The 70,777-nt window shown below is 48.8% G+C and overlaps 2 protein-coding genes and 1 long non-coding RNA gene across 4 annotated transcripts in view; all 3 read left to right on the top strand.

Moving 5' to 3' along the window:
* Positions 1-23,568: 23,568 nt before the first annotated feature.
* Positions 23,569-52,767, top strand: PXDC1 (PX domain containing 1). Of its 2 annotated transcripts, none has more exons than XM_001162147.7 (5): positions 23,569-24,076; positions 37,182-37,273; positions 38,135-38,252; positions 47,640-47,751; positions 51,650-52,767. In XM_001162147.7, exons 1-5 carry the CDS (start codon positions 23,821-23,823, stop codon positions 51,765-51,767), a joined length of 696 nt encoding a protein of 231 aa, XP_001162147.1. In that variant the 5' UTR covers positions 23,569-23,820; the 3' UTR covers positions 51,768-52,767. The 2 variants fall into 2 exon arrangements, with proteins under 2 accessions (XP_001162147.1, XP_016810328.1); XM_016954839.4 differs by lacking the exon at positions 51,650-52,767 and adding an exon at positions 51,041-51,193 and having other exon boundaries at positions 23,690-24,076.
* A 2,544-nt stretch (positions 52,768-55,311) lies between these two features.
* Positions 55,312-64,494, top strand: LOC134810258 (uncharacterized). Its single transcript, XR_010157885.1, has 4 exons — positions 55,312-56,041; positions 58,763-58,860; positions 61,409-61,686; positions 61,782-64,494. It is a non-coding gene; the product is annotated as an uncharacterized LOC134810258 (long non-coding RNA).
* Positions 64,495-67,807: 3,313 nt separating this feature from the next.
* LOC129144209 (mitochondrial import receptor subunit TOM5 homolog) overlaps positions 67,808-70,777 on the top strand; it is a 15,503-nt gene continuing 12,533 nt past the window's right edge. The window contains exon 1 of the mRNA XM_063812763.1: positions 67,808-70,777. This exon is cut by the window's right edge and continues 12,533 nt beyond it. The gene's annotated coding sequence lies outside the window, so the exon portion shown is untranslated.

Raw genomic sequence — 70,777 nt, 5'->3', positions numbered from 1 at the left:
TTTTTGCCATTCAGTTTGCTGAGTACAGCCAGGGGAAAGTACTTCTGACAGCCACAGAATTTTATTTTATTTTTTATTTTTTATATATTTTTAAGACACAGGGTCTCGTCTGGTCTTGAACTCCTGGCCTCAAATGATCATCCTGGCTCAGCCTCCAGACATTCTTCTTAGTCTTAGTTTTATATGGATTAATTTATACCCAAAATGGATATTGGCTAAATAAATAACGCACTTGAAATACTGACATTTATGAAGAAAATGATTATGTTATTTTCTGATTATATTAAGTATTCCTCAAATATTTTACCAATTACATTCATTGAATTGAAACTCTTAAAGGACATCAGTCTCTGGTATCTCAAAATCTTGTCTAAAAGAGAAAATATAGTGATTCTTCTATCCAATTGCTTTTTCTGTTATTAATAAAACTCAACAAAAGAGACATCTCTCTTACCATTTTCAGACAAAATACAAAAATTTTAGAGAACTGAGTTCATGATCCATTCTTGATACCCTAAGGATGATTCACTTCAAGCTGCATTTTACCATTTGTTGTTTGCTCAAATCAAACACAATATAATAGGTCATTTTAAGAATGGTTTGTCGATGAATTGTGCTTTCTCATGTGAAAGTGGGGCGTGGTGGCTCAGGCCAGCACTTTGGGAGGCCAAGGTGGAAGCATCACTTGACCCTAGGAGTTGCAGGCCAGTCTGGGCAACATAGCGAGACAACAAAAAATTAAAAACAAAAATTAGCCATATGGGGTTGTAGCTACTCAAAAGGCTGAGGCAGGAGGATACCTTGAGCCCAGGAGTTTGAGGCTGCAGTGAGCTATGCTCGCACCACTACACTCCAGCCTGGGTGACAGAGCCACACCCTGTCTCTAAAAAAAAAAAAAAAAGGCCAGCCACGGTGGCTCACACCTGTAATCCCAGCACTTTGGGAGGCTGAGGCGGGCAGATCACTTGAGGTCAGGAGTTCAAGACCAGCCTGGCCAACATGGTGAAACCCTGTCTCTACTAAAAATACAAAATTAGCCGGGCATGGTGGCTCATGCCTGTAATCCCTGCTACTCGGTAGGCTGAGGCAGGAGAATTTCTTGAAACCAGGCGGCAGAGGTTGCAGTGAGCTGTGATCACACCACTGCACCCCAGCCTGGTAGAGAAAGCAAAACTCTGTCTCAAAAAAAAAAAAAAAAAAAAAAAAAAAAAGAAAAAAAGAAAAAAAAATGTCAAATTTGTCAGAATCAAAATGGAGTCACTTGTGTCAAACCCTGACAACGGCGGTGGGAAAAACCATGAAGGAAGGGTTTTCATGCACAATTTGATAACAAAAAGTATCACACACACACACAAAAACTGCTCAAATCAGGCCACTGCAACCTTACACAAAAAATAACTTCTGTGAGGAAATCTGCCCAGCAACTGCCTTGGACTGATGCCACCCTTGTTACTGAACCATGTAGCCAAGGATAATTGTTTCAATACAACTTATGTAACCCTCATTTTGCTTTTAAAAGCACTTGTTTTCCCGCGCCTCTCTGAATATGCCCATAGTTTATCACGGCACACATATTCAGCACTGTAATGCCCATTCCTAAATAAACTCATTGTCTTTGGAGAAACTTCGTTATTCAGATTCACACTCATGTAAAAATTAAACTATGTTAAATAGCACAAGCCACTCATTAAGTGAGAATGCATCAAATTATGATCATTAATATGACATTCAAAACACTTTGGAAGACATCCTTTAATACACTGATCTAAAGATACTAACATTAAGATAAGGTGTGCTCAATGGCACGTAAAAATACTTTATCTTAAAGGAGAGTTTTCGTATCATACTTTGCGTGAAAGAGGTTCACAGGCCACTTTCGAGAAACAGCATCTTTTCTTTAACTTGATCATCAGAAACACACAGTGTCTTGTTGAACAGAGACTTCAGGTTCCCACCCAAACCCACAAAACAGTATGCAAGAGAAATGCCAGGCTCCTTTCGTTTTTGAGACAGTCTCGCTTCTTCACCAAGGCTGGAGTGTAATGCCATCTCGGCTCACCGCAACCTCCGCCTCTCCGGTTCAAGCAATATCTCCTGCCTCCGCCTCCCCAATAGCTGGGACTACAGGAAAGTACCACTGCATCCAACTAATTTTTGTATTTTTAGCAGAAAGCAGGTTTAACCCTATTAGCTAGACTGGTTTTGAAGTTCCTGACCTCCAGTGACCCACCCACCTTGGCCTCCCACCATGCTGGGATTACAGGAATGAGCCACAGCGCCCGGCCAGACCCCCACATTTTTAATAAGCACACAAAATTATGCTGATGAACCTGGTATAGCAAACACCTATCTTGTTACAAGGCAGATCTAGTGTGTACGTAATTTGTGGGTTCTTGGTCTCACTAACTTCAGGAATGAAGCCACAGACCCTAACGGTGATAGTTCTTAAAATGCAGTGTATCTGGAGTTTGTTCCTTCTAACATTCGGATGTGTTGGACAGTTTTTTCCTTCTGGTGGGTTCGTGGTCTCGCTGGCTCAGGAGCAAAGCTGCACACATTTACGCATGAATACCACAGCTCTTAAAGGCAGCACATCTGGAGTTGTTCTTCCTGGTGGGTTTCTAAGCTCCCTGGCTTCAAACATAAAGCTACAGATCTTCACGGTGGGTATATCTATACCTCATAAAAGCAGCAAGACTTACTACAAACAGCAAAACAACAAATCTCCCACACTTCGTATATAACACCGAGGAGACTTACAACCAGCAGCTCCGGCAGCCCGCTTTTATTCTCTTATCTGGCCCCCACCCACATCCTGCTGATTGGCCCATTTTACTGAGAGCCGATTGGTCTGTTTTACAGAGAGCTTATTGGTCCGTCTTGACAGGGTGCTGATTGGTGCCTTTACAATCCCTGAGCTAGACACAAAAGTTCTCCACCTCCCCACTAGATTAGCTAGATACAGAGTGTCAATTGGTGCATTCACAAACCCTGAGCTAGACACAGAGTGCTGATTGGTGCATTCACAAACCTTGAGCTAGACACAGAGTGCTGATTGGTGTATTCACAATCCCTAGCTAGACATAAAGATTCTCCAAGTCCCCACCAGATTAGCTAGATACAGAGTGCCGACTCGTGCATCCACAAACCCTGAGCTAGACACAGGGTGCTGATTGGTGTGTTCACAAACCTTGAGCTAGACACAGAGTGCTGATTGGTGCACTCACAATCCCTTGGCTAGACACAAAGGTTCTCCAAGTTCCTACTAGACTCAGGAGCCCAGCTGGCCTCACCCAGTGGATCTCGCACCGGGGCGCAGGTGGAGCTGCCCTCCAGTCCCGCGCCGTGCGCCCGCACTCCCTCAGCCCTTGGGCGGTCGGTGGGATCGGGCACCGTGGAGCAGGGTGCGGTGCTCGTCGGGGAGGCTCAGGCCACGCGGGAACCCGCGGCGGGGCGGGGCGGGGCGGGGACTCAGGCATGGCGGGCTGCAGGTCCTGAGCCCTGCCCCGCGGGGAGGCCGCTAAGGCCCGGCGAGTAGTCGAGCACAGCAGCTGCTGGCCCAGGTGCTAAGCCCCTCACTGCCCGGGGCTTGCGGGCCGGCCGGCCGCTCCGAGCGTGGGCCCGCAAAGCCCACGCCCACCCGGAACTCTAGCTGGCCCGCAAGCGCCGCGCGCAGTCCCAGTTCCCGCCCGTGCCTCTCCCTCCACACCTCCCCGCAAGCCGAGGGAGCCGGCTCCGGCCTCGGCCAGCCTAGAGAAGGGCTCCCACGGTGCAGCGGCGGGCTGGACTTCTCAAGCGCGGCCAGAATGGGCGCCGAGGCCGAGGAGGCACCGAGAGTGAGAGAAGGCTGCGGGGGCTGCCAACACGCCGTCACCTCTCACTAGGGGCAGAAAGAAGCCGGAATAGCATGTTTGCTGGCAGGGGAAGGAACTGGCTAGGTAGAAGGAGGCCAGATCTGAACGTAGTCCTGCCCTGGAAGATCCTAGAAAGCTGGGGTAAAGACAGGAAAGCCAAAAGGGATGAATGAAGGTTTAGGCGAGGCTTAAAGATGCAATGCAGTAGACCCAATTACTTATCTCAGATGTGTCTCTTATTATGTGACCTTGGAAAGCTACTGACCTCAGGTTCCTTGTCTGTATAATGGGGATTTAAAAAAATCAATGTCCTCAGATTGCCATAAGGATTAAGTAAAATCATCTAGGCAAGGTATTTAAACCCAAAGCAGGTAAACATAAACTGGGAACCCAAAGAGAGGCTGAGAATGGTTCTGAAGAGTGATTTTGGCTGTCTTTGACCTGTCTTACTGACATTATATTTTGTGAAACTACCTACCTGTATGTTTTCCTGTTCTTTTAGGGATGGACAATTTCTTCATAAATCCCACCAGTCTGGGATCCCATGTCATTTCACTAGGCTGGTCCTTCAATAATTAAACAGTCTCTCCAAGCCTGGAAATTATTATTTTTTTTGAGGTGGTCAAGTTGGAGCATTTAGTGAATAAGGCTAGACAATGCTGTGTTTTTAACATAGTTTCTGCAGGATTTTCTGTGTGAAGATGATGTTCTAGAGAAAGGGAGTTTTATGTTGCCAACCTCTATTAAGTGCGCAAAGAAGTGAGGTTGGGGGTTGGGAGCTGCACATGCTGAGATCTTTAATTCTCACTGAAAGCAATCTTTAACATCTTTCCACGATGAAAATGTAATTGTTAGCTAGGCTTACAAATTGGAGGTACAATTCTAAAGACCATAGAATAACTCACTGGAAGCATGCAAGCTGATAATGAGATTAGAGGCTCAACTCTCAGACATCACAGGGAATAAAATATATATTCAAATGCCCTCCTGTATCTTTCAGGAAGCCAGGGATGGGCTCCCAGTGCAAATAGATGTTATGCAAGTAACAGTGTGCATATATTAGAGAAGTGATGAAAAATAGAAAGTAATCTTGAGACCTCCCTTTTCCTTAAAGAAAAGATGTGGCTGTTTCTGAATTGCTCCCCTCCAAGGACGCCTCTGCCCCCTCTCCACCTGGCTGGCTTTGCAGAGGTTGAAGGGAAGACCTGGGAAGACACATGCAAATGAACCCCGCCGGGCTGCTGGGCAACCAGGGTGCTCAAGATGCAAACTGAGCTGCAGCAGTAAAGTCAAAAGGAGGAGAAAGAATGAAACGGTGGTTTTCATCTTTATCCCTTGTGGTTAGGCATGGTTCCTCTCAGGCTATTGTTAGACTTGATTGTGTTTCCGTATCTCTACTTGCCTTTCAGACACAATGCTCTTCACTGCTTAAAATGATTAGTATATTCCAGCAGCAATTCCTACAGCAGAAGTATGCCGCATGGTGGTAATTCTTTGTGTCAGAAGAATGAAATCGGGAGTTTGGGACATTCCTGTTCATAAAGTTACATATCCGTGGGTTCTGTCCTTGATGATTTTTTCTCTCTAGTCTATATTCTGACTAAAATCCAGCATGAGAAATATGTAAGCGAATTTCATAAGAAGAACATGAGTCATCTGCTATGAGAAATCCAATGTGCCATTTAAAATTTACTAGAAAGGTCTAAAACCAGTGCCTTTCAAATCGTGAACTCACCTGGGCTTGGTGGTGCGAGTCTGTCGTCCCAGTTACTCAGGAGGCTGAGGAGGGAGGATTGTTTGAGGCCACAGTGCACCATCAACATGTCTGGAAATAGCCATTGCACTCCAGTCTGGGCAACACAGGGAGATGTCATCTCTAAAAAAATGTTTTTTAATATTATGAACTCAATCTGTAAGTGAGCTCGTTACCATGAAGAAAGTTTCCCTTTAAATGGGTGAGGCTGGGCGCGGTAGCTCACGGTTGTAATCCCAGCAATTTCCGAGGCTGAGGCGGACGGATCACCAGAGGTTGGGAGTTTGAGACCAGCCTGGCCAACATGGTGAAACGCTGTCTCTGTTAAAAATACAAAAATTAGCCAGGCGTGGTGGTGCATGCCTGTGATCCCAGCTACTTTGGAGGCTGAGGCATGAGAATCACTTGAACCTGGAAGGTGGAGGTTGCAGTGAGCTGAGATGGCGCCACTGCACACCAGCCTGGGCGACAGAGCAAGACTGTCTCAAAAAAAAAAAACAAAAACAAAAACAAGGGGGTGAGATTCTCAGCAAACTATCCAAGGGCAAAAATCCAAACACCGCATGTTCTCACTCATAGGTGGGAATTGAACAATGAGAACACATGGATGCAGGAAGGGGAACATCACACACCGGGGCCTGTTGTGGGGTGGGGGAATGGGGGAGGGATAGCATTTGGAGATATACCTAATGTTAAATGACGAGTTAGTGGGTGCAGCACACCAACATGGCACATGTATACATATGTAACTAACCTGCACGTTGTGCACATGTACCCTAAAACTTAAAGTATAATTTTAAAAAATTAAAAAAAAAAGGGTGAGAAAATGGGGAAAGTAACAAATGGTCTGATGTCTGGGTGTGACCCCAAACCTTATTTTCCAGGTAGCATTCTCTAGAAGGGATAGAAACCATGGCCACCTAGTGAGTGTTAGGAGACACTGTGCAGAGCTCACATTGATCTCAGTCAGGGATGCAGTGGTGATTGCTGACAATATGCTATTAGGTTGGTGCAAAAGTAATTGCGGTTTTTGCCATTATTTTAGTGGCAAAAATCGCAATTACTTTTGCACCAACCTATACAAACTTCTTCTACTTTGAAAACAAAACTGTGGTGGAATTAAATATTGATGTGTGAACTTATCAGCGATTACCAGATGATCAGTTTCTAGAATATCATCTTTCCTTTCCCACAGTTGCCAAGAGCCTGATGATTCATGATCTCTTAGGCTAACAAATCTAAATTTCAAAAAGATAATAGAAACCCTGACCACTTAGTTACTTCCCAATGCACAGAGTACTTGCTTATCTTTTTTTTTTTTTTTGAGATGGAGTCTTGCTCTGTTGCCCATGCTGGAGTGCAGTGGCATGATCTTGGCTCACTGCAACCTCCGCCTCCCAGGTTCAAGCAATTCTCCGGCCTCAGCCTTCCGAGTAGCTGGGATTATAGGCATCTGTCACCACATTTGGCTAATTTTTGTATTTTTAGTAGAGACAGGGTTTTACCATGTTGGCCAGGCTGGTCTTGAGCTCCTGACCTCAGGCGATTCGCCCGCCTCAGCTTCCCAAAGTGCTGGGATTATAGGTGTGAGCCACAGCGCCTGGCCTTTGTTTATCTTTAGTTAAGAAACAGAGTATAGAAGAATACTCTGCTCATATTGATGCTCTTCTTACTCTATTTGCTAGCTGGTAATAAAAATATGTTGAAGGAATGAGTGGTGAAAGGATGGAAAAATGTGGATAAAGAGGAACATTTGCAGGGAAATAACATATTACAGTTACAGAATATATTTTTATTACAGTTGGATCAATATATTTTTAAAAAATGAAAAAAAATGTGAAAAAACTGCTAAATTGGGTAAACAGTCATAGGTTTTGCATCTGGATTTATAATTAGCAAACTTAAAAAAAAAGACAACTTCCAGATCCCCAATAAAGTTACTGATGCATTTAGGAGTTTCATTTCCTTAGGAAGTGTGCTCATTCATAACATGTTGTCATAGAAACTTTTTTTTTTTTCCTGAGGCAGACTCTTGCTCTGTCTCCCAGGCTGGAATGCAGTGGCGCAATCTCAGCTCACTGCAACCTCCGCCTCCCTGGTTCAAGCAATTGTCCTGCTTCAGCCTCCTGAGTAGCTAGGATTACAGGTGTGCACCACCACGTCTGGCTAATTTTTGTATTTTTAGTAGAGAGGGGGTTTCACCACGTTAGCCAGGCTGGTCTCGAACTCCTGACCTCGTGATCCACCCGCCTCATCCTCCCAAAGTGCTGGGATTACAGGCATGAGCCACCGCGCCCAGGAAGAAACTTTTTAAAAGTGTTGTTTTCCAGCCATTTTGTTGTTCCACTGAACGGCCTGGGAGAACACCCTCCAAGTACTGGGTTAAGTCCCCCACACCTTTGCTTCCCTCCTTCCCACGCTCCCCAACTAAGAGAACTGTGTGTTCGTCCTTCCTCAGACAGAAGATTTCCTGGAAATACCTTTTGTTTGAAAACACTGACTGTGCCTCACAGCTCAGAGCTAAGAAAAGAGGCCAAGTCTGGCTATTAAGGAATAAACCTTGTGAAGCAGGCGTTGGTGGAAGACACTGTCCGCTTCCTGTACAGTGGCGAGTCTGGGATAATTTGGGATATGGGCAAACATGGTCACCCACCTTACTAAAATGTGCTTGATATTGATATGAAACAGTTATTAAACATTTGAGAATGGCCTGAATAATGTGCGCCGGCCTGTCCGTTTTCCTGTAAGTCTCTGATTTGAAGGAGGGTATTCCCAGATGCGGTGTCGTTTTCCCCTGGTCAGTCACCCTTCCTCATTTCTTACACCTCATGAGCGAAAATGAACAGCCACGGCCACAGGCAAGTGAAATCCATCGGCTATGCCCAGTTTCTCCCCAATATCCTTAGCTATTAACGTCACTCATTTTTTGGAAGCCACTTCAAATCCTTTTTGGAATAAAATAGTTATTATACATCATTGAGCAGTAGGTGTGCAGTTGCATTCCAGGAGGAATTACATTTCTTCTCATGTTGGACTCAACATCACTGGAATTAATTCATTAGAAAACACTCTTTTCAATTCCATTTTCTCTCGCTTTGAAAAGTACAGACTAAGTGTCAAACTTGTTTCCCTGAAAGGGGCCAAAAGCAGCAAAATTAATCACCAAGAGCTATTTTCATTGAATATAAAGTTACATAAAGGCCTCTGAAGACCAGACAGTGTTTAAACTATATGCGGGTGTGGTTATGGATGTGAAATACGTGGATAGCATGTGAGCGCTGGCTACATGCCCGAAGCATGCCCACACAGCCGCCTGGGCAGACAAGCTATCTCAGAGGGATTGTCTTTAAGCAAAACCATCTGTCACTGTGGTCCAAAAGGCGCGGCATGAGCTCTGCCACAGCAGCGACTTTGGGGTTGAGCCTGTCTCTGAAATGCAGTGTACTGGCAAACTGAGAAAACAATCTTACTTTCTGTCAGACTGGGATTTGCTGACGCTGAACTTGGAGTGGAGTTTTAGAAGGAGTATAATCAGCATCAAAAGAGATGCCAGTCTGCTGAACTTTAAAATAGGTTATTAACAAAAAGCAAAATCTGCAGAGTAGTCTGCGATTGCATAGCTTCCAAAGTATAGCTGTGGTTTAGCCCAAAGTTGGTCATCAGAACTAGCACTGGTTTCTAGAATATATACAGGGGGATGGGGGTAGGAGTAGCAACAAAGATCTTCAAGCATAAACTTACACATACACATACACACACACACACACTCCTTGCTCAGAGGTCTATATAAGCATTATAAGTAACTTTAGTTATTTTAAAAATAAGGAAAAGCAAATGTTCCAGTTATTCTTAGTTCTTCATCAATCATTGACCCAAATTGGATGTTTTCGGAAAGCAGTTTATATCTCCTTATAAATGTATTTACTTATATTTTGAATCTTGGCCTTGTGACTTCTGCTCTGGGCTGAGGTCAGGTCGTTTTGAGTGTTTGAGTTAGAGAACCCCTGGGAAAAGAACTTCAATTATTTTTCTGTCTGGATGAGAGTCAGAACAATTCATCATAACAACTGGTACGAATGCACGTAATTCTGTAAAAGTCGCTCCTTGAACCAAGACATTGGCATTTGTTCCATTGCCTTGAGCTTTTTTCTGGTTTCAGTTCACCAAGCCCTTTTTGCTTGGGCAGAATTTAAGCCCCGTGGGTGAGGTATACACAGTCACAAGACAATGAGTAGCAACAATTCGACAATTAGCTGAAATACTTGGGAAGTGCAGACAATTAAGGTAAGTAATTTGGGCTGCACTTGGAAGCAAATATTCTGGCCAACTAGAGAGAAGGAGAGAAGGGTAAAATAGAGGCTTTCACTGAAATGCCCATACCTGCATTGAGCAAACCTGGGTGAACATATAAATACACACAAAAGCCAAAAGGGAATCAGGACGTGATTATTTGTTTCAGAAAGAAGGGTGACCTGGGACTCTAATGTTCTCTTGGCTTGTAGTATCTTCAAACATCATCTCGATGTAAATTTTCCTCCACTTCCTTAGACTATCCTTCAAGAAGAATTAAAATTGTGTCAGTGATAAAAGGAGAAGTAAGCCAGGGTTTCCCATCCCCCAATAATGCTCTTGAGATTCTAATAGAAAGGCCACAGGAGGGAGGAAACAAGAAGTTTACCCTGGAAAGAGAGGAAAGGAAGAGCCTAAAGTCACTGGGAGGGTGTGGAAGGGAACATGGTGGCAGGGGTGGTTTTGGAGGTGGGTGGGGAGGGACTTGGGAATGGAGAGGGCCGACTGGCAGCCAGCATACACCAACCACCACCTCATGGAAGCCAAACCATGTCTGTGGATCGTGCATTGCAGGCAGTGAGAAGCTGCTTGTCCTGTCCTCATTGGGCCAGGACCTCCAAGGGCACCCACCTGCCCACTGCCTATGGATGGTGTGCCCATCTCTGCCCAAACACCTCGATGAGCCCCCTCACAATGGCCTCATGTTACTTGCCTTGAATGGCTCAAACCATACAATTCCCTCCAAAACAGCATACAATTCCCTCCAAAACAGCATGGGTCCTTGCTATTCAGAAATGCTGTTGGGGACAAATCCAAGCCCCCTTATGTGGGTAAGGCTAAGTGGTGAAATATACCACCTGCTACAAATTCATGTCCATTCAAATAAATGTATAGAAATTTAGTCAAACCATATCTTTCCAGGAGCCTCTCTGCTCCATCAGGTAAGGGACAATGGAATTCAGCCTTGGTTTTCTGAACCAACAGCTCTTGCTCACCTAGTCCTAAGTGGCTGAATGTGTGATCAGATTGAGGCTGCAAAAAATGAACAAGATGCTGGACACATAGATATGAGCAGATATCAAATGAGGTAGACATCAACCCAAAACTCCCTCCACAACTCCTTGAATGAGGCTGAAGGACCTCAATCCCTTTTTCACACACTCACGGAATAAAATCATGACTGGGTACCAGTCTAGAAAGTGTCTATGTTATGTGATACTACTCATGCAAATACAGTCAGGACAACATCTCTGCCCTGCAGGGCATTAATGATTTTACAACCAACATTCACTATAGTTAAATGATCACTAAAGTCCTTTTCAGCTAGAATGTTAAGTGATTCTATTAAGTTTACTTGAATATCTATCTTGGGGCATTTGGGTGTAAAATGCAATATTCTGGACTTAATTTGCTGAGGGGCTGTTGTGTGTTTTGGTGAGGGGCATGCAACAAGCCAGGGCGTCTCAGGAATAAGGAGGCTTTAGAAACAGCTGCTGCCACACTCGTCAACACCCTGTGGATACTTCCATGAAGCTATATTACAAGTTCATGGCTCTATGAACTTGTATTACATACAAGACACAGTGTTGATTAATTTTGGTTCTTTTCCTTGACTTTTGACTCAGTGAATAATAACTAGTTTGGGACTAATTTTAATGTGCTTGATAAAAAAATCATAGCCACAAATGTTTAAATAGTATCTGAGCCTTAATATCACTGTGAGAATGTCAGCAGAAATAAATGGTTTCTCAAGGCAGACAACAGGTTCTTAAAACCATGTTTAGATTATCTTTATTAAAAGGAGTAGAAATATAAATATTATCCCTCTCCAACTTTGACTTGGGAAAATTTTCAAATATTCAGAAAAGTTGACAGAATAGTATAATAAAGGCCTAAATCCTTTTCTCTTAGATACAACAATTATTCACGTTTTGCTATATATGCTTCCTAGATTTACCTACTTATTTATTTATTTATTGTGAAGCCAGTTGAAAGACAGTTTTAACATCACACTTCATTACTGAGAACTTCAGCAAACAAAGCCTAAAAACACGAACATTTCCATTACAAAATACCATTATTGTACTTAAGAAAATAAACACAACTTCTGAAATATCATTTGTATCCTGTTTATATTTAAGTTTTCCCAGTGGTCTAAGACTTATTCTCTATGCTTATTATATAGTTTCATTTTTATGTACTAGGAGTGACTTCACTGACACTTGGCTTCACTCTGTTGTCAGAAAGCAGGACTTGAGAGGCTATTCTAATACTGAAATTACCATGTTGGTAAATGCACTTCTAAAATCAGTTACTTGGAGGCGTTTTATTTGAGAACAAAGTTTACCTGGCAGGATCATTAGAAATCTACGTTGGTGAACTGTCTATATGTATAGGCATATAGCCAACAATTAGCAAATGTTACCTTGAAATTTTCTCAGCCCAGATCACCGTGGAGCAACCTGACGGAAGATGATGTTGGAGTCTTGATGTCCTGCTGTTCATGCATTAGAACAGCTCCCCGTCTACTGGAAATTTCAGTTGCAGATTCTCTTCATCCCATGACCAAACAGACATAAGATGTTCCTCAGATGTTGTTGTGAGGATTATCAGACTCAGACAAGAATTTTTACGTGAAAGGATGTCCATTCTACAATCCGAGTGCTCAGTTGCTACTTTTAAAAGCACGTGGAGGCCGGATGCGGTGGCTCACACCTGTAATCCCAGCACTTTGGCAGGCTGATCACCTGAGGTCAGCAGTTTGAGACCAGCCTGAACAATACAAAAATTAGCTGGGCATGGTGGCCAGCGCCTGTAGTCCCAGCTACTGGCGAGGCTGAGACAGGAGAATTCCTTGAACCCGGGAGGCGGAGGTTGCAGTGAGCCGAGATCGCACCACAGCACTCCAGCCCGGGAGACAGAGCGAGACTCCATCTCAAATACAAACAAAAAAGCACGTGGATACGCCCTCAACCAACAAGACAGGATACCTGCACTGCCCCTAGCCAGAGAACACAAACTTCACCATTTGCTCCTCTCAGGACACAGCAGTCTACAGAACAGAAAAAGGCCCTCCCCACAAGATTTACATGCTAGTGAGGATACAGGTCATGATACACGTTATCACGACGTTCACTCTGAAAAAACACAAAACACGTTGGGAAAGAGAATGACGTGCAGGTGGGCGGGGGGAGTGACCTCTTTCAGGTGGGTGGCCAAGAGCCCCTCTAAGGAGATGGTGAATTCTACATGAGGGAGGAAGCCATTTGGGAGTGTGTCCAGAATTGATAGGTTTTTGGCCTTACTGACGTCAAGAATAAAGTCGCGGACCCTCACAGCAAGTATTACAGTTCTTAAAGGCGGCGTGGCTGGTGCTTGCGGTAAGTGTTACAGGCCCTTAAAGGCGGCATGGCCGGAGTTTGTTCCTTCTGACGTTCTGATGTGTTGGGTGTTTTTTCCCTCTGGGGGGGTTCATGGTCTCACCAGCGAGGAAAGCTGAGGACCTTCGTGGTGAGTGTTACAGCTCGCAAATGCACCGTGAACCCAAAGAACAAACAACAACAAAATTTATTACAAAAAGCAAAAGAACAAAGCTACCACAGTCTGAAAACGGACCGTGGCGGCGTGCCGCGGTTGCCTCAGGCAGCCTGCCTTTATTCTCTTATCTGGCCCCACCCACATCCTGCTGATTGGTCCATTTTACAGAGAGCCGACTGGTCTGTTTTACAGAGAGCTGATTGGTCCATTTTGACCATTTTGAGCCTCGGGGAGGCTCGGGCCGCGCAGGAGCCCACGGCGTGGGGGAGGCTGAGGCATGGCGGGCTGCAGGTCCCGAGCCCTGACCCGCAGGGAGGCAGCTATGGCCCAGCGAGAAGTCGAGCACAGCAGCTGCTGGCCCAGGTGCTAAGCCCTTCACTGTCCGGGCCGGCGGGGCCGGCTGGTCGCTCCGAGTGCGGGGGCCCGCCGAGTCCACGCCCACCCGGAACTCTCGCTGGTCCATAAGCGCCGCGAGCAGCCCCGGTTCCCGCCCGTTCCTCTCCCTCCACACCTCCTCGCAAGCTGAGGGAGCTGGCTCCGGCCTTGGCCAGCCCAGAAGGGGGCTTCCACAGTGCAGCGGCGGGCTGAAGGGCTCCTCAAGCGCGGCCGGAGTGGGCGCCAAGGCCGAGGAGGCGCCAAGAGCGAGCGAGGGCTGTGAGGGCTGCCATGCCGGTACACTGTCACTTCTCAGAAGGACACAGGGCAGAGTTTCAGGCTGGCTCTGTCACCCATGCTGGAGTGCAGTGGCGTGATCTCGGCTCACTGCAACGTCTGACCCCTCTGAGTTCAAGCGATTCTCCTGTCTCAGCCTCCTGAGTAGCTGGGACTATAGGCGCCCGCCACCATGGGCAGCTAATTTTTGTATTTTTAGTAGAGACGGGGTTTCACCATTTTGGTCAGGCTTGTCTCAAACTCCTGACCTTAGGACCCGCCTGGCATATCTAGGAGGAGTGGACTAGAGAATGTAAGAATGTGAGGGATGAGATGGAAGACTGGGGGGACGGCGTCAGGCGCAGGCCATGTAGAGGCCTTGCAGGTCAGGCGAAAGTTTTGGAGTTTAACTCTTGAGTCAGGAAGCGTTGGAGGGAAGCCATTTCCAACCCACATTTAGTAACTGAATGCACTTCGATGGTGTGCTTATCCATGGACCAATTTTCCTCCGCTCCTTTTTCTCTTCTACATTTTCCTAGGATCTAAATTCTAATTTATGCATTTTTTTATTGTATATATTTTGGCAAGTCATCTTAAATCTTTTGTGGAATCAAATAAGACACATCTGTATCTACATATTTATAGCTATGTCCCTATCCATGTGGTAAAAATTTTAAAGTTATATTACTTGTTTGGGGCTTATATTACTGGTGAATATGAAGACTGATGTCTGCTCAACACATGTCAGAACAGAGTTCAGGCAGAGAAATTTTATTTCTATTCAGAATATAAGAAAATGCTGAATCAAAGTGTAACAATGATCTGTTATTGAATCTAACCATACAAAGGGATCCCATGTTTGTCGTAATGTAATAGTTCCAGAATAAATATTATTGGCAAGCATTGTCACTATGTCTCGTCAATGTTGATCTCAAAATATTTCAGATTTGAACTCCAAACTTTCCTTATTTTTCATACATAGTTTCCACAAACAAGCTCACTAACTCTGCTCATGATAGTCTATAGAAACTAGGCTGAGTGAATGTCTCAATGCGCTAATGAATGTAAAAAAAAAAGTTTAGCTTCAACTTCTAAAATAATGTTAAATCACTTCATGTATTAATGCAGTCATACCATTAGGGAAAATACAGTGGGTTGTGGAGCAGGTACAAATGCTGTGACTGTCCACAGGCTGTTTGCTGAATAACCTCACAGCTTACATATTTAAGAATGTTTACTGGAATGCCAGTATGTGAAAAGCATAAAACTCCAGCGACCCACCCTCCATCAGTCCATAGGATTATTTGGTTCTGTGACTAATGTTGATCATCTTGGGTTTTCATTGATTCTTAGGAGTCCGGGTGTTCAAAAACGGCAACTTAAGTCTAGCAAATAGCTCAGTGGCAGCTTAGGCCTTGAGTCACAAATTCCATTCTTAGAAAGCCAGCAGCATGAAACATAATTCATATTGGCAAGAACTTGCAGAAATCAGATAGTCAAGAATGAGGCTGGGAGTGCTTTGGAGTAGCAAGGCTGAGAAGGCATACAGATAAAAACATTCATAGAGAATTCACATTGCTGAGTGTCTCGGTAGTCATCTGCAGTCCCCCCTTCTTTGTAGTTAAGGAAACAGTGAGTACAAGTGATGGGCCATGGCCACACAGTTCATCTGCAGTGACAAGTGACTATGGAGACAATTCAGAGAACTTGCTTAAATTTTCAAATTACTGCACTAGTGCTTGTTCATTGCATTAAATTTGGAAAACACGGAGTACACAGAGTCAGTAATCCCATTCTTGAGAGATGATCACCATGAACATTTTACTGCAACCCATTTTAAGATGGTTTTTTTTTTTTTAAGATGATTTTAGGCCTAGGATATTGTGTCTGGAATTGGTGGGTTCTTGGTCTCACTGACTTAAAGAATGAAGCCACAGACCCTCGTGGTGGCATTCATAGTTCTTAAAGACAGCGTGTCTGGAGTATTCCTTTTGGTGGGTTTGTGGTCTCACTGGCTTCAGAAGTGAAACTACAGACCTTGGCAGTGAGTGTTACAGCTCTAGAAGGCAGCGCATCTGGAGTTGTTCGTTCCTCCCGATGGGTTCGTGGTGTCACCGGCTTCAGGAGTGAAGCTGCAGACCTTCACGGTGAGTGTTACAGCTCATAAAGACAGTGTGGACCCAAAAAGCGTGCAGCAGCAAGATTGATTACAAACACCAAAAGAACAAAGCTTCCACAGAGTGGATAGGAGACCGGAGCAGCCTGCTTTTATTCTCTTATCTGGCCCCACCCACATCCCCGCTGTTTGGTCCATTTTATAGAAAGCCGATTGGTCTGTTTTACAGAGAGCTGAGGTCCTTTTTGACAGGGTGCTGATTGGTGCCTTTTCAACCCCTGAGCTAGACACAAAAGTTCTCCACGTCCCCACTAGATTAGCTAGATACAGAGTGTGGACACAAAAAGTTCTCCATGTCCCCACTAGATTAGCTAGACACAGAGTGTTGATTGGTGCATTCACAAACCCTGAGCTAGACACAGGGTGCTGATTGGTGTGTTTACAAACCTTGAGCTAGATACAGAGTGCCGATTGGTGTATTTACAATCCCTTAGCTAGACATAAAGGTTCTCCAAGTCCCCACCACACTCAGGAGCCCAGCTGGCTTCACCCAGTGGATCCCGCATTGGGGCCACAGGTGGAGGTGCCTGCCAGTCCTGCGCCTGTATGCCCACACTTCTCAGCCCTTGGGTGGTCGATGGGACTGGGCGCCGTGGAGCAGGGCGCGGTGCTCGTGGGGGAGGCTGGGGCCGTGCAGGAGCCCACGGCGTGGGGGAGGCTCAGGCATGGCGGGCTGCAGGTCCTGAGCCCTGCCTCGCGGGGAGGCAGCTAAAGCCTGGCGAGAAGTTGAGCACAGCAGCTGCTGGCCCAGGTGCTAAGCTCCTCACTGCCCGGCCGGCGGGGCCGGCTGGCCGCTCCAAGTGCGGGGTCCGCCGAGCCTACGCCCACCCGGAACTCGCGCTGGCCCGCAAGCGCCGCGCACAGTCCTGGTTCCCGCCCGCGCCTCCCCCTCCACAACCCCCGGCAAGCCGAGGGAGCCGGCTCCGGCCTCGGCTGGCCCAGAGAAGGGGCCCCCACAGTGCAGCGGCGGGCTAAAGGGCCCCCCAAGCGCGGCCAGAATGGGCGCCCAGGCCGAGGAGGCACCGAGAGCGAGCGAGGGCCGCCAGCATGCTGTCATCTCTCAACATGGGCCTCCAGTAAAATCTGGATTTGATGATGGGTTGTGAAATTTTCCCCAATGTTCCATTACTGTCCCTTCACAAGATCAAGGGACAGCATTGTTCCTGTGGGAAGACCAGTGTTGGCTCTCGTCTTTCACTCACTTACCCATTTAATAAATATTTAGTGAGCATTTGCCATGTGTCAGGCACCGTACTAGGCACTGGAAATACGAATAGGAATGAGACAGTTCTCTAGTCCCTGCCCTCGTAGAGATTACACCGCAGCCAGGAAAACATAACAAACTCATTACAATTTTGAACCAATGCAGGGCACCAGGAGACGGTATAATTGTGTCTCCTGACACATCCCAGACCAAGCAAGGCCTACGCTAGCATCTGCCTTGCTGCTCAAGAGTGGCCAGCAGATGGTCATGAGCTCTGGCAGCCCGGCAGAAACGCAGAATCTCAGGCCCCACCCAGGCCTCCTGAATCAGAATTTACTTTGTAACAAGTTCCCAGGAAATTCACAGGCACTGGAGAGTCTGAAAAGCACTGGTCTAAAGGAAGAATGGGAATGAGCAGTCCAGGGCAGGGGTGGCAGGCATTCCACACTGAGGGCCTGTGAGCAGGTCCCTGGGGAAGGCACAGGGCCGTTGGAGACCATGAACACCAATGTGCTGGAACCCGGGCCAGACCATTGAGTGGATTTGCAGGGGCCCGGCCAAGCAGGGCCTTGGTGTGGGACTAGCCCTCCACCCAGGGCCTCTCCAGACCCTCTTGGAGCCTTGTTTCTTGAATCTAAGGAACAAGGATCTCCCTGTCCCCTTGGGCTGTTGTGAGGATCAAATCAGTTACTGTATCTGCAAACATTCACAACTCTGAGGTCCCATCCCTTTTGTTTTGAAGAGAAACAGAGAAGAGCTGTAGTTTTTTTTTTTTTTTTGAGACTGAGTCTTGCTCTGTTGCCAGACTGGAGCGCAGTGGTGCGATCTCGGCTCACTGCAACCTCCGCCTCCCAGGTTCAAGCGATTCTCCTGCCTCAGTCTCTCAAGTAGCTGGGACTACAAGTGTGCACCACCACACCCAGCTAACTTTTGTATTTTTAGTAGAGATGGGGTTTCACCATGTTGTCCAGGAGGGTCTTGATCTCTTGACTTCGTGATCTGCCCACCTCAGCCTTCCAAAGTGCTGGGATTACAGGCGTGAGCCACCGCACCTGGCCAAGAGCTGCAGTTTTGTGGGAAGCTCACTGAACTATCTTACCGTGTCTAGAACAACTGCTGAGGCAGAACTTAACATGCAAATCATGGTGCTCTTGTAAACAGCTTGTCAATCACATGAGGCTCCAAACTCCTTGCAAGCACAGATAGTGATTTAAAAAAATAAAATAAAAGACCCTCTTTAGCTCTCCCTTTAGGGGTTGGGGGAGGTAAAGTAGGTGGGGTGGGAGAGGGGGTTACAAATAGTGGAACCTGTGGGGTTAGGGCGCCCTGGGGCGAGCATCTCCTCTCCCACCCCACACTCACTGCTCACCTCCTGGCTCTAGAAGTTAATCTTATTTTTCAGACTATAGCAGCACAGAGTTCCCTATTGTGTTGTCAGATGCCAGATGAGTAGGTCACAGACAGAGACCTGGAGGGATGCCTCCGGGCTTTTGCATTGTCTTGCTGTTCACTTTGAGGGCCGGGGGGAACACATAGAACTTAAAAAAAAGCTAAATCCAAACAAAACTACCACCGAAGAAAAATAAACAGGACACCCCAACACCCCCTCAGAAGAAAAGGCCTTGGGTTTCATGAAGTCTTTTATTCTCATTATTTACTCTTATTAATCAGATTGAAGTATCTGGTTTCCAAAGCTCTTACCTACAACAGGACTCCTCCTTGGCTACACCTTTGTAATTCTAAACCAGGCTTGGAAGATGGGCAGGTGACCCAGAGAGCTCCTCTTTGTTCTCCATTTGCACATTCTATTATGTAGCCTCCCGCGATGAACTAGCTCATCAGCTGGATTTACAACCCGAAACCACTCCGTCTCCTCTGTATCTGTTACTGACATTTATATAACACAAGTCCTCAAAGGTGTTTACTGCACACTTTCAGCCATGTAACATTTTATTTGTCCTCACAACAGTCGTGGGCTTTTTAATTTTTGTTTTAAATTCCCATTTCACAGAAAGGCAAATGGAGGCAAAGAAACATCAAGTGAGCAGTTTGAGACTATATGATTGGAGTTCATCAGTGGCTGGGTAGGACCAATAGTTAGAAGTAGTCAGAAGTTCTAATACTCACTTCAGAGATTCTTTTATTATCATCATTATTAGAACATTATTTTTTGTCTATTTAATATCTTTACTAATTATATCATTTCTAAAGCTTTCCACAAAGGGGCATTGCAGTTCTTCAATTTATTGCAGACATATCTTTAAAAAAAAAGTCAGTCCTAATATTGAAGCTATAATACAGATTTTAAAATTATTGTCATTATGCCGTAAACCACAATGAAGAACATCTTATTTATTGAGACAGCGTCTCACTCTGTCACCCACGCTGGAGTGCAGTGGCGCAACCTCAGCTCATTGCAACCTCTGACTCCTGGGTTCAAGTGATTCTTGTGCCTTAGCCTCCCGAGTAGCTGGGATTACAGGCACCCTCCACCATGCTCAGCTCATTGTTTTGTATTTTTAGTAGAGACAGGGTTTCACCATGTTGGCCAGGCTGATTTTGAACTCCTGACCTCAGGTGATTCTCCCTCCTTGGCCTCCCAAAGTGTTGGGATTACAGGTGTGAGCCACCGCGCCAAGCCAGAACATCTTATTTAAATAAAAAGGGATTAATATTTCACCAGGCAATAAATGTAGCAGTTTCTTTTCTCTCCATATCTACAACCAATGGTGATATTTTATAAGCTAATTCTAAAGACAAGCATTTTTAAAAAAATGATAAAAGCCACGTTTTGCTCAGAACTACTACTGTTCACATACCACATAAGTTGTTTTACAGCAAATACCAGTTTGCCAGGCTCCAGATGGCAAAATGCTAAGTTGTGAGTTCAGTATTGTCCAGCTAGTTGTTTTTCTGAGATCCGGCAGCATGTACTGTTGAGAGAGGACACTGTGTTGCCGCCACTTCTCATAGCTGAGTCTACTATGGTAGACCATTCATGTCCTTAAAATGCAAGTCTTAGCAAAAAGCCTCCCACAAATCCAGTGGATATCACAATGTTCTGTTTGATAAAGTCAGTTGCTTCTTCAACTGTATTGTTGATTTCAGGTGCTGCTTTATTTACTCATTTCTTAGTCTGTCTTTTTTTTTTTTTTTTTTTGAGATGGAGTCTTGCTCTGTCATCAGGCTGGAGTGCAGTGGCGCGATCTTGGCTCATTGCAACTTCTGCCTCCTGGGTTCAAGCGATTCGCCTGCCTCAGCCTCCCAAGTAGCTGGGATTACAGGCGCCCACCACCACGCCCAGCTAATTTTTGTAGTTTCAGTAGAGATGGAGTTTCACCATGCTGGCCAGGATGGTCTCGATCTCCTGACTTGGTGATCCACACGCCTCGGCCTCCCAAAGTGCTGGGATTTCAGACATGAGCCACCACGCCCGGGCCTTAGTATGTCTTTTTGCTTTATGTACGTCTCTTTCAATTCTCTTCCAGTCAATCTGGAAGTCACTGCAGTTGCTGCAACCTTCCCAACTTTTGGGAGCAAAAATCCTGCATACCAGCCTGTCATGCCACACATTCCAATCTGGGTAGCTACTGAGTATTTCTCTGTAACACCATAGGTCTCCAACTGGGGCCAAACACTCAATTCCACCGCTGATGTCTTCTTGCATACTCAGTTAAATCCAACACTTCATAAGAGTCGTCATCACTTTCATATTCTTGGGGGCTGGGGTTAGAGGTCACCATGATACCACAGGTGGCCTATTTTGGGGTGGTCCTGCTTGCCCTCCTCTTCCTGGCACTTTCAGAAAATAAGTAACAGAAAAATACTGAGAAGAAAATAATAATCTTATTAAGCAAATGGGCTTGTCACCGGTGGAGGATGTCCAGGTTCTTGGCATCTTGAACAAAGAATTGGACAAAAAGCACAAACAAAGCAAGGAAGGAATGAAGGGATTTATTGAAAACGAAATTACATTCCACAGTGTGGGAGCGGCCCGAACATAGGGGCTCAAAGGCCCCGTTACAGAATTTTTGGAAGTTTAAATATCCCCTAGATGATTCCATTGTTTACTTCACTTACCCTCTATGTAAATGCAGAGGATGAAGTAAAGTTACAAAGTCACTTACAGCATACGCCCTATGGAGTGGATATTTCCTGTTACAGCCGAAGTGTGAATTGGCCTTATGTTCCCTGCCTCCTGACCCTATTTTCCTGCCTCAGGCTCACTGCTCAATGTACACGGAAGCAATACCATGGTACTGCCTTTGAGAAAAGAAAGACTTTATTGCAAGACCAGCCAGCAAGGAGACAGGAGGCAGGTTCAAATCTTCCTCCCTGATTTGGGGTCTGGGGCAAGTTCTAAGGAAGCAGAGGGCAAAGGAAAGGACTTAGAAATGTTGGCTGGGCAGGATCTGTTTGAAGGCCTTCAAATTTGGCCATTTATGGTACGATATGTTGAGGTGGATTTTAGCCCCTATCTTCTGGGCCAAGAGACCCTTCCCTTCTGAGAGTTCGAATGTTCGGGTTCCAGTCATGTCCCAGTCTTCTTCGTTCCAAGGAGACGAATAGTTGGTTCTGGATGTTTGTTAGAGATCACATCTTTTTCTATGGTGCATGCCTGGGCTTTGTGACTTGAGAGTTTTTGGCTCTGTTATACCTGCAAGGTAACTCAACATTGTTACAAACAGAGTAAGCCCCGTTTGGGCTGGTACTGTGGTTACAACGGCACTTATTCCCACCACCTAGAGTCAAGAGCTGCTGGCACACTGGCTGTTTACTTCCAGTTCCCACGGCCCCTATTCCCCTATACAAAATTACACAGGAAAACATATGCGTTCATTTAATTAGCAAGTGTATATAAAAACATCATAGACAAAGCAAAAGTCTCTCTTGACACTCTCCATCTTGACCTGTTCACCGCTCCAGACCAGGTGAGGAAATTTGAAGCTATGCTATCTGCAAGTCACTGGCGCAGTCGGAATAAAAGCTGGTCGTGGTGGGTTGGGGTGGGGGTGGGGGGGGTGGTCATCTGGGTCGGGACTGAGTCGAGGCAGGTGGGACTGAGTGGTAGGGACCTGGGGGGACATCTGGGTCGGGTCTGAGTCCAGACAGGCCACCTGCCTTGGGCCTCTAACATTTCCGCGCAGCGCTGGGCTTTGAGGCTTTCCAGAGCGCTGCCGGGGCGGGGGCGGGGTGAGGTGAGGGGCTCACCCTGGCTCTCCCACCCCTGCCTACAGGCTGTGAGGTCACTCGATTCATTTCTGGAACTAACTTGTAATTCTCAAACAAGTGCTATTAATTCTCTTCCAACTAGGAACGGCCTCAGTAACGCGCCGCTGAGTCAGTTTTCAGGGCGGGCGGTTTCCCCAAGTCCACTCCTGAGGCCCCTCAAGAGCACCCACCGCGTCCAGCTTCCCAGGGCGCTCCTTCCCAGGAGACCTTCTTTTCGCCACTGTTTTCTCTCCTCTTCCCACTTCTCCGAGGGCTGCCCCGCGGTCTGTCCGGCCGTGTCCCAGGCCTTGGCGCGGCTGAGGCATGACCGGAATGCGCGGGAGGACGCGGGGCACGGAGGGGACCTGAGGCACGGAGGGAACCCGGGGCGGGCCGGACTGGCCTGGGCCCTCGTCGGGGCGGGTCGGGGCGGTGCTCGACCCGGCCCGCGCCCCCCGCCCCGACACTCGCAGCCCCGCCTCCGGACCCCCGGTAGCTGCCATCCCCTCGCGGGCCGGGTGGGGCGCGCAGCTCCTAGCCCTGGGAGGTCCCGAGGATCGCGAAACGGAAAGAGAAAAAAGTCTGCGCCGAGCGCCTGGCAAGCAGGGCCCGCCCCGCCTCCCTTCCCGGCTGGTCCAGTCACCGACCTGCGGCTCCGGGGCCGCGAGGGAGGAGGCGCGGGGGGCGCGAGGCGGGGGCGAGCGCTTGGGACTCGGCCCGGCTCCCGGCTCCGGGGGTTCCCGTGGCCGCAGCAACGCGGTCTCTGCGGAGGCGGCGGGGGCGCGGCCAGCCGGACCTCTTCCTTTCCAGAGCGGCCCGCGGCGCCCGTTCCGCGGGAGGCGGGCGGGAGGCGGACGCGGCCTAGCCTCGACGTCGACTACCGCGCCGCCCGCGATGGGAAGCGCCTTATAAAGCCGCGCCCGGCCGGCCCGAGCCACTCGCCGCCGCGCCGCCCCGCTGCCCCGAACGCGGGCCGTACGCAGCCTCCTGGAGTGCCGGGCCGACTCCGGACGACCCCGGCCCCGGACGCGCCCCGGACGACCCCGGCCACGGACAGACCCGGGACGACCCCGGCCGGGGCGCGCCTCCTGCGGGCGGGCGGGCGGCGGGGCTGGGGAGCCCTTGGCGGGGGCATGCGTGCGACATGGCCTCGGCGGTGTTTGAGGGCACGTCGCTCGTGAACATGTTCGTGCGCGGCTGCTGGGTGAACGGCATCCGCAGGCTCATCGTCAGCCGGCGCGGCGACGAAGAGGAGTTCTTCGAGATCCGCACGGAGTGGTCGGACCGCAGCGTGCTCTACCTGCACCGCAGCCTGGCGGACCTGGGCCGCCTGTGGCAGCGCCTGCGCGACGCCTTTCCCGAGGACCGGTCCGAGCTGGCGCAGGGGCCGCTGCGGCAAGGTGCGGGGCCGGGGACGCGGGAGGGGCGCGGGGCCGAGGCAGCCTTGAAGTGCACGAAGGAGGCGGGGAAGAGACTTCAACCGAGATTGCGACTTCTCCTTCCTGCCCGCCCCGGACAGGGGACACTTGGACCCCGCGCCCGCAGACGAGGGGTGCCCGGGCGGCGGGGTTAGGGGGACGGGGAGCCAGCCTGCCCAGCCTGGGGGCGCCCCCGGCGGAGGAGCCAAATGGGGCGGGAAAGGGGCCGAGGCCGGCAGGGCGGGCGCCGGACTCTCCCTGAGGACGAGTCACTTCCGAGGACGGCGGGGGCGCCCGGGGCTGAGCGGCTCACAGGGTCGGCCCGGCCCTAGCCCCCTGCCCGGTACCTCCCGAGGGCCGGCGGGCGGGCGCACTGGGAAAGCGTCTGGGAGCAGTTAACTGCAGGGTCCGAGCCGGGGGTCGCGTCGGGTCTGGCCGCGGCCCCGAGTTCTCCCCGCGGAGGGCGCGCCCCTGGTCTTCGAGCGCGAGGTGCCACGCAGCCCTTCCGTCCCTCCTCGGAGGGGCCGCCCCGCCCGCGGCTGCCGCGGACAGCCAGGGCCCCCCCGCACCCCCGCCAGGGCTGGTCCCCATTCGCGTTTGATCAGCTGCGCCGCCTCTTCCCCGGCCTTGTGACCGTCCTGGCTCGCGGGAATTCTTGTTTTCAGAAACCGCGGTGGCTTCCCTTTTCCTACCGCTCTGCCCGATCTTTCTTTTGGAGGCCAGGCTGAGGGGGTGGAAGCCGGGAGGACGCAAGAGAGAGCGACTGGAGTTGAGACGGGAAGAATTGCGGGGTGGAGGGGGCAGGCCGGGGAGAGGGGCCGCCTGGGAGGGCCGGGAGGGGAGAAGGGGCGGGAAGACTGGAGGACTTCCGAGCAGGTCCCACCCCCCTCCATGTGTGACCACCTGTAGCTCGGAACATTGGGACAGTGGCCCAGCAGCCTTCTTTTCTGCAGTCCTCCTCTGAGCAGAGACCTCCTGAAAGCTTGGGGCCAAGTTACTGAAGCAGAGGGTGGCCCGTCCAAGTCTCCCCAGCCTCCTGTCTGGCTGCGGTCTTGAGATAACCTGTGCTTTCCCCTGGCGATGGCCCCAACCCCAGTGTGAGAATTACGTGGATAATTAGCTTAGTTCTCATGACACATCTTTTGGAAGGGCTCCCACAGCCAGCGAGTTGGGGCCCTGAGCTAGAAGGCCCGCCTTTCAGACCTCCCTCTGCTCCCCAGAGCCTCACATTTATAGCTGTTCTCCAGACAGTTGGGTGTTATTTCAAGCATCGAAGCAGTTTTCCTTGGATTTGCTGTTTGTTATGATATTTTAAATTTAACAAATCAATGCCCAAATCAGGAAAGCATCGTGAAGGAACAGCGGTTTATTCAATGACCTTTCCTGGAACGAGGCTTAAATACACTGGAGTCCCTGAGCTTCACTGTGGTCAGGCGTCTGAGCTCTGTGACCCCTGGCAGGCTGGTTGGAGCGGGATCCCCGTGGGGCTCCCCACCTGTAACTTTGTGCTTGTGGTCTCTGACGTTTGTGAGGACTGAAAGGCATGGTAGAGGGTCTAACAAGAGCAGGTTCTCCATAAATGCCAGTTGTCATTGTTACCAACGCATCAGCTGCTTCTGGCTGGGGTTGGGCCAGACGGTGGAAAGAGGGCGTGGTTTCAGTTGCATCCACGCTGGTGGAAATACCTCACCTGGAGCAGGAGGGAGGGGCGTGCCCTGCACACACCCTGGCTCCGCCTCTTTTGCTGTCGCCCTAGTTGTGCTGGGTCTGTTACGCGGTCACAAGCTGTGTGGACACGCAAGAGTGGCTCAAAAGAGCGAAGAAAGGTTGAAGACGCGAACACTTACCGTGGAGAAAACGCTCTGAAGGGATATGATAGCTACCTCCAAGTACCTCAAGGGGAACAGAAATCAGAAATAGGGGTCAGAATGATGGTGGCAGGGCTGGTGGGCGGTGAGTGTGAGGTCCAGCGGCTGGGTGTAAAGGACTTTCTAACAGCACACCGTGGAACTGTTGGAGCTGCTCTCTCTGCTGGGGACAGTCTGGCACACCCTGGAGGGGGTGAAGAGGGGAGCCTGGGACCAGAACCGGGACCATAAGCCCTGCCTTCATTCTAGTCCTTGGTTTTCTGAGGGGCAGTTAGTTGGTCCCTGCCCAGCACCACCTGAGTTTTGTTGTGCAGCGCCAGGGAAGTCCTTTCCCTTTCTTTGATCCTTTTAAGTTCAGGGAAATTGTTTGCCAAGTAAAATATATCCCAGTAATGTAAAAGCAGATTGCACCTTATTTCCATGCAGATTTATTATTTGCATAAAAAGATTATCTGGATATACAAACTATAAACACAAAAGGCAGCCAGATGTGTGTGCTTTGCTGTGCTGCAATGCCAGCTTTTCTCTGCATCATTCCCTATCACATTCCCCAGTTTACATGGATTGAACTGTTTCTGGGACGGGTTAGATTTGCATTCTCTAGTTCCATTTAAGAGATTTGTGAGGAAATCTGGATTTCTGAGCTTCTGCTGGCAGTGGGCTGGTGACTCTTGGAAGTGTCTGCACACCCTTGGAGGGTGTGGGAGCCTTGGCCCCACTTGCAGCTTTGAATCTGCTAGCAATTAAAGGGATGCTGAGCCCTTTTCTTGGTCCCTTGAGTACTGCAGTGGGGGAGAATGTGCTTTTTCTCTCTCTGCACACACACACTGTGGAGTGGTGCTTGGAGGCCATCCCTGGGCCTTGTATGTGTCATGGTGACACATCTGCAGGGATATGTCAACCCCTGCCTGGGGTGGAGGCACACTGCTCACTAGCGCACTCTCCTGGCCTTCTGTTTGGGTGAGGTCGGACCGGGCTGACCTCAGGACTTGCCCAGCTTCTGTCCTCTCGCCCCTTTCCTCGCACTCTCACTCTCCCACCCGACCTTCTTCTCCATCCAGATTGGATATGCCCCCTCTCCCTTTCTTGTCCCGCAGCCCTAGGGGAGGGAGCTAGCTGTTTCCTGGGGATATTGTCGCCGGGTCACCAAGGTGTTCCGTTCTTGTGTTTTCCAGACTCTTAACACCAGTGGTCCCAAGTCTTTCATTTCAGTCCCCTCTGTGCGATACCTAACATGGTTCAGGGTTACCCTTTATTTACATCTCTCGCATCTAGGAAGGTTTATGCTTTAAAACATAAACATGTTGAATTTCCTTGTTGGCATTTTGAGGCTCCTAGACTTTTTCGATCGTTGTTTCTATAGTTTCAGGCTTTGTGATGTCTGAGCCAACCAGGTCACCACTGCAGCAACAGATTGTGTTCCCGAGTAGTCAGGTGATCTTTCATTCTTAGTAGCTGTACAATCAACATTTTGCTTTTACATTCATTCCATCAAATATCTGCATAGTGCCTACCACATGTATAGGTGATGGTGGCACAGCAGTGAACAAGAGACCAAGAACATCCCTCATGATTCTTATATTCTGGTTGGGAGAAATCCAATAGTAACAAGATAAACAAGTAACAAATACATTAGATAGTGATACATGTTCAAAAGGAAAAATAAGTAAGCAAAGAAAGGGGCTCCGACTTACAGGAGCAGGGGGAGGGGTTTTGCGTTTAGACAGCGTGATCAAGGACAAGTGACTTTTGAAGAGAGACATGAAGGAAAGCGGGGATCACGCCATTGGGTGCCTGGGGAAGTCGATTCTAGGCAGTGGAAGGCTGGCGTGTGCCTGGTGGGTTTGGGGAGTGAGGAGGTACGGTGGCTGGTGTGGAGAGTGTTGGTCAGGAAGGGAGAGAGGAAGGTCGTGGTCACATTTGGGCTTTTATTCAGAGAGGGCTCTGAGCAGAGAGGTGATTTGGCCTGACTCAAACTCGGGCTGCTGTCCTGAGAAAGAGTGGGGGAGGCATGGAGGCAGGTGCTGGGGGCTGGTGCAGCAGAGCAGGTGGGAGAAGTGGGCAAACGCTGATGTGCATTGAGGGAGAGCCACAGGGGCACTGCAAGGCCAGACGTGGGGTGTGGAGGAGTGTGCAGATGACCCCAGAGTTTTCGGCCTGAGGTGCAGGACTGGCAGGATTACCACTTGCTGGCATGGGGGAGTCGGCAGGAGGAGTTGGCATGGGGGAGGAGGTGGCTCCGGAGGGCAGCTTGGGAGGCGGCATTTTAGCGTTTTCTCTTAGTAAGGCCATGATCACAAGCCCGCCAGCCCATGTGGTGCTAATGTACCTGCCTGTGCTCATCTTTATCACCAAAGACATTCATCTACCTGCATGCTAGGAGACTGTCGTCTTAGATTTGAGATCCGAGTACCAGGGGACTGGCATCTGGGACATTACCAGAAAAGGGCTGGACACAGATGTGACTACCAGACTCCCACAACCCTGACAGCTCTAGGAAGATGCGTGATTTGATCCCAGGGCCTGAACCTGCTCATGCTGTTCTCGGGTGGACAGTGAGGGGAGAAGCCCTGTGTTACCCTGAAACATAAGGGAGAATCCCACCTGATGGCCAACTGCAAAGCCACGGAGTTTACTTTCTTAGTGACAGTGGCTCAGAAATGATCATGGGCCACACCAGTCCCGGGCAGCAGAGCAGGGGCACAGAGGCACCATCTCTGCCCCATCCAATGGGCCCTTGCAAGTGAGGTGCTGGCTGGGCCTGCCCTTTGCCTTCAACCATAGCTCCACCCCCATGCAGAATTCACCTGCGTCATTCTGCCCCACCCAGAGGGGCAGCTTTACTTCTCAGGGGACTTGGATCTTCCTTTCTGACTCACAGACCTATTTTTGACTCTCTTGACCTGGCCAAGTCACCCTGCACTGGGGGTGCCCTGCCAGGGCTCCCATGAGGCCACCCACCTTCACGCGGCCTCCTCTTCCTCTTTCTTCCTTCTGTTTTGCTTTTCTTTGCCAAGCCCAAACCCCGCCGCCCACTCTGCTTCCCCCATCCTGCTGTACCTGGGATCCTCTTCCTTTTCCATAAATGGCCACTGAGCTGCGTTTGGTTTGCTGCCCCCCGACAGATCTCAGACTGAGCCCCTGGGCCCCAGGCGACACCTAAGCTCACTTCCCAGCTGGAGACTGGACACTTCCACAGACAGACCTGCTTCCAGGGCTACTGCCTTTCACGGTGGCAGTTGGCACTGAAAAGCTGCAGCTTTCTCACAGAACAGGCCAGGGACTCAGCTCAGGAGCACCTTGATCTGAGCTCCCTGCTTGGTGGCGAGAGGAGCTGAGCGCACACCATATGTGGTGACATTCTTCTGCAGACAGACGCCTCTAGCTGTGCCCCCTCTTGCCCCATCCCACAGGAAATGGGGACATCAGACAGACCACGTAACTCTTTTGCCAACTTAAACCTGCAAGGGTTTCTTCCCATTGTTAAGAAACCTTGCTGATGTTTAACCTAGACTCAGCAGAAAACACATGGTGGACAGTGGGTGCAGAGGGGGAGGGAAGAGCTTGCAGTTCATACTTTGATAGGTGGCAGCTGTCAGTCTCACCATAGAAGATCAAGGCCCTGCCAGATTGCTGGATCACCCACCTGGGACACAGCTGGGTCATGGTAGGAGGGGTCAGCTTGGGGGACAACCACCTGGGACACAGCTCAATTACAGTGAGAAGGGTCAGGCTCAGGGATCTCCCCACCTGGGAACACAGTCAGGCCTTAATAGGAGGGGTCAGGCTCAGGCTGAAAGCACTGGCTTTGGACCCAGACAGGTGGGGTTAGGGGATTGGATGCTGGCTTTGCCACCTGCATGTCATTCCAGGCAAGTTCCTCAAGCCTCGGGTGCACTGTTGATGCTATAGCAGTAATAATATCCGCACGCAGGGCGGTTGTGAGTACCGAAAGCAGTGGTATCCGTAGAGTGCCCAGCACCAAGCTGGGCATATATGGGCTGCTGGCTTTGGGACCATTTGCTCTTTGCCCTGGCACTTGCCATGTGCCCTTGATGACAGTGGTCTGCGGGAGAGTGCTGGAGGCTGGCTCCTGAGAGCAGCGAGCCGCTTGGCAGGACTGGCCCACTCATGTGCCCGCCCTCTTCTGGGTGTGGCCCCCCCATACACCCTGGGAGAATACCCCTGCCCTGGCTAAAGAGAGAGCCCACAAAGAGGGAGGTCACCACCGAACTTCATTGGGGTCCCTACGGACTAGGCCTGTGGCCTTGCTCGTCCAGAAACTAGAATTGGTGCTGGGTGTGGGCCAGGCTTGGGTTACCTAAGAAAGATCCTAAGATCTAGGCCTGATCCTAAGAAAGAATTGCTGGCCGTGGTGGCTCACGCCTGTAATCCCAGCACTTTGGGAGGCCGAGGCAGGTGGATCACTTGAGGTCAGGAATTTGAGACCAGCCTGGCCGACGTGGTGAAACCCCGTCTCTACTAAAGATAGAAAAATTAGCCGAGCCTGGTAGCGCGCATGCCTGTAGTCCCAGCTACTCGGGAGGCTAAGGCAGGAGAATCACTTGAACCCTGGAAGCGGAGCTTGCAGTGAGCTGAGATTGCACCACTGCCCTCCAGCCTGGGTGACAAGAGCGAGACTTCGCCTCAAATAAATAAATAAATAAATAAATAAAAATAAGAATTGCCAAGTGCACAGAGTTCTTGTGGCCAGAACCTCCGTTGGAGGCCGTTGCCTCCTTGTCCCTCATGGGCAAGGCCCTTTCCCGGGATTTGTGAGACCACACTTGCCCTTTTCTGGTCTCAGCTCTCCCCACCCCTGCCCTCCACCTTCCCCATCTCACTCCCTCTTTCCCCAACCCCTTTCACCCTTGTATCCGCTCACCCTTCAGGCCGCCTCCTGCCCAGGAGTGGGGGGGGATCCCCTGCTGTGCATCCTCCTGGCACCCGGATTTGCCAGGCAGGGGACACTTTGTGGTCTGTGTTTGCCTCCTGTTGGCCCTCCTGGCTAGCATGACGTGCCGGGAGGCCGGGATCCCATCTTGTTGGCCGTGGTATCCCCAGCCTGGTGGAGGAGGAGCCATGGGTGCTTTGGGAAGAGCGACTGAAGTGCTTCCTGCCTGCCTGAGTGGGCTGCTCCCCCTGGGAACCTGTGATGCTGCAGGACGGACTGGCTAAGTGGATGGCTGTTGGAGAATGTTGAGTCTAAAATTTAGGAAGGGGATTTGGCTTTTAGTGGGGAAAATAATGAAAAGGCCTAGAGAAGGCAGGATTACGGGAAGAGCAGAGCAGGGCTCAGTAAGTTTAAGTCAAACATTTCTTTCCCAGTCGCTCTAGGAGCCACCTCCCAGGTACAGAAGGCAGCCGCTGCTGCAGAGGGAGGAAGAGAGACTTCCCTCAGCCCCCAGCTTGGGTCCTCCGGGAGTTCTGTTTTTCCGCAGCCACTTCCATCTCTTCCTCTTGCATTCTCAGCTCAGCTTTTCACTCCTGAAAAGATGTAGAGGGGAGGTGGCTGTGGACCAGCTGCTGGGCGCCCCTGATGCATTGCAGGGTGGAGGTGGGGGAGGCCTTCTGTCCTTGTGTCCACACAGCCGCAATTTCGCTCTCCTTGTACAGTTATACTGCGTGACACTCCACAGGTGGAAACGTGTCAGTCTCGGATAGCGAAGAGCAGCCTCAGGTTCCCAGGGAGTTAGAACTTCCCTGGGTTGCTTAGTTATGCATTGAATAACCAGCTAGTCAGTTCTTAACTCCCTGCTGCTTCAGCATTGACTGCCTATTTAGAAAACAGGTACTTAGGAAGTTTTAAAGGCTTTCCTAAAACATTTTAGATATTTAGTTTCCAAGATGTGTATTATAGTCAACCTTTAAAGAATGTGTGTCTCCCGTGCAGCACACAAGATGAGGCTGTGTTCCCCCCTTCACCTCTGCATCTGTGTAGTGTGCTGATGGGCACATTTGTTAAATGGAAAGGAAACAATATAAATGTAATTTATGGTTTGACTCAGTTTGTTAAAGCTCACTTTGCAGAGCATTTCCCCGGGGCCGTCTGTTGTGTGCGTGTGGGAACCGCGTCCTCTGAGTGCTCAGAGAGGCCTGTTCTTTGGGTAGTGGACGCTCTTTAACGCGTGACCTCCCAGCGCACCCGAGCAGCATCCTGCCTTTAGTTTCAGAATTGCAGCAGCAGGAAGCCCTCCCGCTAGGGTCAGATGGCCAAGGTCCTCCCTGGAGGAAGCTGGGCCAGTTACCACAAGTGTTGAGCCCAAAGCCTCCACTTCCCAAAAAAGTGGGACTCTGGACCCAGGTTTCTGAGATCCGGAAGCGGTGTTTGTTAACGTTGGCTCTCACTGTCAGATTTTTGTACTGCCTCCAGCGCGTTCAGTTCTGATTCCAAGAACAAATCAGGTGTTTGTGTTTGCACAAAGCAGCTAATCCCCAAATTGACAGATACAACGCTGTGTTTTCAGCTTTCGAGACCTGACTCCTTTAGGTAGAAAAGTGACGCTGGCAGCCCCCTGTTGATACTCAGTCCCCAAATGTGTGTCCAGTTGGCCCACTGGAATTTATGTACAATTGTGTTACCAATTTTTTGGTTTCAAATTCTTAATTGTTTGGCTACATCTGGATGAAATTCTCATGTCACAAAATGTGTAGGATGAAATTTTTAAAGTTGAGGTTGTATTAGTGATTCTTTATCAGAAATTAGAACAGTTTCCGGGGCTGTGAACTCTGAGGCTAGCTTCCTTAAGCGTCCGTTGCAGTGAACGCCATCCTGCTTTTTCCGCAGAGTGCGCGCGCCCCCTGCTGGTCAGTCCTGAAAGAGCCGAGTGAAGCGGCTCTGCTTCCGTTTTCAGGTTCGCTTGGCAGAATAGGCAACCCTCTTCACCTGCCTGCGGTATTCATCCGTGCGATCTCAGGCAGTAAAACCAAGTCGGACAGGAACCCCCAGAATTGTCATGCCATCAACAATATTTGGAATATAAAAACCAAAAGTTTTAGATGATCTAAAATTACTGTATTTAAGTGCAGTTTTGAAAACAAGTTTTCAAATCGTTGCTTATGGTAAACAGGTGACAGCATTTGGAAAGAATCCACTAGCCATTTGGAAGCCAAAGCACTTGAGTCACAAAGGAGGAGTGCAACAGGTAGGATAGAAAGAAACGCAGATGCACGCAATAGTTTGCTTTGGGGGAAGCAGTATTTCTTAAACTCATAGTTCTTGTCTGTTCCTGGAAAATAAAGCAGTGTCTTCAACGTGGATTCTGCTCAGAACTTTTTCTTTATAAATTTGAGTATTTGTAATTTGGCATGCTGGCAGCAGGAGCTTGAGGTTTCCAGCTGTGAAACTGAGAAACCTTAGTGAATATAAAACAATCAGAAATTGCAAGATGAAGATTTCTTTTATTTCTGCACTGTGGTCCCAGTGGACAGTTGTACGGTTTTTTTAAAGAAAGTGTTTTCCTTCCACATTAAATACACCCATCCGTTTGGTGTATTTGAAACATTTTAAAAACAATTGAAGGGGAGTAGGGAAATGCGAGCGTTGGCATTTTAGGAAGGCCAGGCTGTCTGTAGTCTCTTGCCAGTGTCACTTCTTGAGTGGGGGCGGGGAGGCGTTTGCTGCTCAAGGCAGCCCCGCGCTGCGTTCTTGTCGCCGTGCTCTGGAGCTCTGGTGGTAGCAGCCGTAGCAACAGCAGCCCAGTTGTGCTGCTGTCAGTCAGGTGGGTTTCCGTAAGTTCAGCAGAATTCATCACTTCATGAATCAGCTGCGGCCCCTCCTGGGGAAGGGACCAGCGCTCGTTGTCATTCAGGTGAACTGTCTCCGTGGAGAAAGGACCACAGTGTCCTGAGAAAGCTGATCCAGATTGCCAGCTTGGTTGCCACCGGGAGCCGGAATGGGGAATTCAATAATGGACGTGCCCTTAACTAAAATCCTAGAGCTTAAAAAATAAGCACCGTCATTTCTGTGCTTGCAGGGAGGGATTCCAGCTCTTCACTTTCCCCATCTAAATTTTCTCAGGCTCCTTTTGTTTGGTTGTTAAGGATGTTTACACACCCAAGGAACACAGTTTGGCTTCCATTCAGAAACATAAAAGCAGGTGAAAGGAAGCAATGTGGTTCTGCACATTTCCACAAATAAAATCAAACCAGTGTGGCTCAGCAGTTTTAGGGCCACTTGGCCCTCGAGACTCTCCTTCGAGGCTGGTGACCGAAGAGCCTGCTGCTGGTCGGTTCTGTCTGGGGTCAGGCTGAGGTGATGACGAGAAGACTGAGACTGGGGTGCTGCCCCAGGGCAGCTGGAGCACACACAGGAGAGTGACTAACACCTGTCCACTTCTGTCTCATCTGATGCAAGTGTATTCTGCCAGCACAGCCAGCGAACATCGCATCCCTGGCGTGGGCCAGGCACTGCGCTGGTTGCTGGTCATAGGGAGATGAGCCTAAGGTGCCTCCTGCACTATGACTCTCACTAGTCTCTGGGGAGACCCCCAGGTGAAGGCACAGTCATTGCAGAGGAGCAAGAGGCTGTAGAGGGTGGGATGGGCTTTCTGAACCCACAGGCAAGACCCAGTCCCATCGTCACAGAGCAGGTGGCTTTTGCCTAAGTGGGCTTTGCCCCATCATGAGCCTGGAGGTGGAGGAGGCTGGAGGACAGCTCACCTGGAGGCTGTTGGGAAGCGAGGGCCTGTTTCTCGGGGTTGGCTTGAGGGTGTGTTTCACAGGGCACAGAGCTGGTGAGGTAGGTGGGCTAGGAGCAGGTCATGAAGAGTCTGCACGCCCAACTAAAATCCTAACACGGTTTCCAGAGGCCTGACCAGGTACACTTGCCTTTCTGTAGTTCAGTCTGGAAGATGGGTCACAAAGAAGATAGCGTAGGCAGATAAAATACCGGACCCAAAGTTAAGTTTGAATGTCAAACAGCAAATATGTTTTTAGTGTAAGTCTGTCCCTGCTATTGCATTATCCATTGTTTATCTGAAATTCGTATTTAATTAGGCATCACGTGTCTTATTTGCCAAGTTTGGCCATACTAAAAGGAGATCAGTGTACCGCAGAATATATTTATCTCCCTAATGTTGCCCTTGGAGGTTATCAACCCAACCAAGAGCTGCACATTAATTAAATCAAAGATGCAGCCAAAGATATGTCAGCAAAGCAAAGATAAAAGCATTATAAACCTCTATAATACCTGTAAATTGTTAGGTCACGCTTTCTGTCCTATGAAATGGGTATACATGTGCTGGATACATTGACTTTGCAAGAAGCCGATCTTGTAAACTGAGTACAACTACTGTGTCATTCATTTGATCAACTGGAAACTAGTATTCTAGCTGTAATAAAAGTTGAAATATAACAGTAGTTTTGCTTGTCTTAGAATAAAGAAGCACTTTGTGGGAATGAGTTATATAATTGTCTTCTCTTTAAAAACAACTTTTTAAGAATTTTGAATTGGCTCCCCTTTCCTTGGTAGACTTCCCTGAGCAAGCAGGGGATCAAAGCATTTTGGTTGAAAGAGTGGTGCATATATACATCTTGTAGTATATAAATATTTGAAATTCTATGTAAATTGCGGTATATAAATATTTGAAATTCTATGCAAGGAATTCAGGTCTTGGGAGGAGGCATCCGGAGAGTCTGGTACTTTTGTTGTTTTCTCTTTTTCTTCCTTCTCCACCCTGCTTGCCCCGGCGTGTGGGGAGGTGGGCTGAGGCTGGAGAAGACGGCAGAGGGTCGTCCAGCCCCTTCCTCTGGTGACGGCCAGGGCATCATGCTTGGGCGTAGGCACAGGCCACGTGGACGGAGGCCCCAGGGTTTTCCAGTGGCTGAGTCACAGACCACGGACCCTGCCCCTCTTGGACCCTTGTGCCCTGCACAGCTGGCCGCCTGGGCCTGTGTGGCTGAGGTCAGTGGAGGGGGCAGGATCAGATAGCCCCACTGCCAAGCAGGGATGCCTGCTGAGATACCAGGTGAGCCAGGTGAATGGGCACCTGGCACGTGCTTGAGGAAGTGGGGAGAAGGTTTTTGGCCTCCACTGATCCCCACTGACCCCCGTTATGGGGATGCCCCTGCGGTAGCCCACTCTTGCAGAAGTGCCTTTGACCTATGTCTGGGGAGCCCTGGCGGGAGTTTCCATGGACTGTATGCTCTGGGATCTCTTAATTTCAGTCAGGAAGTTTAAGAAATCTTTTTTTATCTCTTTTATAGACCTATTCAACGAATTGCTTGAAAACTGAACAGGCTTTTCCCCTGCAAAACAAAATCAGACCAGAACTTCTGAAAAAGTTAGGCTCCGTGACCAATAATACTAGGTTGGTGCAAAAGTAATCGCAGTAATCACGGTTTTTGCCATTAATAGTTCTGGCACTTAAGCCTTTGTGGTTTAATCACCGCTCACAGGCACGTTTGCATCAGCCTCGGTCACACAAGTGTGGGGGAGACGCCAGTGTCCTTGGGCACCTACTTCCCCATCCCTGCAAAGCCGAGGGATAGAACCTGTGATGTGGAGACTTCTGCTCTGCGCTTCTCATGGGGAGATAGAAAAGCACCCGAGCCTCCATGCCTCGAGCTATGGTATTTTAAAAATAAAATATTCTGCTGCCTGACAGCCACCCGGGCGTGTGGTGACCGTGAGAAGCACAAAAGCTCAGATTCCTGGAAAGTGGCATGAGTCGTGTCCACTTTGGTTTTGTCCAGGCAGAGATCTGACTTTTTTCCTTGTGAACTTGGCATGTAAATGACTGGTCTAAACAGAGGCTCCATTTCCAGGGGTCTGCGGTCTGAGCAGCCGTGGCCAGAAGAGTGAGTCCTTCCCTGTGTCACTGGGGGTGGGCTGGTCCTGGGCCAGCGCCCCTGACTGTAGCCACCACGCTGGTGGGGCCTGATTCGCCCTGGGCTGAGCTCTGGCTGTGACCAGGGTGATTATGGAGTTTGCCAGGCTGCCCCACTTGGAGGGATCTTACACCTCCCATCCCCTTTTCAGATTGACAGTACCAACTCCTGCACAGACTTAACGGATCATTGGGTAGGTGAAACATCGAATGAGGCTTAGAGCAGGACTTCCAGAATTCGGCTATAGGTGCATAAGGCTGAATGAATGTTCCCGACATCTCATTACAGAGGACGACCCTGGCGGTTTGTGGGCACCTGTTGTGTATTGCATTGGGAGCACGTTTCCTGGTGTGCTATTCTGACTTTGAGCATTTCTGTCTCAATTCTAGGACTGGTTGCCATAAAGGAAGCCCACGACATAGAGACCAGGCTTAATGAGGTGGAGAAGCTGCTGAAGACGATCATAAGCATGCCCTGTAAAGTGAGTGCGGCCAGGCCCCGGGCTGGGCAGGGAGGTGGGAGGTGCTGGCACCTCCCAAGTGCGAAAGGTGTCCATCCCCCCGGAGGGTTGACTTGCTTGCTCTGTCTCACTTAGCCGTTTTGTTCCCTCCCTGGAAGTACCAGGCGATAGGGACGGGGTGGAGGTGTGCAGGTGTCATCAGGAGAAAGAAGGCTTTCATGGGCTCCAGTGGCCCTGGTTTTTCCTCCCTGGGGAAAGAGTGAAAATGAGGGATGCAAGGAGGCATGGGTGGAAGGGCGCGGGGCCCCTCTGGCTGCAGGAGGCCTTTGCTTTCTGCCTCTGCTCAGAATCCACTGTCTTGCTGAGGGGATTTTAGAACAGACATGTGGAAACCAAGAAGAACGTTGGTGTCAGCACAGCGGGGCAGGTTGCCCGGATTTGACCGTCAACTCCCTTTCCACGTAAGCCTGCGGGCTTCGTCCTGAGTGGTGGTTAAGAACCTGGACTTGAGCGCCAGGCAGACCTCCTTAGCTCCTGGAAGCTTCCCTTTCTTTCTGGCCAGTGGGGAGAGTGGACACAGCCTACAGTTGACTATAGAGGGAGGGAGGCGTGAGTGAAACTGGCACATAAGAGCCATGATTCCCTCCACTGCCCAGGTTGCTGAGGCCTTGCCTTTCATCCGCCTGGGCCATGAGCATGTGAGGGCTGTGCAGTGATGGCAGCCCCGCCCCTGCAGCCAGCCATGGGAGCATCTGGACATTCATGGGGCGTTTGCATCACACAGGCTGCCTCTGTGGAGGAGCGGGGCCCCTCTCTTGGTAGACAGACAGGGCCAACGTGTAGAGGCTGTTCATTTTTAGTAATCCCTGTATTTCTCCCCAGCATTCTAGATCGGAAGTTGTGCTCACCTTCTTCGAAAGATCTCCTCTGGATCAGGTGTTAAAAAATGATAATGTACATAAAATTCAACCCAGCTTTCAAAGTCCAGTCAAAATATCAGGTAAGAGCCACAAAGGAGGCGTTGGTGGGAGGGACTGCTGTTGAGGCTGAGGTGTCACAGAAACCCTCACAGTTGGCTGTCTATGAGGCTGGGCCACACTTTTCCAGAAAGACAATCGAGAGAAATGCGAATGTACAGGGAGAGGCTGTTGCCTGATTCTCCCAAGCAGTGTTTCCTTCTGTGGTTTTCACTCCTGCTGCGTCCTCAGGGGTTTGTTTGGCATGTAAATGGGAACTCACTTAAGAAATGGTATAACGATGAACAAACACATTGATGATAGAGTTTGAAGCAAACTATTGGAATCCACCGTTCAGCCTGCTGAAGTGAGACAGCCCATGTCAACGTGGCATTGAATTTGGTTCTTGCTTTTAGGGGCAGCCATAACCAAAGGGACGCACAGGCTTTAGGTCTCCTTAGCGTGGATGTGGGACTGTGGCTCCTGGCGCAGGAAGGAAGGGGAAGCTGGGGCCTCTTGGCCAGTCCAAGTTTGGGGACTTACTAAGATCTGGGTTGCAGGTGTCATGAGAACACTAGACTTGTTTTTTGCAGCACTATTTTGACAAAGGCTGATGAGGAGGATTTTGTAGGGAAAAGAGCTCTGTCCTGGGAGTCTCTAGGACTGGATTTTCCCAAGCAAGTGGCAATCACCTTGTGACATAAGAGGTGACAGTTGTGTGCGATCTTGCCTGGTGGACAGGGAGGGAAGGGGGGACTCATGAGAGGAGACATGGCTCAGCCAGAGGAGAGTACCTCCATGATGTTGCGATCTGTGGGAAGGAGAGCAGGGGGCCTGTGTCCATCATTCCGTTTCTGAACGGAGGAGGAAGCAGGGGAGAAGGAGAGATGGAGGACTCAGAAGGATGTCAAGGGAGAAGAGCGGATGAGAGGGGGTCTGAGCCCAGAGCTGACCCAGAAGGAATTGGGAGACCAGAGGACAATGGGGATGGGTGACTGATGCTGTTGGCTGTGAACGTGGCCTTGCTGATTATGGGCCACAGCACAAGTGGGATTCTGAATTGTGTGCTTGGGAGAACTGGGTGGGGTGGGCAGGTTCTGGAACCTGGAGTGGAAGATGGGTTTGTAGATATTAATAGGATTGTGTGTGCGCAGGGTGGTGGAACACCTGATCCTGTCTGTGGCTGCTGCTTTGTTTTGTTTTTACTGACACATAATTATTGTACATATTTATGGGGTAAAGTGTGATGTTTTGATACATGTGTATATTGTGTAAAAATCAAATCAGAGTATTTAGCATTTCCATTATCTCAAACATTCATCTTTTCTTTGTGGTGAGAACATTCAAAATCCTCTCTTCCAGCTATTTTGAAATACACAAGGCAGTACTGTTAACCCTTGTCACCCTGCTGTGCAGTAGTACAGCAGAGCTTATTCCTCCCACTGTCACTTCGTGCTCACTGACCAGCCTCTTCCTGTCCACCGCTGGCCCCTCCCCAGCCTCTGGTAACCACTGTTCTACTTGCTGCTTCTATGATCTCCCCTTCTCTAGGTTCCACATATGGGTGAGATCTTGTGACATTTGTCTTTCTGTGCCTAGCTTATTTCACTTAACATAATGCCTGCAGGCTCATTCATGTTGCCACAAATGACAGCATTTCATTCTTTTTAATGGCTGAATAGTATTCCGTTGTGCATATGTACCACATTTCCTTTACTCATTCATTGGTAGGTAGACACTTTGGTGGTTTCCATTGTGTGTTCTTGGCACCTTTGTCAAAAATCAGTTGGCTGTAAGTATATCGATTTATTTCTGTGTTCTCTATTCTGTTCCATTGGTCTGTGTGTCTTTTTATGCCAGTAGCATGCTGTTTTGGTTACTGTAGCTCTGTTGTATATTTTGAAATTGTGTAGTGTGATGCCTCTGGCTTTGCTCAAGATTGCTTTGGCTATTTGGCATCTTTTTTGGTTCCATATACATTTTAGGATTGTTTTGCTCATTTTTGTTGTTGTTGTTTTATTTGGTGGTTTTGTTTTGTTTTGAGACAGGGTCTCCCTCTGTTGCCCAGGCTGGAGTGCGGTGGTGCAGTTACAGCTCAAGTGATCCTCCTGCCTCAGCCTCCCAAGTAGCTGGGACTACAGGCGTATCCCATCATGCCAGGCTAGCTTTTGTATTTTTTGTAGAGATGAGGTTTTGCCATGTTTCCCAAGCTGGTCTGAAACTCCTGAGCTCAAGCAATCCATCTGCCTTAGCCTCCCAAAGTGCTGGGATTATAGGTATTAGCCACTGCGCCCGGCCTAGGATTGATTTTTTTTTCCTATTCCTGTGAAGAATGTCATTTGTATTTTGATGGGGATTGCGATGAATTTGTAGATCACTTTGGGTGGTATGCTGCTTTTGATATCTCCCTAAGATACCTTCCTATGTGCCCTTAGACAAGAGCAGTGAGTACAGGAGCCCCTTTTTAGCTGGCACTGGGTCTCCAGAACCTTTATGGGAGAGTGAGGATGACTGGGTCCTTTTTCCTGGCTGGGTGTCTATGGATCCTCATCTCAGAGGGCTCACAGAGGGCTCTGGAGTCCTAATTGTCTATTGCTCTGGGTTTTGCATTTTGTAGTGCAGAGCATGGGGAAGCCTGGTTCTTTAGTCTGAGTGGGGAGAGTCCTAGCACCAGTGTCTCTGTTTTGGTTTGTTTTGCTCTGTTTGGGCAACCCAGAGATCAAGGAGCAGCAGAGTCCTCTTAGTGCCTTGCCTTATGGGAGGTGCTGGCCCCCGAGTGAGAGGGATAGATTAGAGGCCTGGAGCCACCTCTGATGGAGAAGCTCCTGAGGCACAGTGCCCGGCACATGCTTCAGCCTGCCCTGGCCTCCCGTCTCTATCAGCGATGTGTATGAACCCATGGCCCACGTGGACCCTAAGGGGCGAGCATAGTGAGACGAAATTTAACAGGGAGAAACGTAGAGTCTCATGTTGCCATTGAAAGTATGTTTTCTTTGCCTTTTTGCAAGGGCTGAGGACAGGTTTCAGCCACGGCTGTCTGTGGCCTTCCGTGTGTGATGGGGGTGCAGTGTCCAGGTCTAGGAAGGCAGGGGTCCTGGCCTCCTTATGCAAGTCAAGACTGTCCCTGGGATGCAGCAAGATGAATTATTACATCCAGAGAAGAGTGTCTGGTGGGCAGGGGTCAGAAGAATGGGAGGAAATGTGGAAGAGCAGCTAGGAGGAAGGGGATGCCACCTTCAGATGTTGGCGGGCTGCCATGGGAAGGGGTCAGGTGGGGGCTGGCACTGGGTCTGTGGGTAGAAGTAACTGTGGGCGACTTTGGCTCAGCAGAGAACACGTTCTAACATCTGGGGCTGCCTAACCATGGAGTCTGCACCAGCCTGTGGCTAACAGTCTCAGTGCAAAGTCTGGGGGCCCGGAGGGGTTGCTGCAGGAGGCGGCAGGCGGTACGGCCTCTTGCAGCCTTGCAGAGCCGAGGGTCTCAAGTGCTCTGAGTGTTTCCTCCTCTTCCTCTTCTCTGCCGGTCACCGAGTCTGGTTTTCTTTCTCTGAACCCCCTAGACCTTCCGATCTCTGTTCCCGGTCTAGCCGGCCCCTCACTGTGTCTAAGGGAGCTTCTTAATCTAGAGCAGTTGTGCCTGCCGGTGGCGAGGCGGTACACCCACCCACACCATGGCAGATACCTCCCTTCAGGAGTGCTTTTTAATGAAATTACTATTGACAATAAATAGCCCCAACATCCCTTTGAGAAAATGGCTCACACATAGGCACATCATGTTCTCAGTCTTGGTCCCATATTTGGCATGTTTCTGGATCTGTGGCTCCCCAGGCTGAGGCGCGGGGTCCAGAGAGTCCTGGCATCACCTGAGACTGTCCACACGGCTTTCTCTCATGCCTCCCCCTTTCTCCAGGATATGAACCCGCGGACTGAGCCAGTCATCCCAAAGCTCTGACCTCTGAGGCTCATTAACTGTCTTAAAAGCTCACTCTCACCATCAAGCCCAAGTTCTTTGTCATTCTGGGCATTCAGAGCCTAGCCCACACTAGCCTTTTGATGTCACCTCCACTCCAGAGCCTCGGCCTCCTGCAGGGGACTGGCCAGCCGTTGCATGGACTGTGGCCCTGCAGGGTCCTTCGTGCAAACCTGCCTGTCCACTGCTGTCCTGGTTAATTCCATTCATTCCCGGCCGAGAGCCCACATCCACCCTCCTCCTCCATTTCTTATGCCACTGACATACGTGTAGGGAGGCGGTGCCGTGGGGAAGAGGCACTGACTGTCTCTGCTCTCATGATGTAGGCTGGGGATGGGGACCTGCAGGTGCCGAGTACCTTGGCTTTTCTAGGACAGTTTAGTTGTCAGGAGCTCCACTAGATGGCGCCCGGCGCTAGCAGGCGCGGCGACTGTTTCCACTTCCTGGGGCCACGGTGAGGACAGTCAGGATGGACTGCATCCCTTGGCAGTGCTTCCTTAATCATTCTTTGTCCCAATGCTTATCAAATGTAAGAAAGCAAGAATCTAGAGCATTCTGCCCCGTGGCTGCAGCTGTGCAATGTAAAAGGAAATGCAAACCTCTCAGCTTCGATCTGGCAACTTGGACTTATCAGTCTCAGCCACAAAATCTGACCATTCAGGTTTAAGAGGCCTGGAAATGAATCACAATTTTATTTTTCATTAATCTGGCTTCTAGCCAATCTCAACCTTAGTTTTACTATGTAGGGGTAGTCCAGCTAGCCAGTTAATACAAGGGCACTGCTTTGGGTTTTGTTCCGTTGCTGGAGTGCATGGGAAATACAGTGGGAGAGAGGAGGTGAAAGGGAGGAAGGCTAGAGTATGAATGCTTTCACGGCTGAGACCACGTGTCTGCTGAGAAAAGGAATAGAGTTATTGAAGTGAGGGGTTGTGACGTTTGTGGGGCTATGAAAACATAGCTGCATCCAAAAAACAGAAAAATTGCCATCAGGCAAACAGACACATTGGTAATTGTTGCAAAAAAGATCCATTGATTGATAGATGCAAAGATTTATGAGTGAAACTTTGAGGAGAAACAGGATTTGCATAGCCGCAAGGCATCCTCCTTCAATTATTAACTACAAAGGGAAAGGTGGTAACTTCACTGTGGAAACAGCTGGCAGAAGCCTCCTCACCAGGCACTCCACAGCAGCCTCAGCAGCAGCAGGACCTGTCAGCATCAGCCCCACCCCCATATGCCACTCCAGGTCTCATGCAGCGTCACTGTGTAGGGTTCCTGCCAAAAATGCATCACCTCGATCGAATCACTCTGAAACTGCCAACAAACCCAAATCGAGGGACATTTGCTAAAATAGCTCAGTCCTCTCTAACAGTGCTATGGTCATGAGGGACAAGGGAAGATGGAGGAACTGTCAGAGGTCGCAGAAGACCAAGACAGAGCAACTCATTGCAGCAAGAGATCTTGGATTGGGGCCCCCACGGAAAAGAGGAACGTTGGTGGAAAAACTGTTGAAATTCAAGTGAAGGAGGTCTTTCATTTAGTTAACAGAATTGTGCCAATGTCAGTTTCCATGGAAGAGCAGGGCTGCTTTCATTTGGAAAAATATGAGTGTAAAAAAATAGCTTGAAAGTCAACTATTTCATGGAATCAGTCATGTATGTGATTAAAATGGCTACACTGGTCAAAGATTCTTGCTATAGATACTAAGCTGACTTCTAAGACATTCACATTGTATGTTTGAAGAGAGGCTCAGATGCTATAATTTTTCTTGAATGACAACATTTTCTTCCGTTCTTTTTTATTTACATCATAACAGATGTGAGGACATTACTAACACTGATCATAATAGCTGTGAGGAAATGCGGACCTCAGCCTTGATACGGCTATTTGGACTCATCAATTTCAGCCACAAAATCTGATTATTTAGGTTTAGGGGGCCTGGAAATAGAACACTGTTTTTCATTAATCTGGCTTCTGTATAATGTCAACCTTATTTTTACTAAATAGGGGTAGCCCAGTTAGGCAGTTAATAAAAGGGCACTGAATGATCATGATAGATCACTCAGGACTCTTTATTGAGCCCTCAGTATTTGCTAGATTCTTTACATACATCATCTCAAGTTAGTCTGCACAATGGCCTTTGGAATGGATACCTTTATTTCCATTGTACAGATGAAGAAACTGAGCAAGAAGTAACCTGCTCTCCAGGCATAAGTAGCAGAGCCTTTCCCAGCTGCAGTCTGCATGCTTTCCTACCTGCTCGTGCCTCCTGAGGAGCCAGCATTCCACACTGAGACACGCCATGCTTGCTAGTGCTCTGGCCGAAGGCACATGGCAGGTTATCAGTGGACTTTGTTACAAGTCAGGCTCCCTGGTCCCGTAGCAATGAATCTCAATGCAGCCTTTTGCTTGAAGGTACAAGTTCATGGTCTACACCATCGTCTTGTGAAAACTGACCTGGGAGGTCAACTCCCATGTAAATATCTGCTGTCCGTGGTTGAAACGGGGCACAGGCTACAGGCTTAGCAAGAAGATCTCCTTAAACCAGTGGTCCCTACAATTAGAGGCTTGCTACAGCTAAATGTTTTTTCTTCTTTTTTTTTTTTTTTAAACTGTGGACGTGTTCTAATTTCTACAGCTTTTCTTAGGACTTGTTTGTTAAAGTGACCAAGTAAATAAAAATGTAAACTGTTAGAGAATCTGTGCTCCATTTTCTCCCAGCACAGGCATATAAAAGCTGTGCACACTTCCCTAGGTTTTAAGACAATTTGCTTTTCAATAAACCATCCCTTTCTGAACCCCTGTTGGGAATAAATGTTCCAGAGGTTGCTGCACACCTGCCAGCTGTGTCGCCTGGCTTGCCCCTAGGTTTTTCGAGGTTCTGGGGCTGACAGCAGAGGTGGGATCCAGGAGGGAACCGGAGCTTCTCAGGGACCATCTTTAGTGAAATGCGAGAGTCTAAGCGAAGTCCCTCTCTGGGCCGGGCCTGAGACAGCAAGGTCCATGCAGGAGGCACCAGACATACCTTAGTGTCCTCCAGGGCCCAGCCAGCCTTGCAAATAATTAAACCACATGTATGTGCATGAGGCTCCTTGTCACAGGCAATTAAGGAATGATTGCTTACAAATCTATTTTTTGGGGGACTGGTAATGACTCCATTTTGTGGAGCTCCAAATTTCACATTTAAGAAAGAGTAGGCATGTAAAGTAACTCTTCAGAATTTTATTCAGAAGTGATTTGCAGCAGTGACATTTGTTTTAACTTGTAGGCCACCACCCAACCAAGTTCCCTTTGCAAAAGGGGTGGGAGAAAGGGGGATGGGGCTGTCAGCTGGCTGTATGGAGGTTGCTCTGAGGTTTTATGTGCTTCCCAAGAAAGACAGATTTGGGTCAGAGTTAATAAAAACAATAAAGGCAGTGGTTCTGTGCTGCCACCCATTTTAGATAGAGAGGCGAGGGAATCTTAGTTTATCTTGTTAGGATATGGCAGTTTTCACAGTCCGCCTGTTCAGTGAGGCTTTGGTAAGCATCGTCTTTTGCCCCTTTTGCACCTGGAAGTGTGGCTGACCCCAGACTTTGGGCACTGATTCTTCTTTGCTTTGCAGAGCTCCTTCTCAGGACCTGCAGCCCTACCAGCTGGTACAGGGAGGAGGGCAGGGAAGAGCTGAGGACTGATGTCCCCAGGAAACACCAGTGGCCCTTCTCCAGAAAGGCAGGTGGAATTTTAGCAATGACCTGATGAATCTGACTGATGAATCGACATTTTGATCTTATGGGGGGGCGAGGAGGAAATCTGTTTCTCTTTCCTCATTTTTGTGTAATTTCCCTAATTCTCTTCATATGGAAAGCAGTTCAAAGAACTGAGAACCAAATATGTAGAAAGATTAAACAGAAAGTGACTATTTCAGTTACCAAAAAAAGCAAATCCATACACGGGAATAAACCAGTCTAAATTGTGGTAAGGTGTAAGAAAAAATAAAGGAAAACAGTCCCCCAAGCAACTAAGGCATCCGATGGGGCAGTGAGCGATGTTCCTGTTGGGTGTGGTGTGCCAGGGGAGAGGGAGGGCTGTTAGGAGCTGTGTCCTGAATGGGAAGATGATAATCCCTTGGATTTGAGAAGGCACCGGGAATTGGAGTATATTTTAGGCGTGACTTTTATGATGGGGTGCATAGAGGTTCTGAGTCGAAAGAACAGACGAAGGTGGTTCTGGTCTTAGAACTGTGGTTAGGAGACGAGCAGGCTCACGGGCAGCTGGAGGACCTTAGCTCCAAGAACTGGCCATGGCTACCAGATCTCATCTGCCGAGCGAGGGGACGGAAACGCGGTCCCTCAGAAAATACAAACGAACGCTGCAGCTTTTTATACCTAGATGGACCAGATGGCATGATGCGATCCAGGAGTTCATGGGATTTCAGAGTGAGAAGGATCCTCGGAGATTAATACAACTTTGAAATTTTCCATTGGAGGAAACTGAGTCCCAAGGCCATGGAGCTCGTTGTCCTGGCTCCTCATCCTCCATTCCAGCCCCTTCAGCCAAGGACTAGCGCAGACTTCCACCCTCTAGCTCATGCCATGCAGCCGGTGTGGACGTAGGAAGTCGTTTTTCTTTGCTGGCTTTTCTAAATTACCCAAATCTGTGCTTATTTGGAAAAAAAAAATCATTTACATACAGAATTACATAAAGCGAAACAGTGAAAGTCACCCTTTGGTTTAAAATGCACACTGAGAAGTAACTCAGGAATGGGCAACCAATATTGTATATTCTCACTTAGAAGTGGGAGCTAAGCTATGAGGATGCGAAGGCATAAGAATGATATCATGGACTTTGGGTTCGTGGGGTGAGAGATAAAAGACTACTTACTGGGTATAGTGTACCCTGCTTGGGTGATGGATCCACCAAAATCTCAGAAATCACCGCTAAAGAACTTATCCATGTAACCAAGACCCACCTGTAACCCCAAAACTATTGAAATAAGAATAAAATGCACACTGATTTCGTTCAGTCAGAACAACAACCCAGGGCAGTCAATATTGTTACTTCTGTCTCAGCCACAGTGAGAGCTCAGCAAGGAGAGGTACCCTGGGCAGAGCCACATGTCACTGTGCCATAGCTCTGCTCTCACACGCAGACTCACAGATTTGAGCCCAGTACTCCTTCTTTGTACTCCAGCTTGAAGCCCACAGCGAAGGGCATATGGAGAGCGTACTCAGGCAGCAGAGCATCTTTGTCTTGGGAGAGACACACAGCAGGCCTGGCTCCTGCGGGGATTGACCTCTTCCCTGACTTTGTGCGGCAGAGCTCTGAATGGGTCTCGGGTGCACGGCATTCTCTTACGGTGTGGAAGAGAGGCACGGGCAACAGGTGGAGGAGAAAGCAGGGAGATGGGAGTAAGTTCCAAACTCCAAAACCTCAAGCCCCGACCCCTCCTGAGGACTCACCTTGTTGCTTTGGTTTTCAGAAATCATGAGGTCCAATGGATTTTGTTTAGCAAATACTGAAACAATCGTTATTGACCACAGTATACCAAATGGAAGAGACCAGCACCTGGGCGTGGACCCAGCAGAGCATTTGTAAGTATGCTGATTTGAATATTGTTTCATAGACTGTCCTGAGCCATTTGCCTTGTGGGATGGGGGCTCACTGTTCTTATGGAAGGAAGTGGGTGCCCAGAGCCACCCAGCAGTTCCTACCTGCATTTGGACACTGATTTTAGAAGTTTGCCTTTCCTAGAGTCTGGTGAGATCTTGATGAGTGAATCTGTGGAGGATGGAGTTGCTGGCTCTGAGGGGCATTTAGGAGACGTTGCAGGGCTAGGGGCCTGGTTCGTGTGGGGCCCTGAAGGGTGTGATGCTGTCTCCAGGGCCAGGAGGGCCACATGCCTCACACTCAGTGGTCCTGATTCCCTGAGATGGGGACATGTTTGCCTCAAGGCTGCCTGGCCCTGTGCTGAAGGTGTAGGATGTATCTGATTACTGAGGCTGGACAGCCAAAGCCACCACTGTCTTCTCCGCTCTTTCTGTCTCTGATTTGACTGTAACACATGCTCTAGAGAGCCCGGCACTGGGGTCGGCAGCATCTTCAGCCTTGGCTCTCCTCCAGGCATCTTCTTGGTGAATTCTGGGGGCACCAGGGTCCCCAGACAGCTTGGCCTCTGTTTCCTGACACAGCCAAATCCAGACTGCTTCTTGGCTGTATGAGCTCAGAAAGTTATTTAACCTTTCCTGACTTCTCTTACCTTCACGGGACCATTCTGCTGTCCCACCATGGGTTGTGTTGAAGACCACAGATGGTGAGTGTAAAACATCCCGCTTGAGAGTCCCACAGAGGCAGCTCTGGATGCAGAGTCTCCCTGTGGGCCCAGGAATGACATAGCCTGGGGATGGCCCGGGTCTTGCCCCACGCATTTGCTAGCCCTCCATAGCAGCAGATTGAAACTAGAGCCGGCCACATGTGCCAAGACCCACATCCGGGCCTGTGGGCGGCAGGGCTGTGACCCTAGCATGAACCTGGGCCCCAGCCGGTGGCCTGGGCCTCCTCTGCTGAATCCCTGCTCCATGACTGAGCATGGGGGGTCCCTGTCAGGCTTGTGGGACTGGCTCCTGCTAATAGACCCCACTTTCTCCACAGTCTGCTCCATGACTGAGCATGGGGTGGGGGGTCCCTGTCAGGCTTGTGGGACTGGCTCCTGCTAACAGACCCCGCCTTTACCAGTGTGTCTCTCGGGTAGATGGTGCGAGAATCCTTCCCAGTAGAGGGGTCATGAGCTGCTGGTGGCAGAGGCTGTGCCGGTGGGGCCAAGGCCGCAGCTTTCCTGACCTGCCTTGCCCCTTTGTGTCCCTTGCCCTGACCCCACTGTACATAGCTCATTCACTCATTACCTGTGGGTCCCCCATGCCAACAGGCTGGCACTGTGGAGGTACAAGGCTGGAGTGTAATCATGGATGAAAGAAAAAGGCCCTTTAGCTTGGCAGGGGTAGTTACTGGCCAGGCACTGTCTTGGGGAGAAGACAGATGGAGACCCTTCCTCATCACCAGTTGTGCAGGCTCTGAGTCTGCAGTGTTTGCAAGGGGACCCCTTTCTATATCCAAGAGGCCCTTGGCACCCTGGAATGAGGCCAGATTTAGGAGGCAAGTTCAACCGTGAGCAGGCTGGAGCTGAGGAGAAACACACGGAGGGAAGAAAGCCGGGCCAGAGGTGTGGCTCTTGCAGCTGCCCGGGACTGTATGTGGACAGGAGTGACAGGTCTTGACTAGGCGGCCACCTGCTCCGGGATGCCTGGCTCACAGGGAGAGAGGGCCGAGAAAATCCCCATGACCCCAGAAAAGCCTAACAAAGAAACGCCTGCCGCTGTGGGGCTCGGGAGCATTTGGAGGGAGTTCCGACTTGGGCTTGCCGGGCCTCTCTCTGGCTGCTCAATCTCGGGCAGTGCAGTGGAGTCGATGGTCCAGCTCCAGTGTCTCACAGGGACGATCTGTTTCTACACGGCACCGGCTGTCGGGTGGGGGGTTGACAGCGACCAAGAGCACAGACACCCTTTGTGGAACTGGAGGCTTCACCTCCCTGCGTGGCTGTCCTCCCTGGCACCCGAGGCTGATTGTCTGGCCCGAGCCTGTGAGCCCAGTGCCGCCGGGCCCACAGCAGGGCCCCCCCAGCAGAGTCTCAGCAGGCTGCCCCGAGTCTGGCCCCAGGGGCAAGTGGGCACCAGTGCCAGGGCCCAGAGACCCACCTGCACTCAGGGAATGGATGTATCTGATAGAGATGGGGCCAGTGGGGACTTCTGGGGCTCTGCAGGTGACAGTCTCAGCTGGCGAAGGGATTGCCTGGCTTCTGGGAGGTCATCCAGGGCCGAGGCACTGGGCGGTTCTGTGGGGACCTCAGGGAGCCTTAGCCCCATGACTCATTTTCCCTGAGCATCCCGGTCCCCCTCCCTCCTCATGTCCTCAGGGTCATCCTGTGATCTGGGCAGGGAGGACGGGCAGGTGGTGGGACACTGTTTGAGGTGGCGCTGTGGCTCTGTCCCTTGACTGGCTTGAACCTTTTGGCACGCCCAAGGTTCCCCCTTGGGTTTCCATCCAGCCCTGGTCTGGGGAAGAGATTTCATTCCCTGGATGAAGTTGGAGAGCTGCTCTGTCTCCGTGAGCCCCCATAGCTTTCCCACCCACAGCTAGGGCTCTTTGTGCCGCGGCCTCTGTCCCAGCCTCGTGTTGCCAAGACCGTGAGCATAGGGAAGCCGAGGCGGGGGCTGACACCACACTCCAGGCCTGGCCATGGAGTCAGAGGGGAGGCCTTCCTCTGCAGCCTCAGCCTTTCTTATCCAAATGCCTTAAAGCTGTTTTCACAGCCCTGTCCCTTGAGGTCAGCGGGATTCACACGATGTACTAGGTTTGTGGGGGACATGTGCTCGCCCTGCCTTGTTGTGTGTCCAGCCAGGGGCCTGGACTGTGCAGTCATCTTGGTCATGGCAAAGCTTTCCAGAGATGGCTGAGTTCCCACAGTTGTCCACGGGCCAGGGCCACCTTCAGTCACTGGGGGCGGCACAGGAGGCAGCCCCGAGGTGGCTCCCAGGAGGGTGGGGCAGCTGCTTGCCTCTGTCCACACTCCCACGCGGCCTGCCGGGTTTGGGCTGATTCATAGGTGGAGGAAAATCCCACAAGCCGTACAGCTCTGTCCCCCTTCCTGGGGAGAATGTCCTTCTTGTGCTTTTCTCTGTTATGCATTTTTAAAGACCTGGAGTCTCTTTTCTTAACGTAGGAAGTCTGCCTGGGCTGCAGAGGGAGTAGAAACAGTTCCAGTGTGTGGGGAGTCAGTATCGCGGGCTTTTACGTCCCCTTATGTTTGGGGTTTGTATTCTTCCCTAGTTCTCCTCACCCCATGTAAGTCCCCCACGTTCGGATGCTTCTCATCTGCCAGAGCGCGAATGCAACACGTACCCACATGCAGGCTTCCCCGCTAGAAGGTGTCTCCCCCCGTGACCTCCACGGGCCTTGCCGGCTCTTCTCCAGCCTCCTGTTCCCTCGCAGCCTCCTGTGCGTCCGTGTGTCATCTCTGCTGCGGTCAGTCTGTGAGCTCGTGACCACTCCTCTCTCAGCTGTCCCCAGGGCCCAGCACGAGGCAGGCGCCTCTTCCCTGAGGACAGACCCTGCCTGCCTTGTTCACTGCTGATCCCACAGCCTGACGCGGTGCTGGGCACAGAACAAGAGGTGAAAATCAGCACTCCATGAATGAAGGAATGGATGAAGGCCTCGCTAAGGGTTGTCTAAGCAAATGCAGACAGCAGTCTCCAAGGCAGTGGAAACCAGAAGCTCTGGCAGTCTCAGAGCAGGAGCCAGCTCACCAGTTCATTTGTAGCCGTGGTTTTTTTGCACACTTACTAGCGGGCATTGAAAGTCATGCTCACGGGCCCGGCGGGTGTTTGGTGTTGATCCCAACAACGAGCCATCCCTCACCTCTGGTTTCTCTAATTTCAGATTTGAGAATGGCAGTGAGTTTCCCTCAGAGCTGGAGGACGGGGACGACCCAGCAGCCTACGTCACCAACCTGTCGTATTACCACCTGGTCCCCTTCGAGACAGACATTTGGGACTGAACCTCTCTATCAGGCCTCCCCCGCCTCAGCTGTTCACTGCCAGCTCTGATGCTGTCCACTGTGCTGGCCCCCATGGTCACAGCTGCTGCCCCAGCTCTGGACCTCCCAGACGTCCCAGGCCCCACTGACGCCAGGAGGCCTGGGTATCCTGCAAGTGGAGCAGCAGGGGCTCCTAGTGGGTCAGGCTGACCGCAGAGTCTCCAGCAAGCTGAGGTCACAGCCGGAGGCCACAGGGCCTGTGTTCTGAGGGTCTTCACTCCCTGCTTGGTGCCCACAGGGCTGCGCACTGCCAGGGCAGGGACAGTTCCTGTGGGGCTCGCTCTCACTGCTACTGCTTCCTGGGAGGTGCGTCCCTCTTGGTGAAGTGGCCTAGTGCCCCCCAGCCACCCTGACTCCCCACCATTCCCTCCCACGGCAAACGCACAAAACGTCTTGAGGGAGATTTTGACAAGTCACCCATTCCAGGTGCCACAGGCAGGGGATGTTTAGTAATCCAGGATTTCTCTGAGAACTGGGATATGTGGCCTTTTTTTTTTTTTCTTTTTATCTTTTATCTGGAAACTGGGTTTGGGTCAACCCCAGGAGTGTTTGCAGAAGGCCCAGCACAGTGGGGGGTATTGGCTGCAGGGCAGGGAAGGCATTGCCGACTAGATAACCGTGTGAGCTTGGACTGAGCGTTGGTGGTTCTTCCCAGAGGAAAGGAATTTCTTCCCGGCCTGCCAGGTCTCTGGGCCTTCAGCGCGGGTCCTGGTGCTGCGGCCACACCACCCTGGGGTGCTCATTGACAGAGCTGCCATAATGAACTTGAAAGGACGGGAATCACGAGGGAAGCTGGGGCTCCCCTGCCCACAGGAGAGGATCCCCGTTCTTCAAGCTTCTCTGCTCAGTGTCTACTAACGACCGACATTTGCTAATGTAAATAATAGTAAATTATTGAGAATTCTAATTCTTTTACAGTCTGTTTTTAATCTATTTTAATTAAATAAAATCTATGACTCTACTTTGATCTGTCCAGGATGTTTGTGTATAAAGGCGTGGTTCTTTCTGTCCCCTGCCTTGGGACAGGGTGGAAACTAAAACTGACTCCTGGGGCCTGGTCCCTCCCCCTCTTCCTGTCACATTCCGTGAGTGAGAAAGTGTGTTATGTTCTTACCCCAGGGAAGTGGTCTGCCCAGATTGAAAAATGGACACACAGCTTGTTTTATTTTGGAGGGAGAAGGGGGTTGACTTAGGCTTTTTTCTTTTCCTCCATTTCTCTTTTTGGCAGCCACAGGAATTCTCTTTGATGACCCAGCTGCAAAGCACATGGACTTTCCTTTGGTTTTGCATTTCCCTCTGCCTTCCAGCTGTGTTGTTTAAAGCATCTCGATTTCAAATAGGCTAGTAGGTGGCTCACTCCGGGGTTGACCAGTTGCCTTTCTTTTCTTGCCACATCAAATTCAGTTCTGTGCAAGGATGAGGCTTCCTGCTTAGTAGCTAAGATTAGAATTGATCAGCATGTTCAATTAATGCCCATCTGACTTTCAAGGATTGATTCACGGATTCGTCTCATCCGTTTCACAGAGGTGCTTCTCCCCAGCCATTCGGTCACTGTGATGCAGCTTCCTTGGCCACCTCCTTGCTCAGGCTGTGTTCCTCTGTCAAGACTCAAATTTGGCTCCCCAACCTCATCCCCTGCTCAGCCTTCACTGAAGAAGTTTTACTGTTTACTAGTCCGTGCGCAATGAGGTCTTGCCAGCAGGGGTGAGATGTTTGGACATCTGTTGTCCTATTAAGCACATCAGAGCATTCTCTGGCTTCCTTTTTTTTTTTTTTCTGGAAAAACATAGGTCTCGTAAGTCCATTTTTTATATTCCCACACTTGAAAGAGCCATAAGTACAAATAAATGTTTCTTTAGGTGCTAAGACATATGCTTACTGGCACTCAGCATCACTGTTGGAAGCAGTATGGAGTGGTGGCAGCTATGGCAAACAGGAGCGCTCAGACGCTGCATCAAGGGAGCAGCTACCACTGCTCAGTTTAGCTGGTTGTTTTGCCTGCAAGTATGGGCCCAGTATGGCCAGATCTCCTAGTTTTTCAATAAAAGCTAGAAATCTGACTCTTCTTTGTGAAATATCCTAATTTTGAGGTGTTGACAATAAATAAATAAAAATAAACAAAAATATATTAGAAACTTGACCAAATGAAAGAATTGTGAATTGTCAGCCTCTAAACTGTCATTTCAGAAAATCGATACCAGAGCAGTTGAGGTTCATGTGTGAATTTTCACTCTTGCCCGCACATTCCTCCAGGTGAGAGGTGACAGCTTGCTGGCAGTCCTCACAGCCCTCGCTCGCTCTCGGCGCCTCCTCTGCCTGGGCTCCCACTTTGGCGGCACTTGAGGAGCCCTTCGGCCCGCCGCTGCACTGTGGGAACCCCTTTCTGGGCTGGCCAAGGCTGGAGCCCACTCCCTCAGCTTGCAGGGAGGTGTGGAGGGAGAGGCACGAGCGGGAACCAGGGCTGCGTGCGGCGCTTGCTGGCCAGCTGGAGTTCCGGGTGGGCGTGGGCTTGGCGGGCCCCGCACTGGGAGCAGCCGGCCAGCCCTGCTGGCCCCGGGCAATGAGGGACTTAGCACCCGGGCTAGTGGCTGCGGAGGGTGTACTGGGTTCCCCACTAGTACCAGCCCACCGGCGCTGTGCTCGATTTCTCACCGAGCCTTAGCAGCCTTCCCGCAGGGCAGGGCTCGGGACCTGCAGCCCGCCATGCCTGAGCCTCCCACCCACTCCATGGGCTCCTGTGCCGCCCGAGCCTTCCCGACGAGCACCACCCCCTGCTCCACGGCACCCAGTCCCATCGACCACCCAAGGGCTGAGGAATGTGAGCACACGCGCAGGACTGGCAAGCAGCTCCACCTACAGCCCCAGTGTGGGATCTACTAGGTGAAGCCAGCTGGGCTCCTGAGTCTGGTGGGGATGTGGAGAGTCTTTATATCTAGCTCAGGGATTGTAAACACACCAATCAGCACCCTGTGTCTAGCTCAAGGTTTGTGAGTGCACCAATCGACACTCTGTATCTAGCTGCTCTGGTGGGGCCTTGGAGAACCTTTATGTCTAGCTCAGGGATTGTAAATACACCAATCAGCACCCTGTGTTTAGCTCAAGGTTTGTGAGTGCACCAATCAACACTCTGTATCTAGCTGCTCTGGTGGGGACATGGAGAACCTTTATGTCTAGCTCAGGGATTGTAAATACACCAATCAGCACTCTGTATCTAGCTCAAGGTTTGTAAACACACCAATCAGCACCCTGTGTTTAGCTCAAGGTTTGTGAATGCACCAATTAACACTCTGTATCTAGCTGCTCTGGTGGGGCCTTGGAGAACTTGTGTGGTGAAACTCTGTATCTAACTAATCTGATGGGGACATGGAGAACCTTTGTATCTAGCTCAGGGATTGTAAACACACCAATCAGCGCCCTGACAAAACAGACCACTCGGCTCTACCAATCAGCAGGATGTGGGTGGGGCCAGATAAGAGAATAAAAGCAGGCTGCCCTAGCCAGCATTGACAACTCGCGGGGATCGTTTTCCACGCTGTGGAAGCATTGTTCTTTCACTTTTTGCAGTAAATCTTGCTGCTCACTCTTTGGGTCCACGCTGCTTTTATGAGCTGTACCACTCACCGTGAAGATCTGCAGCTTCACTTCAGAGCCTAGCGAGACCACGAGCTCACCGAGAGAAACAAACAACTCCAGACGCGCTGTCTTAAGAGCTATAACACTCACCGTGAAGGTGTGCAGTTTCACTCCTGAGCTAGCGAGACCACGAACCCACCGGAAGGAAAAAACTCCGAACATGTTTGAACATCAGAAGGGGCAGACTCCAGACGCTTCATCTTAAGAGCTGTAACACTCACTGTGAAGGTCTGCAGCTTCACTCCTGAGCCAGCGATACCACAAACCTACCAGAAAGAAGAAACAACGAACCGATCTGAACATCAGAAAGGACAGACTCCAGACGCGCCACCTTAAGAGCTGTAACGCTCACTGCAAGGGTCCGCAGCTTCATTCTTGGAGTCAGACCAAGAACCCAACAATTCCGAACACACGGACCAGCTTCTTTCCTAACTCACTTAGGTTCTTCGTGCTGCTCTGGCAACTAACACCCTTGGCTGCAGGGGCTTGGACACTGCCCTTAGTCACTGACAATTGTGTGAAGGCTGCTGTCATTAACTTCACTTGATCACCTTAGGCTCCTGTGAAGTGGTGAGCAATTCAAATTCCTGTCGTCAAATCATGTAAGTCACCTAAGTTTCCTATTTGAAAAGCGCTTTCAGCATACACTATTTATGGGCTGAGGAATCATTCCTTCTTTGTTTTGTTACAAATGCTCATTTTCACGTATGAGGCCTTCCTAAAGTGAAAAATGCACAGTGTAAACATTGCCTAGTCCCGCCTGTGGTGATTCCTGCAGAATTGACACTCCCCAGCACTTCCCTTGTGGGGAGGCACATGAGCATAAGCTACCTGGTAACGGAGCTGACTGTGGGCTCCTTCATAAGCGTACAGTTCTCATGGCTGTGACATTTATTAATAGAAGTATACCTGGGGGTGTTAGCAGCCAAACTGCCCTGAGCAATGTGTCCTAACCTTCACTAGTTTCTCCTGTTGGGGATAGGACACATTCTTGGGTTTCATTTTAGAAGCATTCTGTCAAATTACAAGCCTTTTTATTGCAACTAAAATTTCTGTCCTGTGTTCTCTGTGCCTTCTGCAGACCAATATTCTCCTCTAGGCCTAAGGACTTAAAATGCAGACTATTATTTTTCAGCATGTCAAGGCCAACAGATGAGGAGGTGGCTGCCATTGAAAAGATAGTTTGCTATACAGGCAGATCGCAAGTCGAGGGGGCACATATGCCCTGGGGAGCCATGTGAGAAGTACCAGGGTAGGTCAGGAGGCAGAAGGAGCAGGGGAAGGCATAGCAAGAGTCTTTATTGTGGTTTCTGTGCGGAGGAGATAGGGAGGCAGACTAAGCAGTTTCAAAGATTGGTCAGTTTGATAATTTCAGCAGGCTCCGCGGACTAGGGGCTGTCTCTAGTTGTCTTGTACCTGGTCCTGGGATGATTAGGGTAGATGGATGGTGGCCCAGAGTATGAAAGCCAGTAAGGGTGGTTGGATGTGGGCTCATGGATGGATTGGTGTGCATGTGCCAAGCAAACTAGCAGATGAGTCCTTTATCATCTCTAGGAACTGGCTAATTCCTAGGACAGTCCAAGGTCAGCATGACCCCATAATGTCAAAGCATCAAATACAGAAACTAGAAACCACGGTGATGACACACACCAATCGCTGTGGACCCCTGATTGATGGAGACATTTGATTTTATCTGTTGCGGGAACACAAAACCAAACGTGGCATGCCTGTATGCTTCATGCAAAAGACCTTCCAACATGAACAAGGCTCTGTGCAGATATCAGTGTTGCTTTTTAAAATCTGAATGGGTGATACATTCCTGCGGTCCAAAAATTAAAAAGCTTTGAAAGGTTTTGTAGAAAGTATGACTCTGCTTCCTGTCCTTATTCTACCCCCCAAAATTGATTAGTTTCTGGTATATCCTGCCAATATTTCTTCATGCAAATGCCAAATGAATGTAAGCATACACTTTTCAGACAATAGCTAAAAGAATTCCTCTGGAGCCTGTATAATTTAGCATTCATAGTCAATAATGTGTCTTGAAGCTATATCTGTATCTTCATCTGTCTATCTCTCTTATCTACCTGAAGCACTTCGGAAATAGATGATCTGCTCAAACTTAATAAGTTTTGCTTCTAAAGGGCATGGTTGATGTGCAGTACATCATATCTTAAATAAGTAATTTTATTAGGATTCTGGCCAAAGCATTACACTTTCTGTTATTCGCTCCTGTCTGTTTTGGGGGTGGAGGTGAGGATGGGGCGGTGGGGAGGTGGCCAAGGGTGGTGAATTTGCCACAGGCCAAGGGGGTGCTCTTGGTCTTGCAGAACGTAACCTGGAGAGCAAACTTCTCTCCTGTGGGCACACTCATATTAAACAGTCTTGAGGCAGGTGTCCAAACACCAAAATAGCTGCCCATTTATGTATTTACAATAGACATAACTGACCCCAAAATCAGAATACTTAAAAATCACGTCCTACCAGAGTATTTACTCCCTACAAGTGGGGAAAGTCAAATAGTGATCTAAATCCGGCTCTGCTAATACAGAAAATGTAATAGAGGGAATTAATTATATTAATGCCACTGGAAATATTATTGTATAAAGACTTTGGAGTTTTCACAGAGGGCATTTTCACACCAAAAAAAAAAAAAAAAGCAATTTAAAAAAGTGACTACCATGCTTTTTCTTTCTCTCTGTGGACAAGTGAAAACTTGACATAGGCAGTGAGTTTATTGGAAATCTGAGTTGAATGAAGAGACAACAGGAATGAATTCACCCATGGAAGTCTAAGCCATAGCATCTCATGTCAGAGTGGCCTTGCCTATAGTGTGACTGAAATATTCAGATGTGGGTTAGGAGGGAGGATCCTCTTCCTAGTCTTAGAGTCCCAGCTCACCAGGGAAACATTTCTCCAGGAGGAGTGTTGATGGTGGGAAGACAGGGCACTTATATTTCCGTGCTCTGTGTCCTCTTGGATGGAACTATTACGGCTGACTGCTGGATTAGACACTCAAAAGTTGGTTGGCTTGTTCTAGATTCCTCTCCACCAGATAGTGCTTGATAGGCAATGAACAAGTTTGCTTCTGCAATGCTACTGTGGCTGACTGCCCTTCCCCTAACACATTCTTCCTTAGACACTTCAGTACATTTAGACAGGTCTTACAGCCAAGATTCAAGATCCATTCTTTCTATTCAAAAATAATTTGAACATATCATTTATTCTAATCAATTAAGTGTCAATTTTGGAATATAACATACAAATAGCAATATTTTATTATGATTTTATTATTTTTAATGATAGGGTCTCATTCTGTTGCCTAGGCTGGAGTGCAATGGCGTGATTATGGCTCACTGCAGCCTTGACCTCCTGGACCCAGGTGATCCTCCCACTTCAGCCTCTCAAGTAGCTGGGACTACAGGTGTGTGCCACAATACCCGGCTAATTTTTTAAAAATTTTAATAAAGACAGGGTCTTGCTATGTTGTCCATGCTGGTCTAGAACCCTGGGCCTCAAGAAGTCCTCCTGCCTCAGCCTCCCAAAATGCTGGGGCCAAGAAGAAAGAACAGATCTGGAGGTGGAGATTTTGGAGGATCATAACAAAAGAGGAAATATGTAAAGCCATGAGACTGGACTTGATCACCACGAGAGCAGGTATAGATAGAAAGGAGTTCTGAGGACTGAGCCCTAGAGCTCCCCAACATTAAGAGGTGCCAGCAAAGCAGAGTGAGGCACATGTGAGCTTGGGTTACGCAGCAAATGCTAACTGATACAAGGGCTAATTTCCTTCATGTGCAAAGAACTCCTCCTCTTATTCAAAGAACCCCTATGAATCAATAAGTAAAATAATAAAAGGAGAGTGAGAAGTGCCAGGGAATATGAGAAAAGTGAGGAGAATGAGGAGTCTTGGAAGCCAAATGAAGAAAGTGTTTCAAGGAACAGCCAAAGATCAGCATATAAGAGATAGTTATTATACCTACGATGAGGATGGGAAAAGAATGCCAGATTTGAACACAGCAGAAGTCACTGTCAACTTTCACAAGAGCAATTTTAGTGGAGTGATGAGGGCAGCAAAGACATGATTGGAATAAAAAGGTGTATAGTAAAAATTCTCCTTCTCCCTCCTATCAATCATCTGCTCATTTCCCAGAACCCCTACCCCCACCCAGGGAACCACTTTTATTAATTTCTTATTTATACATTGAGAGTTTTTATGCAAATATAAGTATACATGGAAAATATATATTCTCACTCTGTGGTTTTCAAATTTAAAAGTTAGCATTCTATCTATACTTCTCTATACCTTGCTATTTTTCCTAAGCTATCTTAAGGCTCTTTCCTATCTGTTGTTAAAGAGCTTCCTCATTCTTGGTTGGCTTCTGTACAGTGGTTCATTGTGGACATGCCCTGACCAGTTCCCTGTTGGTAGACGTGGGCTGTTTCCAATGTTTTATTGATTATACAAACAATTCTTCAGTGAATGACCTTTTCACAATACATGTGTGGGTATATTTATAGGGCAATTCTTCCAAAGTGGATTTCTGGGTCCAAGGGTAGATGATAATTTGGTAGATGTTGCAAATTTCCACAGTTTGCATTTCCATCAGCAACATGTGTGAATACAGTTAAGTCTCTATTGATGGAAAGTGAGATTATTTCAAATATTTTGCCTTTGCAAAATAAGCAGCAAAGGATACACCTGAATATTCAAAAATTTCTTAAGCATGAGAATATATTTGCAGAATAGAGATCCTGATTGATTTGTAGGGATTCTTTCTATTATCATGTGAAGGAAATTAGCCCTTGTATCAGTTAGCTTTTACTGTATGAGACAAGCTCCAAAGTGGATGGCTAAACAGCTGTTTATTCAGCTGCTGGTTCTTTGGGCCTGCAATATGGGTTGGGATTCGCTGGGTGGTTCTGCTCTTTGGGGCCAGGGTAGGCTGATCTTGGCTGGCCTTGTTGAGGAACAGCTAGGGTGCGAGTGCTCAGCTGGGTGGTTTTTTTCTTCCTGCTCCATGTGGTCAATCAGCCTCCATCTAGCTGGCCTAGGCTTTTTCACAAGGCAACTCATGGTTCAAGAGCAGTCAGGCCAAATGCCCTTGCACAAGTGCTTTTCAAGCCTCTGCATCACATTTGTACTATCCCATTGGCTGAGGTGAGTCAAGTTCAGTGTCCATGTGGTAAGACACTACCCAAGGGCATGGATACAGGGAAGCATGAACAAATCGGGGTCATTACTACGATCAATCCATGGTGGCCCACAAAAGCCTAATCTTAATTCTCTGTCATAAGTATTTTGGGTTATCACTCTAGTTTGTTTATTGATAAAGCAAGGGACTGTGCTAGAAGTGGCAATGATCCTTGAAGCAGCTGATCACAACAGTTTCAGTTCTGGAATATGAGCTTCCTTAGAGTGAAGGTCTTGCCTTCTGTAGAGAGACCACTCGTGATGGTGACAGCCATGAGGACCAGGTGCAGGACTATGCAGGACGTGGAATGGCCTCACTTTTGTGGCTTTAAAAATAAATTTTTATTTTCCAAAGCAGTCCTCTTTCCTTCACTCAAACGGAGCTTAATGACCAGGTATCCCTCTGGCATTCCACACAACCCAGCAGGACAGGTTTGATCTCTGCTGATTTCAGCTGCTAATGTGTTTCAGTGGAAACAGACCGCATCCAAGCCAGGACCTTCAGAATCACGCTGGGACAGTCAGGTGACTGAAGAGAAATTTTGACTCGTTGAAAATAGTCTTCTTGACCCTTGTTCCCATCTAATTTATATTTTTCATTTCATAAATGGAGTTGACTTGACTGAGTCAGCCCAGGAGCTTGCTATTTTGGGGAGAAAAGTCTATAATAAAATCCATGAAATTAGTCCTCTGAGTGTGTGGGCAGAGAGGTGACAGTGACTGTGCAACCCCTGAGGCATGAGTGTTTCTGTGACGTGATGCTGTCACCCACATGCAGGCCTGAGGAACCAAGGAGAGCCCTTGACAGCGGGCAGGAAGAGAAGGAGAAAGAAGTGACTTTTATTGAGCACCTACTGCATTCCAAGCACTGCACAAGGCACTGTGTATACAGAGACACATAAGATGCTGTCTCAGTCCTGAATAGACATCAGCTAGCATGAAGAAATCCCACAAAAACACAGTATCAAGAAGGAAGAGGAGAAGGTGGAGCAGACAGAGAAGGAGGAAAAATAAAGAAACAAAAGGAATTACAGCAAAACAAGGGTAGTGAAGAAGGTACGTCAAAGACCAACTACCTGGTGGGGTATTGGAAGATTTTCTTAACCACTGTCCAAAGAGGCCCTGACTATTTGTCTCTGGTTCGCCTGCAGATAGCATCAACTCATGGAGAGTTTGAGCTTCAAATCCACTCCTAGTTGCAAGGGCAGGATCCACAGCCTGTTTATCCGAGACTGCTCTGCACTTCCTGCTCAGATTTGAGAGAGTTACGTGGCCTGGAAACTTCTTTCTCTAGGCTAAACTCCTTTGGCATGTGATTGGCATCCAGACAAGAGCTGAGCAGCTTAAAGTCCCAGGAACTCCTTCAGGGGCACTTGGATCTTATTAAATGAGATCAGAGCCCTGGTGTGTCCTGCTCAGTGCCAGCATTCCCACCCTGAAAAGATGCCTTGCACACAGAAGGCGAGAAACAACCATGCGTTGAGCGAGTGTGTCATTGTGTCTGGAACAGGCTAATGCCTTTCCCAAGCACCCAGGGTACCCCAGGGAGTCTGAATTTTCTCTGGAAATGACCCCTTCATTCTTTCCCAGCTTGATCTTCAGTAGTCCTGGGGTGGCCGTGAGAGGGTATTTGCTCCTCTCCTTCACTGGAATTTCTCCTCCCGCTCACCAGAAAGAAAAGAATGAGGAAGTGTACATGACACATTCTCTGGGTCTGGCTTATTTGTTCAAGGAACACATTTGGGCCAGCACCCAAGGATAAGGGACAGCCCTGCCAGGCTCCCCTGGGGACTGTGGAGGACAGGGTGTTTGGTTTCTGGGCTCATCAGGAGCAAGGTGGCAGTTGAGATTTGGAAGATCCCAGCTCATCCAGTGGGCAGCAGCCAGATGGCAGGAGTTCCCCCACTGAGCAGGTGGGCTGTGGTCTGGGTCTCTGGACGTCACACAGACCTGGCCTGGGGGGCACTGGCTCTGTTCTGCCCCTGCCCTGTGCTCATGGGGAGGCTGGGCTTCCGACTGGCTTTGCTGGAGCACCCAGGAACCTGATGGGTAGAGCCTGGCCTGGACCAGCCTTGTTCTGTGTGAAGCCCTGATGCCCGGCCTTTCTTCTGCCAGGGATCCTGCTGCCATATTTCATGCTGGAGTGTGTGCCCTCTCCAAGCCCATTGCCCCCAGAACCACTGCCCTGTCATCCATCAAGCACAATGTTGTGTCACCAGGAGTGGGGGTCCTGATGGATTCATTACTTCATATGTCGGGTTTACAAACCTGTACCTCCCTACTGTCTGTCTGTCTCTCTCTCACAAACCTGTACCTCCCTACTGTCTCTCTCTCTCTCTCTCTCCCTCCCTCCCTCCCCCCTTTCTGTAACACACACACACACACACACACACACACACACACACACACACGGAGATCTCAGAACCCACACCACCCATTCTGTGTGGCTGGCTCTATCACAGTGAGCTAGAAGCCAGTTTTGGAGATGAATTGACTGGAGCATCTCTACAAAGTTATGTTTTCACAATTTTTTTAAGAGACAGTGTCTTTCTGTGGCCCAGGCTGGAGTACAGTGGTGCCATCACAGCTCACTGCAGCCTCAACCTCCTTGGCTCAAGCAATCCTCCCACCTCAGTCTGAGTAGCTGGGACTACAGGTACATGCCACCATGCACATCTAACAGGCTTGACTAGATTTCTTCATTGACTTTATTATCTTCTTGATAATCAATTTGAAAAACTGACATTGAGCAGGGCCTAGCTTATGGTTGCCTTGGTAGGTTGGCGGGAATACCCCGGATTCTTTAGCAAGCCTGGCTGTTTTCCTTCTCATACACAAAGTGGTCAAGCCTGCTCTTGGCAACCGTGATTGACTGCATTCACTCCCTTCCCTGATTATCTCATCCAGATAGGTCCAAGTGCCATTCTGTTGTTACTTGCTTGCTATTAGTAATTGTGACTATACTTCGGTAGTGAAGTAATTTTGTTGTAATTCTCTTACAGTTACGTGTTTATTTGTATTATGATTTTTTGAGACAAAGTTTTGCTCTTGCCACTCAGGCTGGAATGCAGTGGCATGATCTCGGCTCACTGAAACTGCTGCATCCTGAGTTCAAGCAATTCTCTTGCCTCAGCCTCCTGAATAGCTGGGATTGCAGGTGCCCGCCACCACGCCCAGCTAATTTTTTGTTTTTAGTACAGACGGGGTTTCCCCATGTTGGCCAGGCTGGTCTTGAACTCCTAACCTCAGATGATTCGCCTGCCTCGGCCTCCCAAAGTTCTGGGATTATAGGCGTGAGCCACTGCACCTGGCTAATTTTTTGTATTTTTAGTAGAGATGGGGTTTCACCATGTTGGCCAGGCTGGTCTTGAACTCCTAACCTCAGGTGATCACCCACCTCGCCCTCCCAAAGTGCTGGGATTACAGGTGTGAGCCACTGTGCCTGGCTTATAGTTATGCATTAATAAATGTCAGAGCTGCTGTGATAAGTCACAAAGGCAGCACTAGAGCACAGTCACTGTACAGTCTTTGGAGTCAAACTGACCCAAGTTCAAACTTGGCTCCACCACTAAACAGCCATGTAATTCTGAGCCAGTCACATGACCTCTCTGAGCCTGTTTACTCAACTGAAGACAGAGAATAACTACTTGTCTGGGTCAATATGGGAATTAAATGAAATAAAGGATATAAATCTGTTAGCACAGTATCTAGGATATGTGGCCCACCAAAGATAGACTCCGTTACTGGAGATCTATTTTTGGAACAATCCATATTAGAGATTGATCTAGAAAAACTTGTATTTGTTTCCTTACATATGAAGCAAGCTGTTCATTTTAATAAATACAAATTTATATTTCTAAGTGAGTGTAAGAGGAGTTTGTATGATTCACAGCTTGCGTGTCTACGACTGGGTTCAGAAGGAAAGCCAGGGCCTGTTCGTTTCTGAGGTTGGAGCAGACCCTGCCCTCCCGTGGGCATCCTGTGCTCTCTGGTGGTGCTGTGAGCTGGACGGGTCATTGCTTGGTAAGACCTTTCTCATCTCTTCATGGCTAATTAGGATGAAAACACTCAGCACGGATCTGAAGAATGTGCCCTAGGACTGGGACAGAGAAAAACAGGGTGAAGAAAGCAGGTGAAGATCAGAGTTTGTTTTGAATGTAACCAGCTTTGTGCATCACTGTTTACACTTGTGGAACAAAGGCCCTGGGGCATGCTGTAGAATTTCAGCCTCCCTAGTGGACGTTGGCCCTGCTGTCCTCCTTGGAGGAGCTGAGATGCTGCCTGGCCCCCTTGTTCCCCAGACATAGGCACTCACACACAGAATGACTTCACAGCCCAGCCTCCTTGCTGCCTTTAACTCAGTGAATCTGCTGTCGCACTGTTTGTTGACCTGGAGATACAAACGCCTGATTATAGTACAAGGAGTTGTCTCTTCCCTGGGTATTAAAAACATTGTTAGGGGTCAAAATCTCAAACCAAGAGAGCAGGCTCTGATGGTTGGATTGCAGCACTCAGCCTGTGGGCAGAGGAAGGGTTGGAGATTCAGTGTCACAATAAATGCCTGGTCCTACCCAGAAGTTGACCCTGAAAATGTTGAGTATGGACCCTGAATTGTCTTAGCAAAGCTGTGATGAAATGACAAGCTTAGCTTCAGGACTAAGTGGACTTGTTAGAAACCAGTTTCCTCTATGAATGGACTTGATGGAAGGCCAAGCATGTGAGGGAAGCCCCCAGCCTACCACGCCATCTCCTGCTCGAAGCTTTTGGGAGTTTTCAGGAAAGTGCAGAGACTTGAGTTTCTGTAAAGCTGCCGGATAGCTGTGATCGTGACCTCAAAGTCCATCCTCCTTCACGGTCTTCCTTCTGCTGGAATTTGGTGTGATTAAAAGGATTTGGGCTTTAAGTCGGAGACACGTGGGTTTAAATCCTCCTTCCTTCCTGCCTGCATTCAGTCACTGGTCTCACAAATAGGTGTAGGACAGATACTCTGCGTGGGGTCTGGGGTTATAGACAAGGCAGACGAGGGTCCTGATGCTGATGGGGTTTACGTTTTAGCTGGAATGACATGCAATGCAGTGATTAGTTACAACAGGGATTGTGACCAGGTAAGTGCATGTCTATGGAGAAACACAATGTGGCTGCGGGTCTGAGGGGGCTTTCGTGAGTGACTTCACTGACTGCTGAAATGTGGAAAGAGGATAAGTGAGGGGGTGGGATGTAGGGAAGAGCAGCCAGAGAGAGAACAGCATGTGCAAAGGCCCTGAGGCAAGAAGGAATCTGGCCCAAGCATGTGACACTTCAGTTTATTACCTGCTTCCCTACATTGCTCAAGAAGAGTGAGTTAGGCTGGGCACAGTGGCTCAGGCCTGCAATCCCAGCATTTTGGGATGCCAGGGCTGGGGGATGGCTTGAGGCCAGGGGTTTGAGAGCAACCTGGGCAACATAGTGGGACCCCCATCTCTACAAAACATTTTTGAAAAGTATCCAAAGGCAGTGATACACGTGTAGTCCTAGCTACTCAGGAGGCTGGAGGATTACTTGAGCACAGGAGGTCAAGGATGCAGAGCTATGATTGCACCACTGCACACTGCACTTCAATCTGGGTGACAGTGTGAGACCCTGTCAAAGAAAAAAGTGCATTGTAAAGAACAAACAATGAGTGTGAAGTGCCATATTGGCTGGCTCATAATAGGTCTTCTCTTCTGTCCAAGGACTTTTGAGTGTCCACCTCCTCCTTATTAAAGCCCTCTCAAACTTTGCTTTTCTTGAAAAGAGTGGAATTTAGATGATTTTGCAGCAATTGGGATCCAGGAAGCCAGAAGCCCCACATAGCCCAGGACTGGCCTGTGAATGATAAAGAGGTGGAATTGTGTTATTGAGCAAACAAGTAGGTGGCAGATGCTGCTGCCTCAACCAGCTCTTGGTGGGATCGGCTACAAGGGTGTGCATTTTCCACTGTACCTACCTTTGTCCAAAAATTACTGGTTCCTTCCTCACACTGCATGAACAAGCCACATGACTATAGGATTTCTCAGAGACAGGTCTCAACTGAGCCTTAATTATTCATATGGATTAATTATGATGAATCAAGGGGTGCAGCATGTGGGTTCACCAGTAAAACAAGAGCCCGTGTGGACAGAGTTTGGCAGAGACAGGACCTGCTGCTCTGCCCAATTTAATTTAATGCATGCCTGGGCAGAGGGGTTTCTTCAGTCCTGACTTACCCTTGACTTTCCGGCTACACTCTGTGGGTTTCAGGAGTGACTTCTCTAACACCTTCTGGACCAGGAGGAGAAGCATTATTAGGGCCTGTCCCTGGGGTCCTGGGCTCCAAGGCCAGGCTGTGTCGATCTTGAATTGATGATGGCTCTGCCGAGGTTGCTTTTGTGTTTGCTTCTTGATCGCTTGTTGTGAAATGTGTTCATGAACAGACCTTTGGCATAAATTTTCATCCCAGCAATGAGTGCATGAAATTGAAAATCAGCAGAGCCAAGGAGAGGGAGCCCAGGCTCCCGACAAATGTGGATTCCTTGGAGATGTCCCACCTGGATGGCGGGAGCAGCCTCTCTGGGGCCTCTGAGTGCTCTGCTGCCCCACATCAGCTCCTCACCCTGGCAGAGCCTGGCTCTCTCCGGGGACCCCACTTTCCTTTCACTGCTTCCAGGGGAGGCTGCTAATTTTCCATGTCCTCCAAGATTTGCACATTACCACTTGCAGATCAAAAGCTCTCTCCCGCACAAGCACCAGTATCTCTCAGGCTCCAGCTCCTCCAACCTCCATTCCATCATCCAGGGCCTCATAGCTCCTCACAGTGCCCCCTCACTTGCAGGCATGCTGACGGTGCAGCCTTAGCACCTTGTACTCTAGCCCTCCAAACACACTGCCTTCTGCTGGCCTCAGACACGCACTCCCACGGCCACAAGCTGGACTCTGATGATATGAAACTGTGCAACCTATAAAGGAATAAAATCAAACCTGCCACTCTTTGGCTGCAACCTCTTGCTCTTTCTAGCTCAGTGTCTCACTGATTCTAACTGCAATCAAAAGCATATGTGTATGTGTTTCTATGCGTGTGTGTGCATATATGTGTATATATAGTGTATATATGTATATATAGTGTATATGTATATATTTGTGTATATATATACACTTGTATATATACAAGTGTATATATGTCTGTGTATACATATACAGTATATATACACATATATACATGTGTATATATAATTGTGGTAACATATAGATAAAATTAATCATTTAAACCATTTTTAAGTGTACAGTCCAGTGGCAATTAAGTACATTTATAATGTTGTGCGACAATTGCCACCATCCATCTCCAGAACTTTTCTATCTTCCCAAACCAAAACTCTGCACCCCTTAAACGCTAACCCCCAATTCTCCTCCCCCAGCTCCTGGCAATCCCCCTACTATTTTCTGTCTCTGAGAGTCTGACTCCTCTGGGTACCTCATATGAGTGGAATCACACGGTATTTGTCTCTCTGGGGACTGGCTTGTTCAGCATAACATTCTCAAGTTTCCCTCATGTTGTGGCGTGTGACAGGATTTCCTTCCTCTTTAAGGCTGAATCATATTCCATTGTGTGAATATATTACATTTTGTTTAGCTACTCCTCCACTGATGAATACTTGGGTTTCCACTTTTCAGCTGTTGTGAATAATGCTGCTAGGAACAAAGTATGTATTTGAGCCCCTCCTTTCAATTCTTTCAGGTGTATACCCAGAAGTGGAATTGCTGGATCACATGGTAATAACTCTGTTTAACTTTTGAGGAACTGCCAAACTGTTTTTCTCAGCAACTGCACCATTTTACATTCCAACTAGTAATCTGCAAGGGATCCAATTTCTCCACATCCTTGCCAGCACTTGCTATTTTCCATTTTTGTTTGTTTGTGTTTAAATAATAGCCACCCTAATGGGTATAAAGTGATAGCGTATTATGGATTTGACTTGCATTTTGATTTGCATTTCCCTAATGATAGTGAAGCCGAGCTTCTTTTCATGTGTTTATTGGCCGTTTGTGTGTCTTTGGAGAGATGTCTTCTTTGGAGAAATGTCTATGCAAGTCCTTTGCCCATTTTTGAATTGGGTGGCTTGTTTTTTTGTGTTGCATTGTGAGAGTGCTCTACGTATTTTTGGTTGGCAGTTTTTTCTCCCATTCCATGGGTTGCCCTTTCACTGTGTCCTTTGATGCACAAGTTTTTAATCTTGTTTAAGTCCCAGTGATCTATTTTTCCTTCTGTCACTTGCACTTTTGTCATCATACCCAAGAAATCATTGCCAAAGCCAGTGTTGTGAAGCTTTTCTTTTATGTTTTCCTATAGATTTTTAATAGTTTTAGCTTTAATGTTTGTTTCTGATCCATTTTGAGTTAATTTTTGTATATCATGTAAGGAAAGGGTTCAAATTTATTCTTCGGCATATGAATATCCAGTTTTCTTGGCATTATTTGGTAAAAAGTCTGCCCTCTTTCCATTGAATGATTTGGTACCCTTGTTGCAAATCATTTTGCTGTGTGTGCGAGTGTTTATTTTGGGACACTCTATTCTAATCCATTGGTTTGTATGTCTGTCTTTAGGCCAGTACCTCATTGTTTTGCCTACTGTAGATTTGTAGTAGGCAATCAGGAAGTCCAAGACATCCCCCTTGACTGTTTTTATCCCCTGAGATTGCTTTGGTTATTTAGGGTCTCTTGAAATTCCTTATAAATTTTAAGATCAGATTTTCTATGTGCAAAATGTTTTGACTTATTAGGTTCTTTCAATTCATTGATCTCACTCATTTCTCTCTACCATTAATCCTCTTACATTCTCTTACATTCTCTTCCATGGTCATCATTATCATTGCTTTCTTGCAAGCATTCTCAACTTTCTTGCCCCTCTTTTCATCACACAAACTTGGGTTCCAGCCATTTGTCTTCTGCTGCCTGAACTAATGTGTAACTGCTACTATTATTGCTGATGCTACTGTTAGGATAATAAGAACAGCTAATACAGGTTAAATGATCGCTAGGAGCCAGACACAGTTCTAAGCATTCCCTATGAATTAACTCAACCAGTTCTCTTAATTCAGTGGAATATTGCTGGAGAATACAAGAAGGACGAGTCATTATAAATTCATAATTATTAACACAAATGAATACTCAGCACTGGCCTACAATCTTACTTTTTTTCTAGTAGACTGACTTTTCCACTCTCCAAAAAGGATTCTTACTTTCTTCATGTTTTCCAAACCTCCACCTTTCCACATTTATTCTCAGTGGATGACCTTGCTTCATACTCCGTTGGAAAAATAGAGGCCCTCAGGTGGGAGCTCCTGCTACCAAACCCATGGACCTACATTCATCTATTCTCATCTGCTCCCTCATTCTTCCTGGGCTAGGATTTCTCTGCCACAATCCCCCTACAGGGAGCTCCTGATCCATCCCTCCTCAGTCTCAAAAGAATTTCACTCCCTTTGCTGCTTCCTCTCTCATTCTCATCAACCTCTTCATCTATCGGATGACATGTTTACCACCACCACCCTTGATTCCACGCCATCTGGCTTAACACATCCTTCCCTTGATTCCATGTCATCTGGCTTAGCACGTCCAAAATAGCTTATCTCTTCTTTTCTTTCCTTCTCTAGACCCACTCCTCCCTAGTGATCCATCTTGGCAAACAGCACCTTTATCTACCAATTTTCTCCATCCAGAACCTTGGGAACCCTTCTTCACACTCTCTCCTCTTTCTCCCTTCCATCCGTGCCATCAGGATATCCTGTGGATTCTATCTCCAAATCAAATCTCACGTCCATGTACTTCTCCATCCCCACTGCCACCTGCCACCTCCTCGTCCGGTCACTGCCATCTCTTTTCTGGACAATTAGTGACTGCCTCACCAAGCTTTCCTCTCTTGCTCTTCTTCAAGCCATTCTCCAAGCAGTACCTACAGTTATCTTCTAAACCCAAAACTGAATCAGGTCATTCTCCTGCTGAAAATCCTATAATCACTTCCCACTGTATTTGCAGTGAAATCCAAACTCCTCTACCTGGCCAGCCTTGTCCAGCCTCACTGGGCTGCTACTGGCTTCTCCAACATCACTTCTTTCCTTCTTTCTCCAACTCCTCTGACCTCTTAGTTCTTCAGAGA

The sequence above is a fragment of the Pan troglodytes genome, chromosome 5, assembly GCF_028858775.2.
Source record: "Pan troglodytes isolate AG18354 chromosome 5, NHGRI_mPanTro3-v2.0_pri, whole genome shotgun sequence".
Classification (NCBI taxonomy): Eukaryota; Metazoa; Chordata; class Mammalia; order Primates; family Hominidae; genus Pan; species Pan troglodytes.
The sequence above is the reverse complement of the archived record's forward strand: the minus strand, read 5'-3'. Positions and strand labels throughout refer to the sequence as shown.

Bases quoted from the DNA above. Each gene is read 5' to 3' on its own strand.
- PXDC1 (XM_001162147.7), top strand. From the start codon at position 23,821: ATGGCCTCGGCGGTGTTTGAGGGCACGTCGCTCGTGAACATGTTCGTG. The intron at 24,077-37,181 runs GTGCGGGGCCGG...TCTCAATTCTAG, and splicing joins GCAGGGGCCGCTGCGGCAAG to GACTGGTTGCCATAAAGGAA. The intron at 37,274-38,134 runs GTGAGTGCGGCC...ATTTCTCCCCAG, and splicing joins TCATAAGCATGCCCTGTAAA to CATTCTAGATCGGAAGTTGT.